The sequence below is a fragment of the Theropithecus gelada genome, chromosome 20 (genome assembly GCF_003255815.1).
Source record: "Theropithecus gelada isolate Dixy chromosome 20, Tgel_1.0, whole genome shotgun sequence".
NCBI lineage: Eukaryota > Metazoa > Chordata > Mammalia > Primates > Cercopithecidae > Theropithecus > Theropithecus gelada.
The window spans coordinates 22,126,120-22,198,208 of NC_037688.1; positions in this window are offsets into that span (position 1 = coordinate 22,126,120).

Below are 72,089 nucleotides of genomic sequence, written 5' to 3' on the forward strand. Positions count from 1 at the left end.
TGGCACTAAAAGTTAACTTTCTTCATCCTTGTCTCATCCTCTCTCTTTTTTCCTATTTCTTTTCGATTCACTCTAGGTTCTGTACCATCTACTTTGTCTCACGTTATATTTTGTAGCTTCAATTTCTGTAACCTCCAATATTCTGAGACCCTTGTCTTTTTGTTCTCCCTAGAAAAGTTGCTTGCTAGTATATAATAATCCCAAATGTCATCATCCAACAATAATCCCAAATAAAAGCACCAGCAGATCTCTATTTCCGCCCCTCACTGTACACAGGTGCAGAAGACATCGGGGGCCTATCACTTCTATCAAATCCACAGGAAGATAAAAATGGGAAGAGGACAATGTTCTCTTTGGGGAAGGGTTGTTTAAACAGGGTTTAACAAAATTATTTTTGATCATTCCCTTGGAGCTAAAAGGCATTCCTAGGAAATTCAAAGGGCTCCATTAGTGGGATAGTCTATTTCGATTGTAACCCACATTCTTAGCCAATGGTCTTTCTTGATCAAGCACAACTGAAAACTCCATAAGGAGACATTAGGCAGTAAACAACCTTGATTTTGTCTCCTTTCTCAACCTTTAAACGACTGTCATTCCTCAGCTGTAAGAGGTTGTATGATCCAATTAGGCAAATTGAAAAAGACTGCTTTTATGCAAAAGCATGAGAAAGTTAATTGAAATCAATCCAGGTTCAGTGAAAATGCTACAGACATCACTGATAATTTAGAGCAATTAAAAGATGTTGTCCTGAAGCAAGGCAGAAACATTAAGTTTAAAAGCCTGTTAAAGGAAAATTACTGAAAATATTTAAATGATATTATTCACCTGAGAAGGACAAGGGACATCTAAACCAATTAGAAATTATAAGGTATTTCATTAGCCAGAAGCTGTGTTCTTAAATCTATGGAGATGAGAATTTTTCACCTTGTATTCTTTGTTATTGCAAAGTAATCTGTTAAAAACAAAGCATTAACCCCAGTTTTGAGAACATTCTTCGTGAAAATAGCTATTGCAGCTCCACAATTAGAGAAAACTTTCTCCATCTATGAAATAAGGGTGTTTTAATTAGAACAGTAGTTTGCAAGCTTTATTATTCAAAGATCTAAATGTTCTAGGAGATGGCTGGGCATGGTGGCTCATGCCTATAATCCCAACACTTTGGGAATCTTGCATAATACTACTATACCAGCAGTGCTGTTGAATCCTAGCACTTTGGGAGGTCAAGGCAGGAACATTGCTTGAGGCCAGGAGTTCAAGATCAGCCTAGAAAACTAAGGGAGACCCCATCTCTACAAAAATAAAATAAAAATTAGCCAGACATGGAGGTGCATGCCTGTTGTCCTAGCTACTCAGGAGGCTGAGAGAAGAGGATTGCTTGAGCCTAGAAAGACAAGACTGCGGTGAGCTATGACTGTGCCATTGAACTCCTAAATAAATAAATAAATAAATAAATAAATGCTCTAGGAGATAATTGGACAGTATATTAGGCAGGACGAAGATGGTGCAAAGAGCAAAGGGATGACCTATTAGAACTCTGCATTTCTCATCTCATGACTAAAGCATGAACATCACATCTCTGTTCCATTGTGTTGAATGTACATGGAAAACAGAGATACCAAATTTGTGGTTTATCTTGGCACTATTTATCTTGTCCATGACATACATCATCATCCAATCACATTTTCTTTCCCCTACAGGCTAGATACAGCCTTTGAATCCTTCTTGACACAGTGATACAAGAAACTAGTCCCAAATGATCAGAGGTGGCATGACAGATAAAATACTGGGAAATCCCTGACATAAGATTTTGCTTAGAAAATGATTCCTTTGCAAAATAAATACATAGAAAAAAATAAACGCTCTGTACTAAAAAAACAAAACTGCTGTACTAATCACTTAAAATCCTTCTACAGCCTTCATTCTTGTTTATGTTCTTTAAGCCTCAGGAATACTAGCCTCTTTATCCGTTTCTAGACTTACCATTGCTCCTACCTACTCTCACTAAGTCATTGTCTAACGTGTTACTTGGTCATATAATTCTGCTGAAATGGGCCTCCTTTTTGGCCACAGAATATGAAAACCACTGTTGCAGAAGTGTAACTGAGACAGTGATGGAGATCTGACCCGGCCGACTTCCTTTTCTTTCTAATCACCAAGCTGTACTTGCTCATTCCTGGGCATAGGCCAAACTAACTTTGGGAGGAAATTAGTTTGAAATTTGAAATGAATATAATAGCCTTTTTCCAAAGCAAAACCTTTCCTGCCAGAGGACTAGATTGCCTTTGTAGGACTAACCTATTAGGCAAAAGATTAGAAATTATGGTTTGGGAGTCGTATAGCTAAAGGCCACAAGATTCTGACCCTCCCTAGACTGCTCCTGGGGATGACATCACTATTGTGAAACCTAAGATCAGTGCTTTAGATGTTTTGCAGACACTCCACTTGATGTATCAGCTTCCACCACCCATTGATAAACTGGCTTATCTGATCTTGTGACCCCCACCCAGGAACTGACTCAGCACAAGAGGGCAGCTTGGACTCCCCATAATTTTCATCTCCAACCCAACCAGTCGGCACTCCTTGATTCACTCTCCCCACTCCCCACCAAATTGTCCTTAAAAGCTCATCCTCCCATGCTCAGAGAGACTGACATTCGAGTAATAATAAAACTCCAGTCTCCCCAACAGCTGGCTCTGTGTGAATTACTCCTTCTCTATTGGAATTCCCCGGTCTTGATAAATTGGCTGTCTAGGAAGACGGCAGGGTGAACTCGTTGGGCGGTTTCAAATATAGGTGACCAACTTAGAGGGGTTTTGGAAATTCTTCTTGTTCTGACTACAAAACAACAGGTCCCTGTTAATGCCAAGCCCTGGGTTTCTTAAAACGCACATACTTCCCTTAATGTTAAATGCCTCATGGAATATCTCTCGCCACCTTTACTTTTACATGCTAGAAAATTTCTGTCTGGAGTCTGCCTCCTCTGCCCACACACCAAAAAAAAAAATCCTATACCTTCCTAATCACTTTCTTTTTAAATCTAAATAACTTTGCTTTATCCCTGAAAGATCTTGCTTTGACCCTCTGCTACAATGCTTTTTGGACTATTCTCTTTTGTTAACACCATTCCACCCAGGGAGCACTCACCTTGGAGCCCTTATTACCCGTATGTGTTTTCATTCATTTTGGTTTACGTTTCATTGTTTTGTTTCATTTTTCCATCTATCTCTTCCACTGATCAGTAGCACTCTTGATAGGAAGGGCAGTTCCTGATCTTCAAATATTTCCCCAAGTTCCTGCCTACTACACAGTAAATGGTAAATACATGTATGCATGCAAGCATGTAACAATGAGCTGTGTAGTGCAAAAAAATAGAAAAACACTTGGGTCCAAAATCTTCACTGAACTATTTACAAACAAGCTAAAAAGAAACTTCTGAATTTTGAATTACTGCCTCAATAAGTCATCAAGATAATGCTTATTTCTGTTGGTTTTGTGGAACAAAAATGCATGGCTGTTGGATGCCATTACTTTGTCTAGATATTGATAGAATCTGAATGACTGAGTAGAGACTAACCTTCTGAGGTGACACATGTTGCTTAGATTTCAATTTGCACTGTCACCAACTGACATTTATTAAAAGTCTACCATGTGCTAGGAACTGGAATATGTCCATTCCACCTGTACAGTATTTTGTTGTTAATGCATCAATTTTATATCCGTTACCTTAGGTCAGTTTTCATAAGCCTCAAAGCTGTCAGGAGGAAAGAGCATGAGCTTTCTTTTCAGGCAAGAAGAGTAAGTTCAAGAGAAGGTAAAAGATTTGCCTTAGACCTATAAAATGAATAAAAGTTAAGATTTGCCCTCAAGGAACATCAACTCTACTGGAAGATCCAGGTAGGTAAAATGAAAATACAAATTTAGTGTAATAAAATGATAGTAAATGCCAGGAAAATTGTGGAGAATAGCAGGAAATTAACCCACTTTAGAGTTTAAAAAAATGCTTCTTAGAATTGAAAATGTCCCTCTGAATGGGCTCTCAGAAACCATTAGAAGTTAGCCAGGGGAGAATCTGGATCAGGAATATTAAAGACTGAGGAGCAAAGCTTCAATTGTTGGAAGCAAGAGAAAAATGTTCTATTAGGCAAATTCCCTTAGGTCAATGGACCTAACAGCTAAGGTGAGATTGCAGCTCAGTAGGAGGTGCAATAAGAGAAATAACTAAGAATAAGATCATTTTTTGCCAAGCTATACTTGAACTTTATCTTGTGTGAAGATACAATTAGCATTATGAAGAGCACACTGGAGCAGGATAAGTAATTGTAAGATCACCAATTGCAACAATCTCAGCAAGAAATTATAGTTATCTACTTTAGTCTCATGAGAATGAAAATAAAACTGTTTTGCTGTTTATGTAAAGGGAATTTGTCCTTAATTGAAGAGAGACAGGCAGAGAAAATTTCCTTAAGAAAAAATAAAAATTTCAAAGTGAAGAAGAGCAGGAAAGAGAGGTGATATATATATATATATCTCACAGGGAAAGGCTGAGACTTGGAGAAAAATATATCTGAAGCAAAGATGCCATCAAAAATACCAGTTAGGAGCAGGTGGCAGCAAGCAAGCTTTCTTGGATCAAGATATTGCCAGTGGGGATGGGAAAAGGTTCATGGATACTAGCAATTCTGAAATAGTCAAATTATCATAGTTGGTGATTGATTAGCTGTGTGTGGGTGGGAGAGTGAAATACTGAAAAGAGATAGAACTCTACAGGGTTCACACCAATGCCAGCATGAATAAACACTGGCTTTTTATGGCAAGAAATGGATTCTCCCAATGACTGCTTAATCTTTCAAAGGACAAAAACAAACAGACGCTCATGTTAATAGTTCCAGCCAGGTGCGGTGGCTCATGACTGTAATCACAGCACTGTGGGAGGCCCACGTGGTCAGATCCCTTGAGTTCAGGGGTTCAAGACCAGCCTGGGCAATGTAGCAAGATACATCTTTACAAAAACTACCAAAATTAGTTGGACGTGATAGCAAGCACCTGTGGTCCCAGCTACTCAGGAGGCTGAGCGGGGAGGATAGCTTGAGCCTGGGAGGTGGATGTTGCAGTGAGCTGTGTCCATGCCACTGCACTCCAGCCTGGGCAACAGAGTGAGACCCCCATCTCAAAAAGCAAAAAAAAAAAAAAAAAAAAAAAAAGCTCCACGAAGTTTGTTTTATATAGAAGAGTCTAATTCATGCTTACCCATGCTAACACAATAATTTTGGCAACATACTCCTGAAAAATTATATCATGAAATTAAGGACTTTACCCTTTTTAAAGGTGTTCCTCTTGTTCACATACTCAGTGCATGTAATTTTCCATGTGTGGGGTGAGGAAATGTGCAGTGAATCAAAGCATGCAGAGAAGTAATCGAGTCATGGATTGGGGAGAAACTCCAGACAGTATTAAGTTAAATCCTCACTTTTCACAAATGTGAAACTGAACATTCAGAGAGATAAGGTGATTCCAGCACCATCATAAAACTTTCAACTCTTTAAGAAGCATTTCAGTACTGCTTTATTCATATGACAGTGAGTAAAGTATGCATTATTGAAAAACTTACTGTAAGGGCTGCCAATGCCTCAGGACCTCTTTTAAATGCCTCCGTATTTATCAGTTTAAACTGAGTCATGCAATGGTAACAGACAATAAAACATCAGTGATTCGAACCAGAAACAGCTATTTCTTGTTCATATCATGATATGTAGGTAGGCGGCACAGCTCCTCATTATGTTTGATCTGCCTTTGAGTGGGAGACCTCTCTTAAATACTTTCACCTGAAGGAGGCCCATAGGCTGTCCACTCGTGTTCTGTGGTAAGAGGATGCCCATGATCACGTCTGAATTAAAGATGCATAATTTTCTCCTGGGGCTGGAAACAGGAGAACTGGAGAAGTACAAATGCGTCTGAGTAGCATAACTACTTAGCCTGAGTTCTTTGGAAATTGTCTTCAAATCTTATATCACATCAGAGTCAAGACTGTGGTACCCAGAGTTGGCAAAATCAAGTACATAATGTATCCTGTAGAATTCCTTAATAGATACTTTTATTTGTGTGCATTCTCTTGAACCATAGAAGTGTTCATGGAAAGAGAGTTGTAGAATAACAGAAGGAGATCTGATGAAAACAGTGTCTTACTTCTTATATCTCCAAGGACCAGACCATAATTACCTGAGATCCAGATTATTCTAGAACTGCTGAAAAGAGGTTAAACAGAGGATATAAGTTAAAATGCCTCAGGTCCTTTTAATATTTCCTGACAAACATGGAAGTGAGGACCGAGTGTCTGTCCTGGGTTTCCCACAAGGATGACACCAAAACAATACTTCACGCACACAATTTCTTGACATATTTGACTGGTGAGAGCAAATAACAAATGACAAGAGCTCCTGACATATTTTTTGAGGATTGACGCAGGTGGGAAACATGCTGTGGGAGCTGGCAGGTATGCACTCCAGGTAGTTGTCACTGAAAGAGCCTGAGGGCTCAAGGTATGATGGCAAGAAGGAGATGAGCATCAGGGCAGATATTTATTTTAAAGAAAGGGAAGGCGGTATGAGAAAGGAGCAGACACTTGCCACAGAAGGCACATTAGCAATTGTGCAGAGTGTCCTCATTCGTGTTACCGACCTCTGGATATTTTTTAATACTTTGCGCTCTCTAATTTTGCCATTTGGATCTCATTTTCCAACCCTAATTATTCTCTCAATTCTTTCCACCAAATTCTGCAAGCCTGGTTCAAACTTTAAAAAGGTTAAACTCTTTCTCCTCTATCATAATCAAAGGCCAAAGCATTCTGACAAATGAAATAACACAGGTATGTAGGTACAGATTGTAACTACAACTAATCTATCTTTTCATATCCATTCAATTTTTATTTAACCTTTACTGCGGACTGAGTGTTAAAATTTTGAAAAAAAAAAAGAGAAAAAAAATAAACAGGGATTCCACCAATTAGCCTGAGCAGAAATTCTGGGAGCCTCTGTCAACTCTTTTCTTCCCCAGAGAGAAGCAAGTAGCTTTGTTCTCTTTGTTCACTTACTCTATGCTGAGCAGGGGGACCAATGGTATTTGCCAGCCCAAGCCACTGCCTTCATACTCCCCAAGGATGCTAGACTCTACCATACCAATCAGAGCACCAACTGGCAAGACAGAGGCCAGTTTTGGGGAAGCTGTCTTGGAAAACGTGGGATGACAGATGCAGAAACCAACCTCTTCCCTGCCCTGGGTGAAGCTGGGACTGGGGGCTTCTGATCATATGATGTTTATTGGGGTCAGGATCTATGGCAAGAGGTTGTGAAAAATCGCACTGCCTCCTTTGATGAGTTTGGTTTTATTCTCCCAGGGTGCAAGACCCTTTCAACTAGTTTCTGATTTCTCATAAAGGGAATTTGTCTGTGAATCATTGCTGAATTGATGTGTTGGTGGTAGTGTGGGGAGTTCCAGGGCTTCTGATTCTATCTGGCTGACATTACAACTGAAGACACAGAAAAGAAAAGGACTCATATTATGAACAATTACACACCAACAACCTGGATAGCATAGAAGTAATGGATAAGTTCCTAAAAATATACACATTATCAGGACTAAATTATGACAAAATAGAGTTTGAACAAATCTATAAATAGTAGGGAGATTGATTTGGTAATCAAAAACCTTCCAACAAAGAAAATCTAAGGACCAGATAGCATCACTGATGAATTCTACCAAGCATTAAAAATAATAATAATAATAATGCCAATACTTCTCTAACTCTTCTAAAATATTTGAAGAGGAAGGACACATGGAAACTCATTAAATTGATACCAAAACCAGATAGAGACACCAAGAGAAAAGAAAGCTACAAGCGAGTATCCCTGGTGAATATATGCAAAACTATTCAACAAAATACTAGCACGCTGAATCCAAGAATCATGCAACATGACCAAGTGGGATTTACTTCTGAGATGCAAGGATGGTGAAAGTATGGAAATCAATTAATGTAATACATCACATTAACAGAATAGAGGATAAAAATTACATCATTTCAATAGATGCAGAAAAAGAGTTTGTAAAAATCAAACAATCTTTCATTATAAAAACTCTCAACAAACTAGATATAGAAAAACATGACCTCAAAATAGTAAAAATCAAAAATGAAAACTTACAGCTGACGCTGTAATCAAGTGCGAAAAACTGAAACTTTTTTTTTTTGCCTAAGGTCAGGAACAAGGGAAGGAAGCCCACTCTTGTCACTTCTATTCAATGTGATATTGGCAGTCTTCAGTAGAGCAATTAGGAAGGAAAAGAAAGAAAACTGATATAAATTGGAAAGAAGAAGTAAAATTGTCCATCTTTGCAGACAACACAATCTTATATATATAGAAAATCCTTAATACTCCATTTTTAAAAAGTTAGAAATAATGAACAATTTTTGTAAAGTTACAAGATACAAAATCAACATACAAAAATCAGGTTTTTTTTTTCTGTACAGTAACAAGGAACTGTCTAAAAAGGAAATTAGAAAAATGATCCCAATTATAATGGCACCAAAAGAAATAAAATGCCTAACACTAAACTTCACTAAGGTGGTATGTATTAGTCTGTTCTCATACTGCTATAAAGAACTACCTGAGACTGGGTAATTTATAAAGAAAAGTTTAATTGATTCACTGTTCCACATGGCTGGGGAGGCCTCAGGAAACTTACGATCATAGTGGAAGGGGAAGCAAGCACATCTTACATGGCAGCAGGTGAGAAAGAGAGATTGTGTGTGAGAAGGAGGAACTGTCAAACACTTGCATAACCATCCGATCTTGTGATAATGCACTATCATGAGAATAGCATGGGGGAAACCACCCCCATGATCCAATCATCTCCCAGCAGGTCGCTCCCTGGACACATGGGGATTATGGGGATTATAATTCGAGATGAGATTTGAATGGGGACACCGAGCCAAACCATATCATAGGTAAAAGAAAGACCTGTACATGGAAAACTACAAAATATTGATGAAAAAAATTAGGCAAAGCACACACAAATGGAAAGTTCTCCAGTGCTGATGGATTGGAAGATATAATATTGCTAACATGTTCATGCTATGGAAAATGATCTACAAATCCAATGCAGTCTCTCTCAAAACCACAATGTCAATTTTCACTGAAATAGAAAATAAAATTCTAAAATTCCTGTGAAACCATGAAAGACCACAAAATAGCCAAATCATTTTTGAAAAAGAAGAACAAAAATAGGAGCATCAAATTTCCTGATTCAAAATATATTACAAAACTGCAATAATAAAAACAGAATTGTAGTAGCACAAAGACAGACAAATAGATGAATAGAACAGAGTAGAGGGCCCAGAAATAAATTCATGCATTTACAGTCAACTGTTCTCTGATAAAGGGCCCGAGAACACCCAGTGAGGAAATAATAGTCTTTTCAAAATAATGGTGTTGGGAAAACGATATCTGCATGCAAAGGAATGGAATTAGACCCTTATCTGCACCACAAACAAAAATCAACTCAAAATGAATTAAAGACTGAAACATAAGACCTGAAGCTGTAAAACCTCTAGTATAAAACATAAGGGAAAACTTCATGATGTTGGTTTTAGCAATGACCTTGTGAACAAGATACCAAAAACACATATGATAAAACCAAAAATAAACAAGTACAATGATATCAAACTGAAAAGTTCTGCACAGTAACAGAAACAAACAATAATAGAGTGAAAAGGCAACCTACAGAATGGGAGAAAATATTTGCAAATCACTCATTTGATAAGGGGTTAATCTCTGCAATATATAAGGAACTCTTACAACTCAATAGTGAAAAAATTTAATAATTAAAAATGAGCTATATCCTTGAATAGACACTTCTCCAAAGAAGGCATGGATATATTTGTGTATCACCTTGAAGGCTATAAACTCCATGAAGGATAGGACCGAAAACCTCTATCTAACACACTTAATATGACTGGGACTTAGCATTCAATGAACACTTTATGAATGAATGAATTATTAAATTAATTAGAGGATTACAGTGGGCAAATATAAAACAGCTCCCCATGAAATATGTTCTCAGTGCAGTGCTCCACACTGGGATTTGAAGCTCACCTTCACAAACTTGGCTTTGCAATCCCCAGACAATACTTTCTGCCTGTACCTAGCGGTCCCCAGTCCTTTGCAGAAAACGCTACACTCTTCATTACCTCCAGTACTCTGATCTGGCATCCTGACAGCCCTAGATTTAAATCAATAAAATTTTCCAGTATATGCTAACAGTTGAAGACTGAAAAAAGTCCATTTTACTGCTGAAAATACAAGCTTATAATGAGGTTAAAAACCTGATGTTGTGGATAATGTGTTCACTTAACCTCTGCTAAGGGCAAAATGGGTGATTTACTGATTTTGATTTTCTAATAAAAAATTATGTTACCTTTTCATAAGCAACTTATTACCAGATGCTGGGGTGTTGGTTCCCATAAACAAAGATTATGGTTAAAATATATCAAAAGGAGAATTTCAATATAAAAATCAACAAAAATATGGAAAAAGTAAAATGAGTCAAGATCAAAAGCAATTTCTTCTTGGGACATTGTAATAACATTTATTTTTTAGAAAATCCTCAACTCATTGCCTGGTCCTGAACAAAGTAGTAGAATAATAGTGGTAGAAAAATTAACAAAACAAATATAATAGTAAACAATGACAACAGTAACAGTAGCAGCTTCCACCTATTGAGCACTCATTGCACATCAGGTGCTCGGATGGAAGCTCAGATTACTACAGAGAACAAATTGTGCTTAGATTCTAATGCATTCTAGGCAGGAGACTTGACTTTTTTAACATAAATTATCATATTTAATAATCGCAGTAATCCTTGGGGGGTCTGTATTTTAATGACTGTGTTTTAGAATGAGAAAGTAGAGGCTCAGAGATATCAATTCACTGGTGCCAAATCACAGTTAATACATGATGCAATCTAGATGATATTTGAACTCCAAATTTAATGATCATTCCTATAAACCCTACTGCTCCTCACAAACACAGAAAAACACCAAAAAATATTCCATCAACCACCTGGCCAGTTGGTGAAGATTTAATTATTTTTGAGGAGAATTGTAGGTCTTCTTTATTTTTATTTTTTAAAGTGAACCATCCCCAGGGTGATCCTCAGTTATCGCTCAGGCTAGATTTAATAAGTGCTGGCACTTACATTTTTGCATATGATAGTGGGGACTGTGCCACCAAAAGCCAGGGATTACTTTTTGTAAGCTACATTTAATCAAAAGTGATCCATAATTTCAAGCTCCAATGCCTCCCACCACTTTATTAACTAGACAGTTGTTCACTGTGGAGCCTCCTCACTCAGGTTTAAAATGTGGAGTGTGATATACAGAGAGACTCTTCTCTTTGCCACCTCCCAACTGGCTGCCCTTTTTAAAAGCTCAAGACACAATTTTGTCCTTTGATTTCTTACTCTTCCCTAAGTATTACAGATGAGTTTAAAAATATTAGACTTGCTAGTGAGGATATTCCTAGACAAAGTAGTTTGTAATGTGTTTGTGAACATACATGAATGTGTATCTATATGTGTGTTTGAGGAAGGAACATTATTACCAAAACATAAGGTTTCCCCCCACCTACATCTGAGCACCCATCCTGTCCAGTCCATTGTTCCAAACAGAATTTCCTAACTCCCAGCAAAGGGAGATGTTGTAACTAACTGACTAAAATAGATCAAGGAGTATTCTTAAATCAATCATGTCAATTATGAGATAAAGGGTACATATTCTGTTTTCTCCCCTATGGCAACATAAGCATCAGAATTGATATTTTATCAAGAAAAAAATAGAACAACAGATAAATTCTAAAGCCATAAAATGGTGTGAACACTCAGAGCATTTCTAGATTATACAGCCACCTCTAAGCTCAGTCTCTCTTTCTTCCTTTCTCCCTCCCTCTTCCTTCCTTTCTCCCTCCCCCTTCCTTCCTTCCTTCTTTCCTTCCTTCCTTCCTTCTTTCCTTCCTTCTTCCTTCCTTCCTTCCTTCCTTCCTTCCTTCCTTTCTTCCTTCCTTACTTTTTTCCTTGTTTCACTCACTATCTCGCTCTTTCCTGCCATTTTATTTATATATACAAATTTTTATGTCTTAGGTCTACTTTTCTCCAGGACTTAAGAGAGTGGTTTTTATCATAGAATGGAAAATAAAACAATCAAAGCACTAGCCACAAGGGAAACCGTACTCCTGGATGCCACCTGGAGAAATGGTTGGCTCTATTTTGAGGATGAGCTGGGAATCAATGGGGCAAGAAAAGTAAAAAATTGAGCATAAACAGGGTAACTTGTAGAGACTGTCTTTATTGCCTCTATCTTCCCTCGTCCCCAGTTGGAGCCTTGCTAGTGGGCTTATACAACCAGGAGCAAATAAGTGGCCCATTTGAAATCCTGTAATGAAGACAAGGGTGGGAAATTGGAACCTAGCACTTCTTTCAAGGCCAGTGTTTGGAATGTGGATAGCCATGGGGTTTGAATATTGTTTTTATAGATGCAAGCTTGGAGAAATTCCTAAGTTTCTGTTTGTCACCTGCAAGACATTTTGTGAAATAAATAAATACTTTATAGGTAAAAGTGATTAATTAGATTGATGAGAAATTGGCAAGTGCAACAAAAAAGAAAAAGTGATGGTTAAATTTTTGGCTTATCAAAAATTTTTAAAATTATTTGTGCCAAGGCAAAATATCTCTATTTTCCCTATGCATAACTCATCCGGGTATTTAGAGATACCAGGTTAATTCAGTTCACTGTATTAGGATACTTCAGCTCAGTCTGGCAATATGAAGACAGACATATTGGTTGTCATTTGTCACCAGCAAGACATTTCACGAGCGAAATACATACTGTATAGGTAGAAGTGACTACATAGAAAGGGACCTTTTAGTTCACTTCATTTGTCAGCTCCTGATGCTTTCCTGAAGAATCTCCAGGCAGCCAAGTATAGTAAAATAGTATAGTAGTAACAGTTTATGGTGTTTCCTTAAAATAAAATATGCTTTAGATTGTCAGCCCAGGGTCAATCTTGGGCTCAAAATGTTGAATTAAATTACTCTCCTGAATAATGACCTTCACTTTGGGTTGACAGAGAAGGTCTCTTGCCAGAAAAGAAGATTTTGAAGTTAGAAAGTTCTTGTCCGTTGCATCCTGGTTTGATACTGGAACACTTCATTGATTTTGGCTATATTCCTCTTCCATAAAATTTCTTTATGGCCACTAATATACTCAGTCTTGATTTCTAACTCTGTCTGCATTCCATCCTTCTTATTGACTGTTTAGTGACTATATATATATATATATTTATTTGTATTTATATAGTTGTATGTGCACACACACACATATATATTATTGTGATGATGAGCAATATTAATTGTAAGATAGGTAATATCAAGACAGAAACAATGTAAAGGGGGCAGAGGATGTGAAAACTCAGCACCAGTCTGTCGTCAGTCTTAGCTAGGTAAATTTTGCAGAACTCTTTCCCTGTGGTTATGTTTTCAGTTGCCTCATCATACCACTATTAATTTCTACTGTTCTTTGAGAGAAATAGTATCCCACTGATAAGTAACATTGAAAGAACTTGGGCGCTTCCAAGCTCAATTATAAACTTTTGGTATTGATACTGGATTAGAAGCTTAGACTATGTGGGGCATTTGAGGGATTTGGAGTCTGATCAAGAAAAAAATATAGGACCACAAGAGGCAGTTATGTACAAAAAGCTTCACTGGGCAATACTCAAACAGGGTCACATGAGAGAGGTGTTACTTTATGGCAGGGGGCCATCCAGAGGCTTATGGTGACAGGGCCAGAAGGAGAGATTGGTAAGGAAACTCCAGTGAGATAGGGGGATGAAAGATGGGCTTCCTATTATAGGTGATGATACTCAGCAGCATAATACGGAGTTTGTCTTTGTCAGAGAACTCTGAAGGGTAATAGTGGCTTAAAGCAGGGGTCCCCAGTCCCCAGGCCACAGACCAATGGCAGTCCAGATTGTTAGGAACCAGTCTGCAGAACGCAAGGTTGAGTGGTAGATGCCTGAAGCTTCATCTGTATTATCAGCCGCTCCCCATGGCTCACGTCACTGCCCGGGCTCCACCTCCTGTCAGATCAGTGGCAGAGGGAACTAGGTTGCATGCTCCTTGTGAGAATCTAATGCCTGATGATCTGTCACTCCCTCCCATCACCCCCAGATGGGACTATCTAGTTGCAGGAAAACAAGTTCAGGGCCCCCATTGACCCTACATTATGGTGAGTTATATAATTATTTCATGATATATTACAAGGGAATAATAATATAAATAATGTGTACAATAAATGTAATGTGCTTGAATCATCCCCAAACCATTCCCCTTCCCCCATTCTTGGAAAAATTGTCTTCCATGAAACTGGTCCCTGGTGCCAAAAAGGTTGGCAGATGGTTGGCTTAGATTATTAAAACCACAAACCTCTCTCTTTTTTTTTTTTTTTTTTTTTGTTGTTGTTGTTGTTGAGACGGAGTCTCGCTCTGTCGCCCAGGCTGGAGTGCAGTGGCCAGATCTCAGTTCACTGCAAGCTCCGTCTCTCGGGTTCATGCCATTCTCCTGCCTCAGCCTCCCAAGTAGCTGGGACTACAGGTGCCCACCACCACACCCGGCTAATTTTTTGTATTTTTAGTAGAGACGGGGTTTCAGCATGTTAGCCAGGATGGTCTTGATCTCCTGACGTCATGATCGGCCCTTCTCGGCCTCCCAAAGTGCTGGGATCACAGGCTTGAGCCACCGCGCCCGGCCACCTCTCTCTTATTAATGGCCAACAGATACAGTAGAAGATTTTGTGGGTACACAAAGCAAATAGTCTCTAAATGACTAGAAGTGTACTTATTTGGGTTATTTATTTTAATAATTTCAACTTTTAGATTCAGGGGGTATATGTGCAAGGTTGTTACAAGGGCATACTGTGTGAGCTGAGAGCTGAGGTGCAATTGATCCCATCACACAGCTACTGGGCATTGTGCCCAACAGTGAGGTAGTTTTTGGTTTTTTTTCTTTTACTTTTTTATTTTTTTGAGATGAAGTCTCAGTCTTCTACCCAGGCTGGAGTGCACTGGCCAGTCTCTGCTTACTGCAGCCTCTGTCTCCAGGGTTCAAGTGATTCTCCTGCCTCAACCTCCTGAGTAGCTGGGATTACAGGTGTGTGTCACCACACCTGGCTAATTTTTGCATTTTTAGTAGAGACAGGGTTTCACCATGTTGCCCCAGCTGGTCTTGAACTCCTGACCTCAAGTGATCCGCCCACCTTGGCCTCCCGAAGTGCTGGGATTATAGGTGTGAGCCACTGCTCCCAGCCCAATAGTGACTTTTTCAATCCTTTCCTTCTCCTTCTCTTCCAGTAGTCCCCAGTGTCTAACGTTGCCATCTTTATGTCCATGAGTATCTGTTTACCTTTCACTTATACGTGAGTAATGGCTCTGCATTAATTTGCCTAGGATAATTGCCTCCAGCTGCATCCATGTTGCTGTGAGGGACATGATTCTGCTCTTTTTAATGGCTGTGTAGTATTCCACGGCGTATATGTAAGTTTCATTACCCAGTTGTTTGGATTATCTTTAAAACAATTGGGAATGTAAAATTTTCTATTTGGTCATGGCAGGATTGTGAACTAACACATATTAATTTACAGTGAAGAAATAACCTAGGGGTTAATACCTACAGACTATTGTTTGGCTCACGTATAAAACAGATTGCCATGAAGAACTAAGAATATCAAAAACCAAGAGCAGTTTCCTGGACAAGGCACATGAAAAGGTCTTCTGTTTCTTTTGTTGTGTAAATTTTTACGAAAAAAAGAAGAGGACCAGAATTTGGAGAAAGTTGGGTTGACATAATTATTGAATCTTTGTTAAAGGAGCCTTATCTGAATAATGTTTGAGCAGAACAAGGGATGAGTTTTATGATATTGTTAATACTGGACAATGAATAACACCCCCTAAAATTTTCCTAATAAAATAATCATGCCATGTTTACCTAAGATTCCAAAAGGCTCAGGCTACTAAAAGTATCTAGGGATCTGTGACACTCAGTACTCAAATGACCTTAACAACTTAGTCCCACCTACCCTTTCTGTTAGTTTTCTATCAGTGTGCATCAAACAACCTGCCTTCCAGTCCCCCAAAAGAACCCAGAGGATTTGTCATTGTTTTATTTCATTTTGTTGTTGGTTTTGCTTTAATCTTTTTATTTGAATTGTATTTATTTATTTATTTATTTTTGAGACAGAGTTTTGCTCTTGTTGCCCAGACTGGAGTGCAATGGCACAATCTTGGCTCACTGCAACCCCTGCCTCTGGGTTCAAATGATTCTCCTGCCTCAGCCTCCTGAGTAGCTGGAATTACAGGCATGAGCCACCATGCCCAGTTAATTTTGTATTTTTAATAGAGATGAGGTTTCACTATGTTGGTCAGGATGGTCTCGAACTCCTGACCTCAGGTGATCCACCCACCTAAGCCTCCCAAAGTGCTGGCATTACAGGTGTGAGCCACTGCACCTAGCCTAAACAATCTTTAATTTAACCAATCTATCCATGCTGTCTAAAGATGCCCTAATGTATCCTACTTGGTAGATGGTGAATAGTGATAAACTTCTTTTTCTTTTCCCTTTCCTTCCTTCCTTCCTTCCTTCCTTCCTTCCTTCCTTCCTTCCTTCCTTCCGTCCTTCCTCCCTTCCTTCTTTCCTCCCTCCCTCCCTCCCTCCTTCCCTCCCTTCCTTCCTTCCTTCCCCTCTTTTTCTTTTCTCTCTTTCTTTCTTTCTTTCTTGCTTTCTCTCTTTCTTTTCTTCTTTTTTTCTTTCTTTTTCTTCCTTCTTTTTGATAGTCTCATGCTGTCACTCAGAGTGGAATGCAGTGACCTTAACCCCCTGGACTCAAGCAATCCTCTCACCTCAACCCCCCAAGTAGCTGGGGTTTCAGATGTGCATCACCAGGCCCAGCTAATTTTATTTCAGTTTTGTAGAGATGTGGTTTCACTATGTTGTCCAGGCTGATCGTGAAACCCTGGCCTCAAGCCTTGCTCCCACATTGGCCTCCCAAACTGCTGAGATTGCAGGCGTGAGTCACCCTACTTGGCCAGATTTCTTATTAATGAATCAAGAAAAAGTTATCAGTTACCTCCTTTGTAAAGTTTTCTCTGAAGTTCCCAGGCAAAATGAATAAATATGTCTTCTATATTTCCTTAGCATTTTGCCCGTGATATTACTAAAGAAATTTTATGCTTCATATTATAATTTTTTTCTATATTGTAGGCTCCCCTCATCCTATACCTTTAAGAGAATGCCTCTCATAATGTTAATTCTCTTTGAGTTAGAGCAACGTCTGACACACAAAGGTGCCAAATAAAGGTTTGCTAGATTAATAAAGTATGTATATTGTTTTTACTAACTTTGCTAAATGTTTATCTGCCTTAATGAAATATGAAAGTGGTAACTTGTGCTAAAGGAGAATGTCAAAAGTGATTAATAATAATTATTATTTCATCATAAGAATATATATTCAAATCAGCAAAAAGTTAAAACAAATTCTTACAAAAGTCATGAATGAATTTCAAAATGTGTAAAAAGTCTGACAGTATTGCAGAGTTCTATTATTCATTTTTCAATATCTGGGGAAGGTAGAACTAATGGCCCAGAATGTTCTGTCCCACAGTTCAGTGAGGAAGCTTCTTTTGGGTGGCATACAACATTCTTCATGTCATAATATCACACGTTCTCTCCACATGTGGGAGTCAAAAACGTTGATCTCATGAAGGTAAAGAGTAGACTGATGGTTACCAGAGGCCAAGAAGAGTAGAGGTAATAGGGGATGAAAACAAGATGGTTATATGTAGAAAACCACAGCCAGATAGAAGGAATAAGTTCTAGTGTTTGATGGTACAACAGACTGACAATAGTTAACAATGATTTAATGTGCATTTTAGAATATCTAGAAGAGAACATTTGGAATGTTCTCAGCACAAAGAAATAATAATTTTTTGAGGTTATTAATATTCTAATCACTTTGATTTGATTATTATATGCATGTGTCAATATATAACATGTACCTTATAAAAATGTACAATTACTATATAGCAATAAAAAATAAAATAAAATTTTACAGGCCGGGCGCGGTGGCTCAAGCCTGTAATCCCAGCACTTTGGGAGGCCGAGACGGGCGGATCACGAGGTCAGGAGATCGAGACCATCCTGGCTAACACAGTGAAACCCCGTCTCTACTAAAAATACAAAAACTTAGCCGGGCGAGGTGGCGGGCGCCTGTAGTCCCAGCTACTCGGGAGGCTGAGGCAGGAGAATGGCGTGAACCCGGGAGGTGGAGCTTGCAGTGAGCTGAGATCCGGCCACTGCACTCCAGCCTGGGTGACAGAGCGAGACTCCGTCTCAAAAAAAAAAAAAAAAAAAAAAAAAATTTTACATACCTAAGAAAAATTATCCAGGTTATGAAAAACCAATGTCGTTGGAATTTCCTCTTAAGAAATTGGGCAATCATTGGAATAATGGAAAAAGTCACTCAGGGGAATGTCTATTTCAGTATATAATAGGCCTGAATAAATTCTCTCCTGCACTACTTCTAGATTTTCTTTTACTTTACACCATCTGTTGGTCTGCATCCCATGTTGCTTTTTGCATCCTTTTGGAAGGCATGAGAAAACACCTGCCTCACAGATGTTCCAAGGCTCAATCAGACACCCAGATGCAAAACTGATGAAAAGAGAATTGGCCAAATTTGAGGCGAATAGAAAAATATTGAATGCAATTAGCAAATTTTCATGCGTACAGAGAATAATCAGGAAAACTTATTAAAGATCTGCAGCTTAATTAATTTTTAGGCTATGTACAATGAACTGTCTCTTTTTTTGTTATATAGAATAAATTTCTGGTTCACCTCACCTGATCCCAAACATAGAGAAAAAGTCTTAGAAAAGAACTGGTAATGTGTTTAAGATGGCAGTGGTGGTCCCTCTGGAGTGGCTGCTGAGAAGACACTGGCTGAAGTGGGAGAGGTGTGGCCAGAGTTGTGTGCACCACAGGGCCAGCAGGAACCCCACACTTCTGGGCACAGCTGCCCCTCCAGACCCAGGCATACCTGTGCTCTTGGAGGCCCAGGAAGCCCCTTGAACCTGCAGGCTTGAAAGTGCTTCCTCCCACTGCCTGGTCTTTCCCCATTCATTGTGCCCACTCCAGGGCAGAGCAAAGCTATGGCTGAGCCGAGACACTGTTGCAATCTGGCTGGGTGTGTGCGCACTCAGGGCAGTGCCGACACATCAGGCCCCTGTTGTCTTGGCTCCCTCAGGACTTTGAGCTCTGATGAGCATGGGAGAGAAGCTGAGCAGGGGCTTCAAGGCAGCTCTGCCAGGGCCTGCAGGTGCTCCTTGGCAAGAATAACCTGAGTGCCGTGGGCAATATGTTGACGGCAGTAGGAGGCAGACAGGCTCCTGGGCAGAAAGGGGTGGGTTACTGGAGAAACCCCACCTTCAAGCCAGGGACAACCTGAAGCCCGAAGGCCAAGCTGTCAGTTCCAGGTGGAGTCCACAGCCTGTAGTGAGAATTTATGGTGCTTTATCTGTGCCTTCCTCCATTCTGAGCCCATAAAACCCCTCAGACTCAGCCAGACTCACACAGACTTTAGGATGACCTGCCTGCAGAAAGGAGCTAACCACTGTGGGTCTCTTCTCCGTAGAGAGCTGGACACTTGTCAAGAGGACCTGCCTGCAGAAAGAAGTTCCCATTTATGGTCCCCTGAGAACTGTTCTGTTGTTCAATAATCTCTTCTCACCTTGCTCACCCTCTAGTTGTCCCTATACCTCATTCTTCTGGACACAAGACAAGAACTCAAGACCTGCTGAATGGGAGGATTGAAAGAACTGTAATACCAACAGGGCTGAAACATACCCACTTGCTTGCCATGTTGCAGGCAAATAGAAGGAGAGAAGAGCTGCAGCCTTTTGGGGACCCCAGACCTAGGGGCTCCCTGATCCAGGGCTGCAACTACCGTCTTGGCACTCTGCTGTTCCTGGCCTCTCCAAGCTTCAGGGTGTCACCTTCTTCCCCTTGTCCAGACATAGGTGCCTGCTGTGGAAGCTGCAGTGCAGTACATCTGGTCCAGCTGCAGCCTCACATGGAGCCGGCACCTGTGTCAGCACCTGGAGCTGCCCGCCCCGCTGCAGCAGCTGGCATGCCTGGCTGTATGCAGTGGCTGGACCCTGCACTTGTTCACCCACACACTGCTCATCTCTTTGTGCCTGGCCAACCCTTGGTGGATATGCGATCCAGGCTGGTAGCATGAGCCAAGTGCAGCCTGCCAGGCCGAGTGGGCGAAATGAGCTCAACGGGTACAAGCAATACTCAGGTAGAAGGCACTAGTGGACACAGAGGTTTCCAGCTGATGAAGTGACACCCCAAGGATCCTGTGACATTTATTACTAAATAAATAGTATTGCGTAGTTTCTTCATGTGATATGTGTGGTTGTGTATCTGCCAGGGAAAAATACATGGCACAGTCTGTGTTATTGATCTTTTATACACCCTGGTACACATCACTGATCAATGATAGCACTCTGGACAGCCACTACCAATCAATCAGAATGTGTACTTACATTAAAAACTAATGATCTTCATGTAGTTATTTTTACGTATACATCACATATTTCTTTATCTATCTACATCTGTCTGTATACCTCAAATTGGAAAAATACTGACATTCATTCTTCTCATCTTCATTCAAATATGTCCTTTTCATGGAGGTTTTCTTCGGTGAAACTATAAGGAAGTCCCACTCCCCAGGAATTATCAAATATGTCACCGTCATCTATTCACACGTCATTTATCACAATTTGAAATTATTGTGGTTTTGTTATTTCCTTGCTTTATTTTTTGATATCTCAAATGGAAATGTAAGCTCTAAGAATGTCGTAAGTTATCTACCTGTAACTTTTCTATATTCCCAATATACACAAAAGTGTTTAGTAACTAGTGACCACTCAATAAATGTTTGCTCAACGTAAGCAGTAAACTTTAGAAGAAAAGGCCCAAGAGCAAGAACAAAAATGAGAGGTGTCTGATTTCTACACATTAGTACTTTTTATCTGGAGAAAACTCTGTCCAAAACAAATACAATGTGAACCACATATGCACATTTTAAATTTCTAGCAGACCCATCAAAAAATTGAAAATAAGCAGGTAAAAGTGATTTTAAGAGTATATCTAGTCTAATACAATATACTCAAAGTAGTATCATTTTATTATGGTATTGATAATAAAATAATAAGGCACTTTCTTTTTTTTGTACTAAGTTGCTGAAATCTGGTGTGTATTTTACACTCACAGCTCATTTCAGTGTGAACTAGCCACATTTCAAATGTTTTATAGCCATAGATGGCTAGTGGCTGCTGCATTGGACATTGTGGATATAGAATATAGTTTGTGTGGGAGTTTCATGAAAAATAAGCCCAACTGATAGGGCTATAATTCACTAAGCATGGCAAGGTGAGATCTGTGGAACAAATTAACAAAAGGAAGGAGATGATTAGCACTGGGTTCAAGGAAAAGTAACATAATGTATGTTGAAGTTAGAAGATGGCAAGAAAGATTTGGAACTTGGTTGCCATGAAACAAGCAAGAAATAAATATTTGAATTTAAACAGTGACATAGACTGGGAAAGGTGGGGTGGATAAATCAGATTCAGTAAATATTCTCAAGTAGACATTTATTCAATGCAACTTCACAAAAACCATCCTATTTTACACCAATAAATATTTCCAGGTTTCATGGAGAGTGATTTGCTGTGATAATAACAATTAAGAATTATGAATCTTTTCACTCATAAAAGAAGTCTTTTTACACCTTTACATTACACTCAGCTGACAGCAAACCTGTCAAAAAGAAAATTGATGGATGAAATATGAACATAACGTTTAAAAACACTGAACCTCTTTATATAAAACTTAGTTGGAGACTTAAAGTAGAAGTGTCTTTTGAAGCTACATGTTTGTGTTCAACAAAAGACAGAAGAGGCTTTGTTTAAGGGATGTGCCATCCAAATACTGCCCCATCATTTCTGCTCGTACAAAGGCAACAATCCTTAAAGCCCATCTCAGACCTTGCTTCATCCACGAATACGTAAGATTTTTATGGGCCTATAATGTACCAGACATAGTGTTAGTTCCCATAAGTGAAATATCTCACTTGACATATGATCTCTTGGAGATCCCAGCTATGTTCCCACTCATTGCATTCTCCAAAGGATTTTGGGGTGTTTACTGTCTTATTTCAATTCTATTCTTTTTTGCTAAAACAGAATACATTAGTCCATGTTTGCCAAAGGATTAAAAGACACCAGTGTACATGTAAAATACTTAATATATGCTATCTTATTCTTTGCTGCTGTTGGTGTTGTTTGTTTGTTTCATTTGAGACAGGTTCTTGCTCTGTCACCCAGGCTGGAGTGCAGTGGTACAATCTCAGCTCACTGCAGCCTCTATCTCTTGGGTTCAAGTGATTCTCGTGCTTCAGCCTCCCAAGTAGCTGGGACTACAGGCATGCACCACTGTGCCCAACTAATTTTTGTATTTTTAGTAGAGATGGGATTTCACCATGTTGGCCAGGATGGGCTTGAACTGCTGACCTCAGGTGATCTGCCCGCCTTGGCCTCCCAAAGTGCTGGGATTACAGGTGTGATCTACCGCGCCTGGCTGTTTAACAACTGTATAATGGAAGCACTATTATTATTCAAATTTTCCAAAGAGGAAACTGAGGCTTAGAGATGTTAAGAAGCTTTTCAAAGTCAGAAATAAAGTGGAGAATAGATAAGAACACGCTTGGTCTAAAAATTTAAAACAATCATATCAAATATCATTTATCTCAAAAACATTTGTTCTCTTATTAACCTAACTTAGGGGCAACAGCAATGAGAGTTGTAAAGAGGAGACTGTCTGTATGTTAGATGCTATGAAAAATTAAATAAAATGAGAATCGAGATCATTTGTTTCAGTTGCATTTCCAGGAGAGGTCAACTTTGGTAACTTCTGAAGCAGTATTTCAGATGAGGAATGGGGAAAAGAATGGGCAGTCATTGTTATGGAGATTGTGATTGAGTAAGGAGTCCTATAGGTAATGCATTCTCCATGGGGAATCCTAAAACCTCCTCCTCCACCTCCTTTCAGTTCCATAATTTAACTTCCCTGGGAAGTCACTGAAGGAAATGTGAGTAATATAATTGTTATAATTACTATCCAATTTGAGCCTGATCTACTAGACAGTTGTAGACCCTCAGAGTTAACAGCAACTTTATAAGTATGTAATTCAGCATGCTATCATAAGCCTTTAATTTTCTCTGGTATCTTGGGACAAAGCATATTGTTAGTCCTTTAGTTTATTTTAATTGTTAAATGAAATGCAAAAATATAATTCTTAAAATGAAGGCAATGTTAACTGTTAGTGCTGCTCTGAAATTAGAATAGACATGATACATATACGTATTTATATAGAGAAAGAGTTATATGTTTTATTTTTCATATAATATGCAGTGACTTGCCAATATGATACATGATTTCTTTTTCTTCTTCTCCCTAAGGGGTCCTAATAATGGTCTATGTACTCATAAAACAACTTTTTGGTTTTCAGACATCATGGTTGGTAATGCCTAACACTCAGGCTTGCTAAAAATAGTTTGAAATTTTTACAAGAAAGAGCTACTCAAAAACTTCTCTCCACTGATATGTTTCTTCTACGAAAAAGAGAGACTCTCAAATCTTACAGCACCACTGAAGTGTTAAAAGTATAATTTTTCATGTCCTTAATTCACCCACAACTCAAAGTGTGTTTTCTCTCTCAAATCATTCAGAGTAATTTATGTTACCAATTCAGCAGATGCTCTCAATTTCAGATTCATTTTTTCCATCTAATTGTTTCTCTTTTTGTTTAACAGCTTTATTGATGTATAATTGATATATAAAGAATGGAACATATTTAATGTGTACAGTTTGATGAGTTTGGACATAGGCAAACACCCATGATGCCATTACCACAATCAAGGCAATAGACTTACTTCCCAAAGTTTTCTCATGTTTTTGTATATGTAGGTGTGTGTGTGTGTGTGTGTGTGTGTGTGCGTGCGTGTGTGTGTGTAGTCGGAGCACCTAACATGAGACTCGCCCTTTTAATCATTTCTTATTGGCAATTTGCTTTCAGTTTATCAGTGTATTGAGTAGTAATTGAGCAGGCCCATTCTTAATCAGTAGGAACCATCATCTCCCTCACTGAAGGTACTGGGCTTCAATTAAAACAAAGAAAATGCATTGCAGTATGTAGGGGGTGGTCCAAAAATGTGTTGTCCAGCCTAACAATTTTTATTACTGAGGTTGCAATGGTCTGAATTCATACGTTGAAATCCTAACCCCAAGATAATAGTATTAGAAAATAGCACCTTTAGGAGGTGAGTAGGTCATGAGAGCAAAGCCCTCATGAATGAGATTAGTGCCCTTATAAAAGGGACCCTAGAGAGTCCTCTTCCCACTTCCACAATGTGAGGACACAGTGAAAATGTAGACATCTATGAACCAGGAGAGACACTCTCATCAGACACAGAACTGGCTGGTGCCTTGATGTTTGACTCCCCAGTTTCCAGAGCTATGATAAATAAATTTTCCTTGTTTATAAGACACTACTGTATTTTTTTGTTATAATAACTTGAACAAACTAATATAGAAATTTGGCACTGAGAAGTGGGGCTGTTGCCACAATAAATACCTAAAAGGGTGGAAGCAGCTTTACAACCAGGAAATGGGCAGAGACTGGAAGAGTTTTGAGGTGCATGCTGGAAAAAGCCTACACTGCCATAAATGGACCTGTAAGAGTGTTTTTGGTGACAGACCAGAAAGAAAAGAGGAGCACTGAAGACACAGCCCCAGTCTTCTTAGAGAATATGTAAATAATCCTGAACAGAATGTTGGTAGAAATATGGATGGCTAAGGCCAATCAGATGAGGTCTCAGACAGAAATAAAGAACATATTATTGGACAATGGAAGAAATACAATTCTTGTTATAAACTGGGAAAAAAATATGGTTGAATTGTGCTTGTCTTCTGGTGTTTAGAGGAAGGTAGAACTTGTAAGCAACAAAATTGGATATTTGATTGAGTCAGTTTCTAAGCAAAGTGTTGAAGGAGTGGCCTGGTTTTGCCTGACTGCTCCTCATAAAATCTGAGAAGAGAGAAATGACTTAAAGACAGAATTATTAATTAAAAGGTACCAGGTGCAGTGGATCACACCTGTACTAATCCCAGCACTCTGGGAGGCTGAAGCAGGTGGATGACCTGAGGTCAGGAGTTGGAGAACAGCCTGGCCAACACTGCAAAACCCCATCTCTACTAAAAAATACAAAAAGTAGCTGGGTGAGGTGGCAAACACCTGTAATACCAGCTACTCAGGAGGCTGAGGATGGAGAATCACTTGAACTTGGGAGGTGAAGATTGCAGTGAGCCTAGATCATGCCACAGTGCTCCAACCTGGGCAAGTGGCAGAACGTAAAGATTAAAAGGAGACAGAATGTAAGGATTTTGAATATTCTTGTCTATTAATGTTGGAAACAATAAGAGAGCCTCTTAACATTCTCTATTCAGGAGAGAACATGAAGGGTGTGGCCGAACAACCATGTGTTAAGGAGGTCAGTCAGCCATCGGAACGGAGGCCAGAACCTGCTGTTCAAGACAATGAAAGAATGACTCCAAAGGTAATTAAAAATAATCCAAGATTGCCCTTCTTATCCCAGGTCCCAGTGAGTAAGGGGCCACTGCAGAGGGCCTCCATTAGGGCAAAGTGCAGTGGAGCCAGGGAGGTGGGGCTGTATGAATGACCCTAGAACCGTAAAGCCACACACAAGGGAGTCCAGCCATTGGAAAGAGCTGGTTCAAAACCCAGGCATGAAGCTATAGTTGGTGTGGGACAACACAAAGAGGCTTCTCAGAGGCTTGGGGGCCCAACCTGGCAATATGGGTGGTATAGAACAATTACTCCACTGTTTCCATAAGGTGAGACCTCTGCCCTAGTGGACATGAGATGTACAGACCCATAGAAGATTATTCTCAAGATTTAGGATCTAATGTAATTTGCCCTGTTGAGTTTCCATCTTCCTTGGGATGTATTACTCCTTTCTTCTTCCCCATTTCTTTTATTTTGGAATGGGGGTGTCTATTCTGTGCCTTTCCCACCACTGTAGTTTGGAAGTGCACATAGTACATTTGATTTCACAGGTGGACAGCTGAAAAGCAGTTTGTCTCAGGATGAATCATACTTTGAGTCTTGCCCATATCTGATTTAGATAATGTTCACACGAGACCTTAGACTTTTGAGATGATGCTGGAATGAATTAAGACTTTGGTATTATTGGATTAAAATGCATGCATTTGCAGTTAAGAAGGATGTGAATTTTGGAGGACCACAGGAAGAATTTTCACCCTGCCCCTTCCAAATTTATATGTTGAAATTCTAATCTCAAGGTAATCATGCAAAGAGGTGGTGCCGTTGGGAAGTGAGTAGACCATGAAAGTAAAGCCCATATGAGTGATTTCAGTGCCCTTATGAAAGAGAACTCCCTTCCCTCTTTTACCATGTGAGAATATAGCAGAAAGACAGCCATCCATTAACCAGGAAGTGGGCCCTCACCAGGCACATATTCTGCTGGTACCTTAATCTTGGACTTCCCAGCCTCCAGAACTGTGAGAAATAAATTTCTTTTGTTTATAAGCCACCCAGTTTGTGGTGTTTGGTTATAGCAGCCCACATGGACTAAGACAGAGACATACAGACCCTTTGAGTAAGAACCTGCCCTCTGAATGACGTTAGATGTTGATATTTATGCCAAATCTGGATATACCGATGAACTTATGTAAATGACGGAGTATCGTCTTTATATCAAGCAGAATATAATTAACTATCTACTCACATATCTAAGTCTTTGATGTTAGTTAACGCTATTATTCAGGACCTTCCTCATATCACTACCCAGGCCCTGGGGGGCTTTATATTACTGCTCTATCATTGACTGATTTACTAAATGTCTCCCACCTCTAGTTACTTCATGTGCACAAAATTCTAACTATGATACCCATTTCTTGGGATTATTGTGAGATTCAAAAGGAATCCACATATAACCTCTTAGGACTGCAATTTGGCATATCATCCTAAATATTATCTGCTATCATTTTTGTAGCTTTCTGAATTAGATAAAAATATATGCGATACATAGGTGTAGAAGATATATCGTGGCATACAATTTAAGGGACACAGTATAAGAAAGGATAGTCATCCCAAATGTAGCAGATCCTGTTTATGCCAATTCCATGTCACTTAAATTATGCATTCTAATTTTTTTTCTACATGTCTAAATAAAATTGACATTTAGAAAAGTCACAGTGACTTGACACATTGACTTAGATCAACTCTAAATAAATTGTGGTATTGGCAGAGGCATTTTAACCATTAGCAATAGTTTGGACATATAAAAAGTACCTAGTTTTATGAGTAAGGATTTACTTATATGAAACCATGATAGGGATCAAATACAAGCTAATATATGAGGCAAAGGTAGGAAAATTAGCAAATGTAGATATTAGTCCTCTTATTCTCCCATAGCCAAAGCTAATAAATGTGTATTTACATAAATTGATCAGAGCTATTATTACATGCTTGACGGTTACCTTATATGAATTGTGATACTTATGGAATTCAAAAACCCTAATCATAGTTATTAGAAAACAGTTGCATAAAAATCAATTAGCCTTTGCACTGTAAGACATTACAAGCCAGCACATTATTTCTGCCTCACAATCCATTTATTTCCCAAGCCTATGTAAAATATTTTCAGTATACCATGAAAGAAACAATATTCCTTCAGAAAAGTTCTGGAATTGTCTCTGGAAACTTTCCAAGGTCAGGATTATGAGACAGAAAATTCATGATTCTCTGAATCATTACTCATGTGTTTTCCTAACTTGAACTCACACAGATTTATGCTCACTTTACCATTAAAATGAAAAAATACAAGATTATATATCCTGTGATTTATAGGACTTGCATTCTTACCCAGGATGAATACATATCCTTACATTTGAAACCTGAAAAATTAGCGATACTTCTTAAAGTATTGTAAAAAGTACAAAAGATTATTTTTCAAGTTTGTATTTGAGTTGCTCTTCTCTAGCACAAGGGAAATATTTCAAACCAACTTCTGAAGACCCCTTATATTTTCTCTGTATTTTAAAGGTTTTCTAAAATGTCTTTATCAACTCTGCAATGAAACTGATGAGATACAGAACCTCTCTGTCTCTCCTTCTCCCCCCGCGCTTTCTCTCTCTCTGTCTCTCTCTCATAGACAATGACTATTCTTTCCCAGGGCAATTTCTATTTGGCAATAAATTCAGAAACGTTTCCAAAGTCAAGAAAGAATGAGGGGAGCTGGGGATTACAAAGTTATAAAATGCAAGTTGTCTTGTTAAAGCATAAAATGATTGCAGGAAATGTCACTCCAGGGGAACAGTGTCTTGCCACTGATTTCTGCTAATGGAAACATTTGATCGACTCCAAGGAGAATGTTGCTTCATGATTACTAGGGCAGTGCCATTATTCAAAATCTCAGTCTGATTTCAGCACTAAGGATGCAGTTTTAATGCCCAATGATACTGAGTTCTTTTCAGCAATAAATGACTCTTAAAAGATTCAGGAGTATTGGTTAGAGGAAGCCCTACCCTTAAAGTTTAGATGGTAGGATATGAATCTTAAATTTTTTTGTGAACTTGAAACAGTGATTTAACTTTTCTGGGAATTTCAGGATTGCGGAGTTCTCTCCTACTGACCCACCTAGATTTTCTAGTTGCCATCTGTCCAACAATTATTCATTGTTGGTTTATTGATTTATAATTCATTCAGCAAATATTTGTGTAGTGCTTTCCATTATATAAATGAGTACACAGCAGCTGTACCAAAGTTTTTCTACTGATTTTGAGCTTTGGTTTAACTGATGGATCATAAAATTAGCTTCAACATGCTGCCAAATAACTTGATTTTAACCCTAAAGTAGGTACTCTAGAGCTCAAGTAGAAAGACATCTTGTTCTTTGCCAAGATTATAGATTTACAGTTCATTAGAACAGTGAGCCTCCTTCTAATAGTTTATAGGCTTTTTTTTCTTTTTTTAAAGTATATTTTATGTTACCAATTCTATGGTATTTGTTAGCACTTTAATAAAAACTGTGTCCCATTTTTGATGGAAAGCATCGTACCTTATGTATTTGACATACCGGTATTCATTAATTTCCCAGCATTTCCTGTAATTTACCAGGTAAAAGGTGCTGTGCAAAGTGATCAGGAGCAGCATGATATATCTGACATGATCTCTCATTTTCTTTTATTCTATAAGCAAGTACTGAGCACCTAGTATGTTTTATTCTGGCCCTTGAGAGACACAGGCTACATGAGATAAAGTCTATATATTTAGAATCTAACAGATTAAAAGAGGAGCTAAGATGTTAAGGCCAGGTACTATTAATACAAGGAAGAATGTGCTTATATCCTTTTATAACAGGGGAGCACAAGGAGTAAAGGAAATTCTTTCAAAATGAAAGAAAAACATTTATTATAAAATTATTTATATATTTATTTGACATACCTCACACATTTCAGTCAAATGTAACCAGTCTAAATAATTGAACATTTATGCAACAAAAAAACCCAGAGTATTCTATGTTTCTAAATATGGACCTGTCCTGCAATAGTCTAATAATAATATATTCTAAACTAAATAACAGTATCCAGTGTCAATTTATAAATCAAATAAATGAGCATATTTACTGTCAGTTTAGAAAAATATATATACAGCTTTGTTGCTCATTTAGCACAGGAAAACCACCTCATAATTATTCTATGTTTTTAAATGATATTTTATTTGGGTTATAATAAACTACATAGTGACTTAAAGGAACGGGACAGAGGATATCTTTGTTTGTTTGTTTTCATATGCTGGACATAAAAGAAATTTGTAAACATAGCCCCAGTGCATCCCAGATGTATTTGCAGATTTCAGGCTCACATTCATTTATTTTAAAATCTTGCTTTGAAATCATTGCTAACATTTTTTGAACACTCATCCTATCCAGAGCTCTCTTTAAGTGTTTCCTAGGTTCCATCTCATTTATTCCTGACAATCATTGCATGAGACTTTTTTTTTTCCAGATGAGACATCTGAGTTGTGAGAAGGTTGAGCAACCTCCATAAACCAGAATTTTGCTCAATTTCACAGTCTGAGACATTTCTTCCCTAGAAGATGAGTCACAAGATAATAAGTTGTGGAGGAATTACAGGTCTAAGTTTTTAACCAACTGAAACTGTTGTACATGTGAAAATTGAACCAACTACTTTGTGGCCAGATCAGCATATTTCACAGTCACCTCTTTTTTGCTTTCTCTGCAGAATTCCACACATGGGTCTGCTTAATGTTAAGCTACGCATGGAACCCTGGTTTAATTGTAACTGAAGTGGCACTTTTTCCCCATTACTGCTACCAGAGGAAGAAGTGACTTCATGTTAACTGAAATGCACAGCTTATATTAGTGTATTATACCTGAATGTTACAAAGTTCTTAAGAAAATGACAGTGTACGTCCTGTTATTTGACTTATACTAGAACAGTGTAGGAGGTGGATTGTACTAAAATTGAGCAAGTGAAAAACTGAGATTCAAAACAAAATATGTCCAAACCACCAATTTCTCTTTAATTGAACTATATCATGTAATATTGTTTATTTCATTGCATCATTCGAATTAAAATCAAAAGTGCTATTACTACCACATGTAGTCCATTTAGGTAAGTTTTTATAATATAGTTAGCATGTCATCATATTTAATACTTCTTAGAAATATGCTTGGTAGAAAAATGGCCACATACGTGGAAATCATTTTATTTTTCTTTGTTCAAATTTGCTGTCACATAATTTTACATCAGCAGTTAATATACTGTTCTAAGCTAGGGAGAAGGCATTAAAACCATTATTTGGAATCTTAATTGAGGATCTGGGTACTAAAAACACATTTGGGTAGGTGTAATCTATTTAAGAAAACACAAATCACTTATTCCTCTGAAGCTACTTTTCAAAAATGGTGAAAATATTAAGAAGTTGGAGATAAAAACTAAGAATATTGCCTGCATGTGAATAACCTTGGCATTATAAAGTGAAACTAAGTGGATCCAAAATAACTTAGTGAGTATTTGGACCTCATATACTAATTTTCTACTTTAAAAATATCCAGATTGAAATTACCCAAAGCTGAAAAGAGGACAGTTGCATGAGCTGAGAAGAGTTATCTACCTATCTAACTAGATGCACATGTAACTTCATATGTGGAAAATCTATTACTAAAAGTACATAGCCAGTTTATCATCTTTATCACTCTATTATTACACATTGCTAGTTGAGACATTAAAGAGGTTTGATAAACATACTCCTCAGTTTTCTTCTTCTTCTTCTGCTTTTTAATTTTTTTTTTATTTTTTTCTTTTTTTTTTTGGTGTTGGGGAGATAGGGTCTCGCTCTGTCACCCAGGTTGGAGTGCAGTGGCACAATTGTGGCTCACTGCAACCTGGAACTCCCAGGCTCAAAAGATCCTGCCTCAGTCTCCTGAGGAGCTGGAACTACAGGCACCTGTCACCACACTCAGCTCATTTTTTGTTCTATTATTTGTAGATATGGGGCCTCCATGTATTGACCAAGTTGGACTCAAACTCCTGGGCTCAAGTGATCCTCCCCGCTCGGCCTCCCAAAGTGCTGGGATTACAGGCATGAGCCATCATGCCCAGCTATATTCTTCAGTTTTCACCAGGGAAAAGATTATGTTGTTTCAAAAAACAAAATCATCCATAGAGTAAATAGGAAGCAAAATAATTCATCAGATACTAAACTAAATTCCCCTAAACAAAGGTGAGACCCTCTGTCCCTAACTCCCTGAATTGAGGGAAGGAAAAAAAGGAATGTAAACTTTGAGTAGACACCAAGACTAAGAACATGAGAATACATATTATATCGCTGAATCCTGTACGCTGGATGATGCTGCCTTCTCTTGGAGACTTCTTCCCACGCAGAACCATATATTCTACTTGTCTTCTCCCACATCATTTCAGTCTCTGAGACTGAGAACTAGCCTCACTTAATTTATCCAATTATATCATTTTTATCTTCCATGTTCAGTTTTGGCTTTTTGTTAGCTCTGGCTACCACTGATTTGATTGGCAGATGAGAATATACTGATTATCTACACATATGATTGCTTTAAGAAGCCAGTAGATGAAGAAAATTTATGTCAATGATTGATTATCAGCAATGGTCATTTGGTGCTCGCAGCCAATTGAGCTCTAGGCTTTTATTTCCCTCTTGGAATGTGTGTATATCATTGTATGAACACACAGACACAGCATTCAAACTAACACAATCTGGGATAAATATCTTCTTCCAGTTTTCAGGAAATATTTTTGAGAGTGGGACATGGATGTAATAGGATGAGTTAATCATGTCCAGTAGTTCTCAGCACACTCTTGTCAGTAGACTGTGCGAGACTTCCTCTCCTGCTTGACTGGTTTCCTTTTCTCCTTTTCCATACACATCCTTCTCACCCTCTCATGAACAATGTTTCTAAAATGTTGGTGTACATATTTTTCTTGTTATGTATAATTGCTAAATGTTTTGTTTGTGTACATGCATTTTTTATTTACATAAGTTGTATTATACAATAGATCTTACCTGATTTTTAAAAATTTTCTTGCACTATGGCTTTAAGATCTATTCATGTTATGATGTGAACCTCTAGTATACTTCTCCGGCAAACTTTTTAATGATAACCATCCAAGTAGTTATTAATCCTGTTGCGTATCAAAATATCTTATTGAAATTTTTGCTTATTTGTTTTTCTTTTACTGTAAGACATATATACTAGATGCCCATCCCAGAAAACTCTCATTTGGAGATCTAGAGTACCAGCAAGTTTTAAGTCTTTGTAATATTGGGGTTCAGTCAAGATTGAGAATCAAAAGTAGGTTCCAGCTCTACACAATTTCTTATACTTCAACTCATACCCTTTATGTTATAAATCCCAACAATTCAATTAAACCTGCTTTCTTGGAGAGTATTAGTGTCCAGTTAATGTTAATGTTTTAAAATAATAGGTTCATTGGAACCTTCTGCAGGATCTGATATTAATTTGTGACTCCTACTTGAAAGGTTATCTTAGTTTGCCTCTTCGCTTTCCCCAGTGCCTGAAACATAGACTTGGGTACAAGTAGTGATTTTTGTTGTCGTCGTCTTTTGTTTTTAAAATTGTATCTTAGGCTGGCTGGGTGTGGTGGCTCACGCCTGTAATCCCAGCACTTTGGGAGGCAGAGGCGGGCAGGTAACTTGAGGTCAGTATTTCAAGGCCAGCCTGGCCAACATGGTGAAACTCCATCTCTATTAAAAGTACAAAAATTAGCCAGGCGTAATGGCAGGTGCCTGTAATCCCAGCTACTTGGGAGGCTGAGGCACCTACTTGGGAGGCTGAGGTTACAGTGAGCCAAGACTGCACCACTGCACTCCAGCCTGGGAGACAGAGGGCAACTCTGTCTCAAAAACAAAAACAAAAACAAAGCTAAAGAAATAGAGTGAAGAAACAGAAGGTGATCAATGGAAGCAAGAAAGCCAGTGAAGTTTACATTATTGAAGTATATACCATCATGGACACCTGTGACTCAATCCTGTTGTTGACCTATGGAACCATGGAAAGAGTTTCACAAAAATGTTCTAGCAAATGATCAGAATGTGGACATTTATCCAATAAGTTCTGCAGCTCTTTGGTTGAGGATTTACCCTCTACCTGCCCCAGGTGTTAAGTGAGCTCCCTTCCTCTGTACCATCAGGCTGTGCCTATGCGACCAGAAGAGCAGTCACTCAACACTGGAGTAAGCCTAAAAGCTGCCACAGGGTTCCTTGAGATGAGATTCTGGAAGTTTGCAAAGTGCTGTCCCCCACTGCTATGCTGAAACTAGGGGGGCCAAGGGAATATATTGTGGACCTCAAGTAGTGTCTGCTTCCAATGACTTTCTCTTACTATCCTATTCTTATTTGTTCTTTTTTTTCTTCCTGCCTGAAAATAAAAATATGTTCACATACCGTGTAAAAGTCTAACAATAGGCAAGACAAGATACTTTCCCATTCATAAATGCTTGATTTAATGCGAAAGGCAGATCATTCAGTCCAAAATGGTAGTGGAGGAGATATGCAAATGGAACAACTGAGACTGTTTTTGCAAAATCACCTTAGGAAAGTCAGAGAAGGCTAAGTGGGAAGGGCTAATCCCTGAGATGCATCTTAAATAATGTTTACAAGAAAGCCCATGACAGAAAACAACCTGTTTCATTAACATGCACTCTGATTATTTCCCTTCCATCTGCTTGCAGAGATAAATTATTCTGTTCTTGACTTTCTCTCTTTACACATATTCTCATTGTCATTATGTAAAATTTACATTCTTTATTTGAGTGATTATTTGATTAATGTTGGGCTCCACAATTGACCAGAGGCCATTAGAGCAGAAATATCTGTTTTCATTAATCTTGCTTGAATCCCAAGTAGTAACACAGTGCCTGACATACAGATAAATAAACAAACAGATGAGATGATAGAGTCCCAATATTGAGACTTAAGAGTCCAATGCTTTAGCAATCCCTTTAAAACAAACTTAATGTTTGACTTTAGGAAGGTCATTTTTCTTTCATGGGCCTCAGTCTTCACAGTTGGTTATTGCATTTAGAGTCCTAAAATGGACCTTGTAGTCGAGTCTTTAATGACTCAAAATACCATGAAGATAAATTTGGCATTTTTGTTTGTCAATAAATCAGTAACAGCCACTCTTTGTTGAGGCATTTGCCTTGGAAAAGAATCAACCACCTTTACATAGCCATAGCATTTACTTCCTCAGACTGGAGCTCACATCTACACAGGTCCAAACCCTTACCTCTCTTACCCTCCACATATAGTGCACTTCTATATAATCTTATGCTAGAAAGAGAAGTGTTTATTATTTGAATATCAAACAACATAGACATGAGCATGCTTCCATTTGAAAAATCTTCTTGGTTCTATAGTCTGAAATATCCTCCAAGTAGATCTGTAACCAGGGAATATTTAAAGTCACTATATATATTTTTTGTTTTTTATTTTTAAAAAAGAGTGTTTTTTTTGTTCAAATAAAGCATGTGGAATTGCTATGTTAATATAAATCAGGTAATGACAGAGTTGATTTTTAGTGTCTGGTCAGCCCCCACTATCTGGAAGGTCCATGGAGTCTCAGATGTGTCACTAAGTCATACAGTCTTTGGAGAGTTGGGGCAAAAACAGAGGTCTGGTAAATTCACTGTAAAACATGGTTGACATAGACAATCATGGCATGTTTCTAAAAGCAGAAAAAATCCTCATTGGTAGAAAGTCACAAGATGAAGGCCCAGATAGTCTTATTTCATGCATCCAGGCCTCTTGTTACCCTCTTGTGTACCCAATTACAAAGTCAGGAGAGAGATCACAAATTCGTAATGGATGTGCCTCCTCTTCTACAGAAAGATACACACGACCCTACTGGGGAATGCATCCACAACTGCAGAGAAGAGAGAATATACTCTGAGAAAAACTATCTAGTGAGCTAAACATTTCCCTCAAACTTTCTGAGTTGTCAGCAGAACACAATGTCCCGTGCTGAAAATTATGTCAGCCTTTCCCCCCAGAAATCACTCCATAAAAATTTAGCTCTGTGCCATTTCAAATTCATCTGAGAAAAAGAGAGATAAAGTGTCCTTAAATCAAAGAGATTTATGTATTCCAATAAAGCTGCAAGATTTTGTTTTGATAGCAATAATGCAAAAGCCCACAAATTAAATGCTCTTGAGGAATGATTATGGCTGCAGGAGTTATTTTGTTTTTATCAGGATTGAATAGCTGTGTAACTTGTCTCTTACAGTTGTACAGATTGCAGTTGTATTGATAAGTGGCTTATGAGAAATGGTGTTGAATGAGGAGGAAAGTATAATTTACTTTTAATTTGATTTCATTCAGTAAACCTGACTTTACAGCTTGCATTGTACTTATTTATTATTCACCATCCATGATACAAAGTAACCTGCCACCAGGGATATCAATTATGACCCCCCAACTCCCCACCCAATGAAGATTGCTGTCAGCGGAAGGAATGCCACGCTCTCTGCCCGTGTGTCAGTGACGAGTAAATATAAAATTGCCTCTGACCTCGAAGGGAGTTTCTGCTTCTTCTCACTCCCTATTGCCAGAGGGTCCTTCACTTTACTTGGCATTCACTAAAGAGCCACAGAGGCAGAATAGACTGATCAAGCAATCCGGAGGCCAGTCAAGATAAATTAGATGCTTAATTTATATGCCAGGCTTTGCAGACAGACTAATTACACAAAGACAGTTTGATAAAGTAATATAAGACTCTGCACATATTAGCCAGAGCCTGCTTCCATGAAATTATTGCTGATATATGTGCTATGGGCTTTGAGATTTCATATGCGCAAATGTTCAGTGGGCACTGAAACACATTCTATAAAGGTATTAAAACTGGGTGCTATCTGCCAATCGTTTCTAATTTTATGCTGCCACTAAGAGACTATTCTTCCTTTGCTTTGTGATTTTATAGCACTCATTGAGATGAACGTGAAACAGTTAAACAGGAAATCTGAAGATACGATGGCCAAGAAAGACACTGGAAATGAAGCACAGACAATTTTCGTGGACCCAGTCACTAAAATATTGGTGAAAATGGGCCTTTTGAAGAATCACGCTGGATCTAAAGCTCTTGCCTTATCTCTTGAGAATTCAGTCTATCTGAGTGACCAGAGACACAGAATACAAGATAGGAGCTGAAACACACCGATACAACAAGAGAATCCTTTGGCTGCTAATGTTGTATTGCAGGATCACAGGATCAAGGACAGACTTTATATTCCAGAACTTTGTGTTTGTGGACAGTGGCTAATAGGGGCAGCTAATAGCTCATGTTCTTGGAATAGCTTTAAACACTATAATTGAAATGTAAGCTTCACCTAATTGCATAAGAGGGGCTAAGAATTGACTGCATTTAGTATAAATACTGATGGAAAGAAAAGGACATTTTAAAGTGAAGGATGTGAGAGATGAGATAATTGGAAGAAGAAAAGAGTTTTAGGTAATTGAATGAGAAGTTTGAGGATATTACTACAGCCAGAAGAGAAACAGCTCTCACAATTACAGGAAGGTAAAATTTTTAGAAGTTCCCAGATATGAGAAGATAGCATCAGACTCTCTCTCTCTCTCTCTCTCTCTCTCTCTCTCTCTCACACACACACACACACACACACAAAGTCTTCATTTATTCCCAGAGAAAGATATTTAAAGCAAATACACATATAAAATAAACAAAAAATGTATCCAAAAAGTCACTGCAGCAACATACGAGGACACAGAATTTCTAGATGGGATAAGCACTGCCTATAGCAAAGTCAGACCTGAATAAATTTCCTCTGATTGTTCTACATGTTATGTTTCCAGTACAGTGGCTGCTCCCAGGTGAATAATGGTGCAGAGGTCATGGATATCTGGGTCATTGTGTACATTCATTCTTTTTCCTAGTTAGTTTTTAAGAGACACTTTCATCCCTTCCTGAACTTTGGTTCAGAAACCTCATAGGGTCAGAACCTTGTTTTCTGACTTTGAGTCAAGGGCTACCTTGGGGCTTCATAGAAGTTTTGACATGAAAAGTCCTCAATGTAGCTTCTCTAGAATTTCTGAAGAAAGTTTCAATTAATGATTTATAATTTCTCAAGGGAATGTGTTAAGTTCCTGGACATCTAAAATCAGCTTTGAAAAAATTTCTGTTCAACCCATGATTTAGCCTTTCCAGAGTGTTAGAGCACCTAATATCTCCTCTTTGATCTGTAGAATGATCAAGCAAATAATTGTGGCTACAGACACATGCCTTTACATCCCTAAGCTCCATGATATTTGGTTTGCCAACAGAGTTTCCTTGGCAACATGCTTTAGTTATGTTTTACACTCTCTAATTCCTCCTCTGACTCAATTTATATCAGCATGAACTTGCTTTAACAACAACAACAACAACAGCAACAACAACAACACCACAGTCCTATATTTAAATTCTTTACTGAATCATAAGCTGCTGATTACAAGTGCATGCTGGGAGGCAACACAGCATCCTCCATAAGTATAAAAGGTCTGTAAGTTCTGAAGGTAGACTTCCTCGGTTCTGTTATTTTGTCACAATGTAATCTTAGACATGTTATTTTTAAACCTTCAGATTATAATTTGTGTTAGTTTATTTAATAATATAGCAGTAATAATACTTACGTCACTGGATTGCAAAGGGAATTAAGTAGCATAATGTGTGCAAAAAGCTTAGCGGTATGCTTGGCACACAATTGGCATTTAACAAAATTTCAGTTGCTACAGACTTCTCACCAGACTAGAACAGTTTTTTCTTTTTTTTCCCAGAAACACATATGGATAATATTTCAAAGAAATAGAGAGTGGATTCTTTACAATCTCAAAAGTACAGTGCTCTCAGTTACACACAAAAAATTTCTACTTCTGTTTAACAGATACACAGATGAAGATGACATCTATGGAATCTTTTCCTTGCAATTGATGCATTCTTAAGTCCAGTAATATCATCTCACTTTGTATCCAAGACATTCTCTCTGTTCATGTAGAATTCAGGTAAGTCCCCTAAACTTCCTGGTCCTTTTCCATCTGTGGAAAAAGTGTGGTGGGAATATTTGTACACCAATGCTACTCTTTTATGGCTTTCAGTTACCAACTTATAAAAACCTCAGTTTTACCTAAAAAGTTAACTTTAATGTTTCATCAGTTACTAAAGTATCTTCATTCTTGGTTTATTTCCAAGTTTAATTTCTAGCCTAATGACATAGAAATGACTAATTCCTCTGGCACAAGAAAGTAAACAGTAAATTAAATATTCTTATGCCTGTATTCCAAACTTAAAATTGCTTGTTGGAAGTAAGGTTTGAATGGAGTATTTGATTACAGTCTTGAATAAATTTATTAATTTATTCAAAACTCATTTGAGTGTCTATTATGTGCTAGATACATACTAACTTCTAAAGAAAAAATGTGTGTGTATATATATATGTTTTTATATATGCTTTATAATTCATAAAGTGCTTTTGAGTGACATTATCTATTTTAACATTTACAATAATCTGATAAGAAAGGTGAATATCTCCCGTTTTAAGATAAAGAGTTTGATTGTGGGAGATGCCAAGTGACTTTTACATCATTCTATAATTAAGTACTGGACGGCATGTGGAAACAATCTACTAAAATTATATGTCATTTCCAGTCAAACTGCACTCATTCTAAAATTTTGTATTTGTTTGTTTTACCACATAGTCAGGAAACATCCAGTTCAATACTTGTCTTTATCAAAACTTTAACCCTATGATAAATAAAATTTCCTTTCTTAGCCTGGGTCAGTTTTAGGATATACTTATTTCTGAATGATGGACTAATGCAGTGAAAAGCAATACATTATGCAGAGTCGGAGGGCCTGGAAAAAAAATTTTTTAGCTAATATATAATGATTTCAGGTTTTCTGACTAATGAAATAGAGATTGTCATGTTTCTCTCTAAATGGTGCAATTTCAGCTCTCAGGCTGGAACTTTATCAGAAATGCAGATTTAGAAAAACAGAGTGGTCTATGCATCTGCTCAGTAGAATGGGCCATGAGAATGCTTGTGAATCTTTATTTCCGTAAACCTGATGATTTGAGAGCAGAAAGAACGATTAAGTTCCCATGATTTCTAAATAAGGGGTTTGGGACTCAAATCCATTTCTCTCTGGCTTCTAAACCACAGCCCCTGCCCCTGCCTAATGGAGTCTTCTGAATGTTCATCTTTTCATTATGGGGATGGGGAAGCTCCTTCTTCTCTGTAGCCTCAGTGCCAAGCGTATTATGGGTGTTCAGTAAACAGGTGCTGAATTGCCTGTGTGGATGAACTTTTCATCATAGCACCAAATACCTGCCTAAGTACTCCATTTTATGGGGCTGGAGGTTTTAAACTGGTCTAGCCAGGGGCAGTTGCCTTGTCATGTTATTGAAATTACTTATTAAGGTTGTTTATAACAGTCTCATCCAGAAGGTGATTGTTTCATGTTTAACACCTTCTCAGTGAACTCACAGCATCTGATGTTGTCTATTCCATTTTCACAGGCGCATCTGTACCCACATGCACACAAACATGGAAAAATGATGTTGTTATTATCTATTTTTTTAAAAAAAGTTACTTGTGATTAGCTTATTATAAGCCAAAATCTGGCCCCTGAAATTTCCATTATGTTTTCTGTCCTTTTTGGGGGGACAAATATGTAGTTTAATTGTCTATATATCCATATATATAATCTCAATATTTATATTACAGTCCTTTCCAGCTATTGCCAATTAAATACAAGACCACCAAGGTTATTTTTCTTCTAAAAATACTTTCCTTTGACCATCATGAGCACAACTAATACCATGACCAAGGACACTTTCTGTAAAATATCTCCATGGAATTTCTATGTCAGTGAAAAAAATATGTAGAAAAGAGAATTACCTTAAAGGCAAGTTAAATATTGAGACAACACATACGTTGGTATGTATAATTGCAAAAAACAATTTGATAACATTTAAAGTTCGAACTGCCTAAAATTTTTATCTCAGTGAAAAGAATATTGCAATGCATTTTCTGTACATAAACAATGTATTGTAATTAAATATTATTCAATATAAAACTGTCTATTTTTAAATATATGCTGTTATACTCAAATATACATATGTTTATGTATATCTAATATATGTATATTAAAATTTATTTAACCCTCTATCTCCCAAAAAAGGTTTACCACAAAGTAAATTTCAAGAGAGCAATGACATGTTTATATTTTGTTCACAGTTATATCTTCAGTAGCTGAAACATTACCTGCCAGATAGTAAGTAATCAGTAAATGTTTATTGACTTAATTACCAATGAAACTAATCCTAAGAACTTCTAATGGTAATAGCTTTATGCTAGGCATAAGGTTACCACTGATAATTCGAAGATGAATTTGAACTGTTCACCGTCTTTAAGGACCTACTAGTGTGTTGATTTTTATAAAAGCATATAGGGTAGGCATCACTTTCAATTAATCCATGTCCCAAAGTTGGAAGTCAAGGCTCCGTGAGACTGAGTGTCTTGCTCAAGTTCACCTATCTAATAGTGGCAGAGTCAAGGCTACAACAAATAATATCTATCAGAAATTTCTTTCAGAAATTGTTCTGCATGCCAACAATTAAACTGCCAATGTTTAGAGTAAGGAACCTCAATGAGTAAACCTGAAGCAGTTCCTTAATTGACTCAGCCTCTGGCATGATTCTCATGCCAGAGAATCAGCTAAAAGATACTCGGGGTCATCCCAAGGAACTCAACTCTTTAACGTGATTCATAAGCATAAGAAGAGCTCTTGGAGAAGGATTTTTCCCAGAGTCCCTAGAATTCCTGAAGTTATGGGTGTGAGACGAGGGAAGTGCTGGGCCAGGGTTTTTAGCTGTGAAAGGCACTGATTTTTGAAGTCTAAAAGAAGGTCACATGATTTTACTAATTTCTAGTGTTTTTTACAAAAATGGTTATTATGAGCATCGCACATTGAGTTGTCACTTTGAACACCTGGCAATTACAACAGTCTGGCTTTGCATCCCAAAGGAAAGACATACCGATACACTATCAAAGATTGTAACAAGTAGCACTACATATTACTGCCATAAGTAAATATGTTAATATATGTTAAGTGCCTTACAAATGGACAGGTCTTTAAATGATTTATTTCTAATTTTAGGATTACATTTCAAAGAAACAATCTCAAATAAGGACAGACTTTTTTGAGAAAATGGTATATGTATTTTTTTCAAATAATGGAAAGAAGAAAATATTCAACTTACAATGGCCTTAGGGTTGTATGATGTGTGTGTGTGTGTGTGTGTGTGTGTGTTCATTTTGTGACTACCTACTACCTAAAATAGTTAATAGTTATAAATGCAAAGCATGTCTTTCATAGTGGTAATGTGCAGTGGACAACTATTTCACATGATAGGCTTTAACTTTCTCAAGGTATTGTTTCTCAAATAGCATATTCCTAGGCTCCAAAAGGACATATTTGTAGCAGTCTGAGAAAAACATATTTTTCCCTTTGGAAAAGAGATGATTCATTACTCAAATTTAAGAAACACTGTTTATTATAAAGTGTAAAGCCAAGTATATAACATATGCATGTGTTAACACACACAAACTTACACAAAATCCTAAAAGAAAATGAAAATGTTAAATATTATTTCTTTTCAGAATATTTTTATTTAAATGAATATATATTTTCCTTAGATTAAAAACAAGCAAAAAGCAGTAAAAATACAGTAAAACCATATTAAATTTACCAGTTATTGTATAATGAAGTCCAAATATATCTTATTTAGTGTTATTCTCTTTTACTTAGAATCACTTTTAACTCAAACTTTTATACATCAGCTCTATGGCTATCAGGCCATTTTGCAGCTTATTAATTGGACAAGATCTGTTGAGAACATTTTAACATTTTTTAAATCTTTAAACATATGTTCAAAAAAGCTACAATAGTATTGCCTTTCTGATCAATTCTGGATTGTTTTAACACAGAAAAAGATATTTCCTATAGTTTCAATAAAAGTGTATTATAAAATATAAATTATTAATATTACTATTAAGATTAATAATAATTATAATTATAGCCTGAGTAATGAATGAGTCTGATTCTCCACAGAGGAAATGGATGAAAAGAAAGAGGTGTTTCTGAATTAATTTGTTAGGGCATTTTACTTGTGAGGTTGGCATTATTACCTCTATTTTTTAATGCAAAGTTAACACAGAGAAGTTAGCAACTTTAATCAAAGCTACATAAGTTGTATATAGGTGAGAATGCCAGAATTTGAATTTGAACCTTTGGTCTTTACATACACTTTTTCACCATTCCTATGCATTCCTGCCTCTTAAGTCCCCTTAAAGATGAAGTCAAGATTCTGACCTTGTCCCATGCAGCCCTTTATCTCTGCATGTCACATCTCACCCTCTCTTTACTGTCAGTTCCACTGAAACCAGCTTCCCCATGGTCAATCTGGAGACCCAAACGCACCTGGTATTTTTCTTTTCTTTCTTCAACTCAATTAAAAAATACTTCTACATTTTCTTCTTCGGGTTTACTACTATGGACTACACACATCAGATGCTGAGAAATATGCAGTTAAGATACAGATATTCTTCAGAATCATTTTCATCATCTGCTATTCTTCAAGTTATCATTTTAAATATGCTCTGAAGATGTTTTTAAAGTACAATCTAGTCCAGGCGCGGTGGCTCATGCCTGTACTCCCAGAACTTTGGAGGGCCGAGGTGGGCGAATTGCCTGAGCTCAGGAATTCAAGACCAGCCTGGGAAACACAGTGAAACCCCATCGCTACTAAAATACAAAAAATTAGCCAGGCATGTTGGCAGGTGCCTGTAATCACAGCTACTCAGGAGGCTGAGGCAGGAGAATCACTTGAACCTGGGAGGCAGAGGTTACAGCGAGCCAAGATTGTGCCACTGCACTCCAGCCTGGGCAACAGAGTGAGACTCCGTCTCAAAAAAAAAAAAAAAAAAAAAAAAGTACCATCTAAAACTTGAAAGAGGTTCCCAATTCTGAATAGCTATTAGAAAACACATACACATGTGCGCGTGCACACACACACACACACACATCTCCCTTTATATCTACTTCTATCTGTGTATGCTCGTACGTCTATATTTTGCCATCGGACTCATGGAGTTCAAAATCAACACTGGCTTTCATTGAATGCCCCTATAGCAATATTAGCAAAGTGCTATTGCTGCTGGCTCAGTGCTTATTTAAATGGAATAGCAGGGCCATTTCTCCCCATGTTATGGGCTTCAGTGCACAGCAGGGAGCAGCTAAGTCTTTCTTGGCACACATCTGAGTGACTCTCCACAGAGGTCACCTAAGGACACAAGAAATCGGAGGCCAGATAAATATCCCTTTTGCATCTTCAAAGACTGACCTTTCTAGGTGTGCTTAAAGGAAGGGGATTTTTCTTCTCCTGCCAAGGACAAGAATCTGGCCTAAGCTCAAATGTTAACAGCAACAAAAACACTAATTCTAAGATGCCACTTCCTCATCAGAGCTTTCTAAGATGGGAGCATTCATTGCCAGTGTGAATACTGTACCAGGAAGAAAATCACAGGAACAAGGGTACTAAATTTGAACTAGGGCACTGTAGGAAGCGTGGGTGCAAGTGTGGGCTTTGTACACAGACGAACCAAAATTTGTAACTGTTCACCCGAGTTCCACCTTCTAGCAATGGTCTTTTGTGATCTGGCAGACCCCAAGACAAGGATTTGAGAAAAAAGATCCCAGGAAGTACCTTCTTACTGAGTAAGAGGGAGTGCTTACTAGTGAGCCAGAGAGACGGGGAAGGATTAGTAGTTAACAAAGGATATTTTAATAAGCAGCTTACAGTTATGGGCAACTGAGGCTCAGTCCCATTGGGAAACTCTAAGAGACAGTATAGAACATGCCTCAGAGTTTTCCCACCAGGTAGGCCAAGAAGCTAGGTGTTTTTCTTCTCACTTCTATTGATCATTGCCTGAAGTTACTTCTGAGACCATTAACATCCTGGCACTCTAGGGGAGTTGCAGGAAGGTCCTATGAATATATATTGGAAACATGAATGTGAGAGGAATCTGGGTGGGGCCCTTGCTGTACTAGGTAGGTGACTTAAACTGCTCTTACCTTCATCTGTACATTGGGTAGAATCATCAGTATTTCACAAAGTGTTATTGAACATCAGCTGGAATTACATACATAAAAGGTCTAACAATGCCCATTCTCAACGACTACACAAAGAAAAGCATAGCTATATTTCACTTTTAAGGGGTGGCTGACAAAGGGTCCATTTAAATATTCTTAGGATACTATAAGCTTTAAGGCAATCAAGTCTCTGGGCCACATGTTGAAAGTCCTTGTAAAATAATATTTGAAGTGCTTTTATCTAGGGATAGAGGTGCTTTATTTGAAGGTGAGGATAGAGGTAAGAATGAATTATGAGTCCACTTACTAAGTAGCAAATGTATATTAACGCCAGGGAAAGGAAAGGTCATATAGGAGGAGGGAGGAAGTGAATTAATTACAAAGCATCTTGTTAAATAATTGTAAGAACCAGAGAAAAGGCTAAAAGAATTATGGTTCCACGTGTTGACTGTGGCCATGTCTACATTGAGCAAACAGGTCAACTTAGTTAACCAGGAAAAGAAAGAAAATATGCAAAGAAGAGGAGACAGCCTGAGACAATGAAATTTTCAGGTTCTGTCTTGGTGTGTGGACATCTAAATATATCAATTTACCTAGAAGAGTTATTTATGCATTTTGTTCAGTACTCTCTGTGGATATCTGTGCATGCAATGTCTATGTTTAAGTTATCAATACGTGAAAATAGGACCTTTCCTTGGGTTTTATAGGAAAGGTATAATTACCTTTTCATGTATAACAAAAACAGTAAAATATACTATAAAAAAATAAAACCAATGCAAAATAATTTTAAGTCCATGTAAGGGTATTCTATTCAATATAATTAGGTGACTTAATTGCTCTTTTAGGACTATTTCAGATTCAAAGCTCAGTTTAAGCCTCATCTGAGATTTGAAATTTAACAGCATGCAGTTCTATGTGAAATACATGAAAGCAGACAGATAATTGGTTGGAAATTATGACTGTGTCCTTTACTAGACAGAAGACAGTGACATGATCTCTGCAACCCTCAGTTTGCTGGGCTACATGGTGACAGTAACAATTCTTACCTTGGATGAAATGTATTTGCCAGTCTAGAGTACTTCCTGGCGCTTACAGCATCATAACTCAGATATAATTCATTTAATCAATGCTCCTATGGGATGTTCTCATAGCCCAATGCATGACACATGGGACAGTTTCTGCAGATGAGCCAGGATGAACAAATTACGGTGTGGCATGAGTCTACAGAGTACATGTCCTAGAGGTACCACATATATTCATTACTAGAGGTACCACATGTATTCAATTATTCACAATATTTGTCAATGACTATCAAATATGGGACCATTTAAAAACCTTAGGAAAAAAAATACACAGGAGATCTAGCCATAGTTTGCAAGTTGTTTGTTTTAATAGGGAATCCATTTATATAATTAGCTATATAATTAATTACAATAAAGTGTTGCTAGGGATGTTTGAAAACAATTAGGAATTAATAATTACGAGTAATATCTGCAGCTGACACTAAGGTAGGCAGTGAGGCATATGGAGGTAACAACAAGAATCTGAAGACTGTGTGTTACAGTCCTACTTCTGGTACTAACTATTAGAATGACTTTGGGCAAGACATTTAACCCCTATATGTTTTAAATTTCATCATCCATAATACGGAATCCTTATGGGTCATGTAATTTTTTTCTGTGAGGGAAACACAGGGTGAGTAATTAGAATGTTGTCTGATATGTGGCAGAGTCTAATTAAGTGTTGGCTTTTATTTTTATGTCCTAGATTTTAGATGAAGGGCTTTATGAACACCATTTAATCTGATCAATACAGTGAACTAAGGCTAATGTCTTCCTCATTTTATAGACAGGGAAATTTGACTTCAAGACATTATTTTAACTTGCCCAGTTTTACACAGATAATCTATAACTGAGACAGGTTTTCTTCTATATGAGTACAATGCAATCTCTTACCCACACCACCATATACGCTCTTTGAAAAATCAGACAAAGCAAGGAGAAAAGTCAGGATAATGTCTTTGTTGGAAATGCAGACTCGGACAATTAAAGGATGTTGGCATTTAAAAAGGGGGTGCCTGGAGTGCTTAGAGGCCAGGCACAGTGGCTCATGCTGCAATCCTCGAACTTTAGGAGGCCAAGGCAGGAGGAGAGCTTGAGGCCAGAAGTTTGAGACCAGCCTGGGCAACATAGAAAGACAAAACAAAAACAAAACACTGAACAACTTAACTTGGTGTGGTGTAGTTGTGTCTTGACTTCACAAGCTAGAGGTCAGAGTGAGCTATGATAACGCCACTGCACTCCAGCCTGGGCATCAGAGCAAGACCCTTATCCCTCCCTTCCCCGAAAAAGGAGGGCTTATAATCTTATAATTGTGCCTGAAAAACAGTAAGTGGGACTTGCGAATCTGTATCCAAGGTCCCTCACTGTTTGGTGTGGTTGAGAACGTAATCATGATTGAAGCTAAGATTTACCTGATATCGAAGAGAGTTGACAAGAAAATAACCCCTCTTTCTAACAGGCCATATTGCCTTCTCTATGTAATATTTTAATATATACTTAAAAAGGGCATAACCCAAATATCTTTTTTTCCACTCAAGAATCTAAATTAGCCTAGGTTCTTTGGGAAGACCCAAAAGAGAAAAACTGGTAAGTCTATGTGGGTGTTTTAAAGAGTCTGCTGTGAAAGTTCAGAAAACCAAATGACTAGTTCAGACTGGGCACAGCTGGAAAGATGATCACGCAAGACTAGTCTTACCTTGAGGCTGTAAAAAGATGTGTAAGCTATTATCCTCCCATAATGAGTGTTTTATTGACAGTAGATTTTAACCCCCTTTGCTCAATTACCTTTTATTTTACCTCCTTCAAACCCTCCATTCTCTAGGTGGCCATCCATTCGGTTTTCTGCTCCAAAAACAAGTCATTCAACGTGTCTAGCAGTAAACAGCAAATATACTGAAACTAGCCTGTCTTACAAGGAGTACATATTCAGCAGGTAAAGATGAGTTAATGGGATTTCTTAAATCTTGAGAGGGGGTTTCCTTCAGCTGCAGTAATTAACATGTTTGAAAACTAGAATTAATAAATAATCATAGCAAGTTCAACTTCAATTACCATTACAAATGTTTGTATTTATTTTTGCAAAACAATTGACATCTAATTAGCATGTTAAAAGCTACTTGTGTTCAGATATTAATCAGATAGCTTCTAAAAATCTTCGAGTTATTTATTAAGGATAAGCAGACATATGCATAACCGTAATTAACTCATAACACTACATGATCTATGACTCAAATAATTGTTAGAACTATGACCATAGACTCACCTGTTTATTCATTTATTCATTCAATAATATGATACAGCAGAAGCCAATTATTCCCTAAAATATACTAAGATTATTATAGCTGAGAGATGTGTGTCTCCTCTATATTACTCCAGAAAGCTAAAAGTTACAGGTACCAGAGGATATATATATCCTACTAAACAAAACTAGCTTTGCTTATAAAGCTTCTTCCAAATTTTAGTGCCCTTATAATGCTTTGATCGTGTTTTATTACTTCTTATTGCATTGTATGATAATATTTGTTTACAAGTTATACATTCCCATGTATTGCAAACTTCCAAAAAATGATATTGAAGTCTTTTAGTTTGCATTCCCAGTTCATGACACGATTGTCTAGAAAATAACAGACATCCACAAAATCTGTCAAAAAAGAAGGACTATCTACCGGTGTGATCTGTTGTTAAACTGTGCACTTTAAGTCTTTTTAAAGAGAGTTAACTCAAGGAAAAGTTCAGGCTTTGACATTAGACAGACCTAGAATGAGAAGCATGCCTCGGCCCTGCCCTACCTAATGTGAGCTAATCACGTAACCTCTGAACCTCAGATACCACATCTGTAAAGGAGGAATTATATTTCTTACCTCACAGAGTGGTGGCAAGTATTTCGTGAGATAAATATAAATTCCAGCCACTATGAGCATTAAGAGACCTCTTTCCTGCAACTCATACATCAACTATAAAAGGCCTCCCTTTCAGCCTTAGCCCAGTTTGTGGCATGAAGTCAGCCCTTGGAATGTATAATTTTCCTTTATGTTTTTTAAATGTAGAAATATGATAAACTTCAAAAATGAGATTGCATTTGCAGAAAATCCACACTGATCCCAAGAACTCATTCCATGGCACAGCACTTGTTCAGACTCTGATAGAAGGACACAAAAATGTGGAGCCATTCTTATCTTCGCCTGGAAGTTTCCAAATTGCATGGCTCTGGAGAGCAGTCTCACTGACTCAGCGAATGTGGCTTGGCCCAGTTTGCATGCTGCTTTGAGATGTTCCTTGGATTTCAGCAGCTCTGTCCTGCTCTCTCTGTCCCAGGGTATAATGTGTTTTCCCTGACTCAAAGTTTCCATGTTTGGAAGTCAGTAAAATAGTCTGAAAAGCAGTTTGTTGTTGTTGTTGTTTGTTTGTTTTTTAATCAAATGAAAGAAAGTGGAGCAGAGCCAACTCTTGAAATGAAATACAAAAGCAAGCCAAGTGAAAATGCTAATATTTCAATTGCTACCCTGGGTATAGAAACTCAGAAGTGTAACAAAGAAATCTGAGTTCATATCTAAATGAGCCCTTGCTTCACTGTAACTTAGAATAGACATTGCCTTTGATAGCATGTTGAGAGAGAAGTCCGTCTACCTGGTTAGGTCATCTCTTGTGACTGGGACCTCAGTATCTCATTTTCCAGTGCCTCTATCATTGATTTGTTTGTTTGTTTGTGCTTTGTTTGTATGTTCAGCAGCAGCTTTTAAAATGTCTACCTATAATGCCCCATTTCAGGTATCCCGGCCCTTTATAATCCCCTCCCCTTGAGTCTAGGCTGGAACTAATGATTTGCTTCTAAAGAACAAAATTTAGCAAAAGGAATGGGATATAACTTATCAGATTAAGTTACAAAAAGAGTCTGGTTTCTGTTTTGTTCAGTGTCTCTTACTTTCCCATTTGTTCATTCTGATGGAAGGCAGCTGCCATTTTGTGAGCTGTTCTATGGAGAGGCCCACATGGTTAGGAAATGGGGGATGCATCCAGCCAACAACCAGAGAAAAACTGCAGTCTTCTGTTCACTCACCCCAAAGAAACTAAATCTGAGCAATAGAAAATATTATGAACTAAATAAAAAAAGAAATCAGTCTGGCGTGGGCTCACGCCTGTAATTCCAGCACTTTGGAAGGCCGAGGTGGGAGGATCATGAAGTCAAGAGATTGAGACCATCCTGGCCAACATGGTGAAACCCCATCTCTACTAAAAATACAAAACTTAGCTAGGCATGGTAATGCGCGCCTGTAGTCCCAGCTACTTGGGAGGCTGAGGCAGGAGAATCTCTTGAACCCAGGAGGCGGAGATTGCAGTGAGCTGAGATCGCACCACTGCACTCCAGCCTGGCGACAGTGTGAGACTCCATCTCAAAAAACAAACAAACAAAAAACGTTAAATGAATCATATCAAAACATATCAAATTTTGTGGGATGTAACAAAACAGTGCTCAGAGAAAAACTCCTAACATTGAATTTTTATTTTGTATAAAAGAAAGATTTCTGATCAATAATCTAGGCTTTCAACTGTAAAAAGTAGAGAAATGAGACAAAAAATGATTTTGAAGCAAGTAGAATAAAACAAGTAAGAAATAATAGCAGAAATCAATGAAATAGAAACAGAAAAGAACATAGGAAAAATCACTAAAACCAAAAGCTGGTTCTTTGAAAAAGTAAACTGATAAACATCTAGCAAGACAGACAAGAAAAAGAAACAAATAATCAATATTAGTAATGAAAGAAGGGTTATCACCACAGACCACATAGACACTACAAAAATTTAAGAGAATACTACAAACAACTCTACACAGATAAATTTAACAATTTTCAAGATATGAACTATTTCCTGAGAAGCGATAAACTAAAAAATGTTCACTAAGAATGAAAGAAAACGGTATAGTCCTATAATTACTAAATAAATTGAATTAATATTTAAGGAGTCAGTTTTATTTTCAAAGTTTTTGCAGAAGTAATCAGAACGGTTTCCTGTGTGCGGTACTCTGTGGCCTACCTGGGAACTTCAGAGTGGTCTATCCTGTTGGTCATTTTCTAAAGGCTAATGAATACTGCTTAGGGTCAGAATCATGCAAGAATGGCTCATGGGTGATCCCAGAAGTTCATAAACAAATATATGATGTCTCCTTTTTGAATTCCTCTGTCTTCATTTCTTCTATACTTTACAGCTCCCTGAGATTCCTTTTGAGAATATTCACCCAGAGAGCTGGGGCTTTATTTACACTGTTATCCCATGCACTTCCTATAAATGCACCTACATCTGGGGCCAAGTGGTAGAAAAAAGAGAAAAAGGAAAAATAATCAGGAAGTTTATTTTGCCCTTTTGAGACCCATGGTTTTCCCTCCAGTGGTCAGTGCCTATGGGCTATCCTGGCCCGAGGAACAATAGAAAGAAGAAAAGAAAAATAATAGAAAACAGAAGATTTTTTTCTACTATCTAGGATTCTTAAGACACCTCTTTCTTACATCTCCTGTATGAACTATAAGTTTGTCTTTCAGCCCTCACTGCTAAGGCTACAGCCCAATTTCTGTTTTGGGGTTGCCTTGAGTATAGGCTGGGAGACACTAAAAGGGGAGAAAAACGATAATTTCAATGGTACATAAATTCTTGTTTTCTTCCTCAATCTGCCTGTTGCTCTCTATTTAGTTCTCAAATAGTTGCTACATTTATTCTGTTCAGGTTTCACAACACATTCAGTGGGGAAAAGAGAAACATTTTTTTCCCTAAAATTTAAACGTGACTCAGAATTGTAGTATTTGCTAATATTTTTGTAGGTTTTGTTTTGTGTAAAAACAAAAGATTCCTAGTATGCTACCACTCAGAAAATACCGTTAGCTATTTCATGGTGCACATTTTAAAAAAAATGAATATATGTTCTACTTCTAGGGGAAATGTACATTAAAAATCCGTGATATGCACTACTGCAGAACGACTTAAGAGTAGTATAAATATTCTCACAATGTAAAAGTGCATTGTACTGTCTGATAAATACAATGATAGGTTTTGCTGGCCTATGTCTTTGGAGGATCTTACTGGAACATTTGGAACTAAAAATGGAAAAAAAATGTGTCACAAAACTTTTGATGAATATTTGTTATTTTGAGATTTATGATCTAGGATTTTTGACTCGTAAGAGATCTAGCTCACCCACTGAACTGCAGTTACTTGTCAGTACTGAGGCACCAAGCTTTAACTCAACAACAATATTCAGCAGATCCTTGGAGTATAAAAAAGAAAAGTCATCAAAATCAATATGAGCCTATGTTTATAGAAAACTGTACTTCATAAATAGTACTCCCTTCATCTTACAAGTTCAGAGCACAGAAGTTTCTTCTTTTTGGAGTTGATCAAAATTCTCTCTTGCTTTCCTTTTCTTTATATCTTTCTTTCTTTCTCCTATATCTCTTTTTCTTTCCATTCCTCAAATTTAAAATTCAATTTGTTAAAGTTTTATGTAGATTGATGCAATTATTTAAGAACCATGGACCAAAAATCATGCTGTGAAATTTCAATATATCAAGAAATAAGATATGTTTCTAATATTTTTCTTCCAAGAAAAGGATTAAATTTGAGACACAGTTCAGTGTAAAGTGGGGTGTAGAGAATGGGGTGGTCAGCTTTGACTTACAAAGTCAGAGAATTTGCCTTTGCCAAATCTATTAAGGTTTGGATATCCTGTCACTTGCAATCCTTGGGTTTCCATTTACACAGAAATCTTCATAAAGGAAGTAATCTGACCTGGATCCTGGGGGAATTGTAGAAGATATCTAGGTTTGGGGCATTGCCTGGAGTGAAAACAATATGTGCAAAGGCAATACAGCGCTTTTCAGAAAGTATCATATATTATATACACACATATATATGTCTAGAAATGGTGAGCAGTAATGGAAAGAAAGTTAAGTTGAAATTAATCTAATCAAAAAGGACCCATTTTAGAATTTTGCTGCAAAAGGCAGGGACTCATATCCTTTTATGTGTGTGTTTTGAGGGGGACATGAGTGTACATTTTTATTTTAGAAAGTGGAAATAATGGATTGGATGGAGACAATCAAGACATGCAAGAAATAGTTTTATCAGTTGGTAGATTATGATAGTAGTTTAGAAAGGGAAAATGATCCCAAATGAATAAGGTCATCAGTTGAATTTTTTTAATTATTTCAATTTAAATGCCAAATTCTCTGTAGTATAATTTATTTAATAATTTGTTTCATACATTATTTCTATTTTATAATGTATAATATGACTTCAGATGTATGGATTATAAAAATTTAAGTTTTTCTACATTTATATTCACTTTGAGGAATTTTTGGGTGGGTTTTTATATAAAAATATCAGAAAAGCTGTAATGGAGCAAGTGGCTTTAACCCACTGAGTTTCTGTTACTGTGTTTCTCCAGTAGGGATAATAATATCCACCCATCTGGACACTAGGAGTGATGTCAGTGTTGTTTAGTTGGGATTGGAGCTTATTTATTTCTGGGATTTGCTTACAAGGGATCACAGCAAGAAATGGAAACAAAAAAATACATGATTCATATTCTTAAAGAGATTCAAGACTGATCCACAGAAACAACATGAGGACCATGTTCAAAGAGAGAAAGTAAAAACAATATATGAAACCAGGGACTAGTTGTTCAGTTAAATGCAGTAGGAACGAGGGCTAAAACAAGACAGGTATTGCTCTGGAAATTGCTGTTGACTTTTCTTTGTGTTCCTAGGATATCAAAATGTAAGACTTGTCTATTATTTGTATCAGCAGGCTGGTAAAGACACATATGTTTTAGGTTGATTCAGAAGTATGGATATTAAGAGAAAAGCATTAATTATTTATAAACACTTGGAAAGAAGAGATTATAATATAAACACTTGGAAAGGAGAGATTATCTTTTGTTTTGATCGTGATTTGACTGTTTACCTAGAGAACTTAAAATAATATATTAGAATTAATACAGTATTTAGTAAGGTTAATGGAGAAAACATACAATTAACAATAGTTTTCCTCTGTTTCAACAATGTACTTCCAGAAATCATAATTGATTTCTTCATTTATCAAGGAATTACTAGTCATTAACCTGCATTTGTCCCACTTGTTGGTGGATAGGTATAAATAAATATACAAAAGAAACAAAACGCTTGACCTTATTGAGTACAATTCTAGATAGGATAAGTAAAATATAATCAGTAAACCCAAGAGATAAATGCAATTGTATGGTATGCTACTGATGGCAGCAGTGGCCCATCTGGAATAGCTGTTGCCAAGATGCTGGCTTCAGCGGGGGAGGTACAGCAGGGGTTGGACTTGGTGGGATTCCTGGGAGCTGGGAACAGGCAGGAGCCTCTCCCCTTACTGAGCTGTCAAGGGGAGACCTGCCCTCCCAGGCACAGCTGCAGCCACTCAGCCATGGCTTCAGGCCTGGGCATCTCTGCACTCTTGGGGGCCCAGGAAGCCCCCTATCCCCACAGGCTCAGAATTGCCTGCTCCCACTCCCTGGCCTCTCCCTTATTCTGGCACTTGCTCTAATTCTGGAGTAAAGTTGAACCGAGCCCAGGTGCTGTAGTGACCTCGCTGGGAGTGTGTGCACTCAGGGCGGTGCTGACACGCTAGTCCTCCAGTTGCCTTGGCCCCATCCAGACTTTGGGCACTGAGGAGTCCAGGAAAGAGGCCAGGGGTGGGCTGAGGGTAGCTCGGTGCAGGCCTACAGGCACTCCTCAGCATGAACAGCCTGGGTGCTGTGGATGGCATGTTGAGGACAGGAGGCAGACAGGCTCCTGGGAAGAAAGGGGTAGGTCCCAGGTGAAACCCTACCTTGAAGCCAGGACGGCCTGAAGCCTGGGGGCTGAGCTGCCAGCTCCAGGTGGAGTCCTTGGCCCAGAGTGAGAACTTATGGTACTTTTTCTGGGCCTGCCCATGGCTATCCTTGGACCAATCAGCACCCACTTCCTTCATTCTGAGCCCATAAAAACCCTGGACTCAGCCAGACTTGTACAGATGTCAGGACTGCCAGTTGTGGAAAGGAAGTAACCACTGCACTTCTCCTCTCTGCTGAGAGCTGGACACTGCTGAGAGCTGGACACTCGCTGGCATGGCCTGTGGAAAGGCACTATCCATTTTCAGGTCTCTGAGTTCTGTTCTGTCACTCATTGAAGCTCCTCTCCGCCTTACCCTCCAGTTTTCTGCCTACCTCATTCTTCCTGGATGCAGGACAAGAACTCTGGAGCCTCTGAATGGCAGAACTGAAGGAGCTGTAATATAAACAGGACTGAAACATGCCCTCCACTCACTATGTGGCTTGTGATAAGAAGGAGAGAAGCACAGCAACCCTTCAGGAAGCCCAGACCTAGGGTCTCCCTGAGCCAGAGTAGTGACACCCTCTTTGGGGCTTTGCAGTTCCTGGCATCTCCAGGCTTCTGGGTGTCGCTGTGTTTCCTTCTCCAGACATGGTTGCCCACAGTGGAAGCCATGTGTGGCACATGTGGTCCAGCTGCAGCCTTGCACAGAGCCTGCACCTGTGTCAGTGCCTGGATCTGCCTGCCCTGCTGCACAGTCAGCATCCCTGGCCATGCACAGTGGCCAGACTCCATGCTTGCTTGCTCACACAGCCCGCGCTGTTCTACACCTGGCTTACCCTTAGCAGGTGTGGGGTCCATGCTGGTAAAGTGAGCCAAGTGCAGCCTGCCAGGCCAAGTGAGGAGAATGAGCTCAGCTCTGAGTATGAGAAATACTAAGGCAGAAGGTGCCACTGGCCACAGAGGTTTCTGGCTGGTGAAGTGACACCCCAAGAACCCTGTGACACTACAAGTGGAAAAGTGTGTTTGAATACAAAAGTAAGCAAGGGAGCAGAAAATTGGGAGTGTGAAAGGGATGCAGTTCTAGATTGAGAGATTATATTCTCAAGCTACATAATAAAGTTGATATGACATTGGTATGGAGATTGACAAAATATTCAGTGAAAAAAAAACAGAATGTTTCCAGAACTGGATCCCAATGTGTATCATAGTTTAATGTATAGTAGTGATGTTACTTTAATTCAGTGGAATGAGACATGTTCTGTTTATTCAATCAAGCTGGAACAATCCGTTTGAAAGTAAATAAAAGGGGACTGCTCTCTCATACTAAGCAGAAAAATAAAACTCATTTAGAAGAAAACCTAGATGTAAAATTAATGCTAATAAAAAATGATATCAAAATTCTCTTGTGGAAAACTAGAAAGTGAATACATCTTTCATTCATTAAATGCATAGTTATTGAATCCTGTTAGTCAGGTGTAATTCTGGGTGCTTGAGGCACACAATTAAATGAAACACGGATCTCCATGTTGAATAAATAGGAGACAATAACTAGCAAGCAAAATAAATAATTATACAATCTATTTTGCCATGAAATAACAAGGGCTGTGGAAAAAAGTATAAATAAAATGAAACTGGGAAAGAGAGATTGTGAATGCTGGGGCCGAAGAGGGTGGGTAAAGAGTAGGCTAGATTACGATTCTTTGTAATACCATAAAATAGGACTCATTGAAAATGTGTCATTTGGTAAGTGCATTGACTCACACCTGTAATCCCAGTGGGATACTAAGGCAAGAGGATCACTCCAGGTCAGCAGTTCCAGACCAGCCTGGATGACACAGTGATACCTCCATCTTCACCAAAAAAAAAAAAAAAAAAATTAGCTGGGCATGGTGTCATGCTCTTGTCATCCTAGTTACTTGGAGGTTGAGTCTGAAGGATTGTTTGAGCCCAGGAGGTCGAGGCAGCAATGGGCTATGATCACACCACTTCACTCCAGTCTTGCTGACAAAGTGAGACCCTGTCTCTAAAAACAAGAAAGAAAGAAAATATCGCACTTGAGCCAAAATTTAAAGAAACTGACTAGTAATTCAGGCAGACGCCTTAGAACACAGAGCTCTAAGCAGAGTCGGGAACTGAGGTAAAGGTTTTAAGGTGTGTGTTTATACACAGAAGAGCATAATCAGTATCTGGCTTCAAGAACTGGAGGGATATTAAGAGATAAAATGGAATCAGGTCATACAGACTATTGTAGGCTGTTTTAATAACTTCTCACATAACCATTCTTTATATGCAAAAATTCAAAGTTGAGCCCCATTTGACAAGATAGAAATTAGAAAACTTTTTGAGTTATAATACCATAAAAAGAAAATACACAAACCATAGATTTGAAAAATTCTAATTGCCATACCTAAGATATACCACATTTTTAATTTACGCAAAATAGAAAAATGAGTTAAATGTGTTGAAGGCAATTCACAAAGAACAAATCCAACAGTTCAACAGACATATGAGAGTTTATCTACCTTTATGCTAGTGAAGTCAATGAAAATTAAAATAACAGTGACTTTTGAAATACTTATGAGACTGGCATAAGTTAAGAAGAAAATAACTGTAATTCTAATTGATGGCTAAAATATAAGGATATACTTTGCTAATGGAAATATCAATTAGTCTATTTTTAAAGCAATCTGTAAATATCTAGTGACATTAGTGACATTTATTGAAAGTACAATTTTAAGTGATCGCTTTTATATCTCTGTAAGCCTTTTTATAGAAATCATTTTAAGTACTGATTTAAAAATCTTTGGACAAAAAAATCTAGATAAACTATAAAACCTGATTGTGTGTATGCAAAAGACTGCACATGTGTACATATACTCACACAGGTGTTTTTTGGATGGACTTGAAATTTGGAGAAAGATGCTCAGTAATTCTGGCTTTGGTACTACCACCCTGTTTTAATTGTAAATTTGTCATATTTGTTTTATATATTATTATGTACATACAATTATTTATATGTGTGTGTGTGTATATATATATATATATTCCAAACAAGTATTTTATTTTGCATAACAATTCAAGCTTACAAACATAGACTTAATAATCTTTGGTTTATATCAATATTCTTGTGGCATAATGTGGAAACTGAGGCCTCAATAAATATATAAATTTACATAGTGAATAACAAAGCCAGATGTAGCTAACATTCTCTCCCTTCTACCCCACCTCCCTTACTTTCTTTCTCTCTCTTAACCATGCCAGTGTTCTCTAGACAAAAGGGCGTGAGAATCTTGAATTAGATGTTTCCACATATAAAGCTTGATTGTCTTCTCTGAGTTCTGTCAGGATTTTTGCTACTATTTTCCAGCATCTCCCAAACTTTTTGAAGTTTAAGTTTGAAATAAAGTAACATGCAAAAGTTCCCTGGACTGGGGACAAATTTCTTCTTTGATTATTGTGCCATATTCCCCATTATAGGAAGGTCAGAAGGAAACATCTGGCCAGCAAATTGCCACGGAGTAGAATTGAAGAATTACTGGGAAATTCATGAAATTCCACGGACAAGTGACAAACGATCCCGAAGTCATTGATGCCAAAACATTCACAACAGAAAAAAGAAAATAAAGAGTGTTTTGTCCTAAGAATTTAAAAGAAAAGACAAATATAAATGTCAACCAAGGGCCATAGATGTTCTATATTTTATTCCAAGTGGAAAACAGCAAGTCTTCCAACTTTGTGAAACACTTTCTTTAGGCAATAAAGATTACATTTGTTTACGTCTGGCATCTTTAATCATCCTCATCTAGATTGTCTAGATTTATATAAATTAAATAGCCAAGACCAAGAAAAAAGGGTAACTTGCCCAAGGTCACCCAGTTAATTATCAGCAATGTCAGACTAGATGTGTATTTTCTGACATTATCCTCCCCCATCCTTTCCCTCATAGAATATCTTGGGGTGAGATATTGAATGAATGTAGAAAACAGATAATTCATACTTAGAGGAATAAAGAAAATTAGTTTTCAAAAACGTGTAACTAATATAACTGCACAGAAGACATTCTCTGCAATACTGATATTACTTTTTGTATTTTTTTTTTTTTTGGACGTAGATAAAGGGTGTGTGCTACACACCATAGTTGGGAAATAGTTTCTTGAAGGTGATACATGGTTAAGTTCTTAGCATCTTCTTTCCTGTGTCTTTTTGGCCCAGAACTATAATGTGTTTTTCACTTCATTTTGAGCACCATGAGTTCATGGAATTTTTCATTATTATTATATTTGGTCCTTGGGCCACTTAATATGATCACAAAATACATATGAATAAATGTTGAACAAACAAATTGATAGATGGATTAATATATTCCTGGCTTGTAAATGGAAAATACTTCCACTTGTTTACATATGGCCTTAGGAAGTTGTTAGTGATTCCCAAGCCCTTAATCATGAAAATCCCTTGTGTGTTAGTCCATTTTCATGCTGCTTGTAAAGACATATCTGAGACTGGGCAATTTACAAAAGAAAGAGGTTTATTGGACTTACAGTTCCACATGGCTGGGGAAGCCTCACAATCATGGTAGAAGGTAAAAGGCACATCTTGCATGGCAGCAGACAAAAAAGAGAGCTTGTGCAGGGAACTTTCCCATTTCAAGACCATCAGATCTCATTAGACTTATTCACAATCACGAGAACAGCATGGGAAAGACATGCCCCCATGACTCAATTACCTCCCACCAGCATCCTCCCACAACACATGGGAATTCAAAATGAGATTTCGGTGGGGACACAGTCAAACCATATCACCTGGTTATTATACCTGTAAGTGTGTATGTGTGTGGGCACTGATGCTACCTCCCCACTGATGCTACCTCCCCACTGTTGTCACTACTCAGAATCATGTGCTGTCTATGACACGTTAGTGTTCGTGTGATATCAGTATGAGTTTGTCTTCTTGAACCAACTGATGATCTTTGATTGAAAATACAACTTTGGGGAACCTACTGTAGGTCAGTTATTGTTCCAAGCACTAGAAATAAAATAATCAAAGACAACTTTTCTACCTGTGCAGAAAACTCACAGATAAGTTTAGGACAGAGATGCACAAAGAACTGGAGAGCATTAAGAAGAGCTTCTGAGCTGTGTTTGGAGGTGAGACCTGAAAGATGAATATAAATTGTGCAGACAAAAAAGTAGGAGTTTAGTGGTAGGCAAAAGAGTATTTGAATAGGGCTTGCTTTTTTTTTTCAGAGGAATGGGTCTGCATGTGGGAAGGTAAATGAGTAGATCCGAGAGACCATACACATTCATGCATGTGAAATGTCTACGTTTATTTGGAATAATAGGTGAAGAAAGAGATTAAACCTGAATGTTAGGAGAAGACAAAATCTGAGACATTGAAGAAGAAAGGGGGCCGGGCGCGGTGGCTCAAGCCTGTAATCCCAGCACTTTGGGAGGCCGAGAAGGGCGGATCACAAGGTCAGGAGATCGAGACCATCCTGGCTAATCTGGTGAAACCCCATCTCTACTAAAAAATACAAAAAACTAGCTGGGTGAGGTGGCCGGTGCTGTAGTCCCAGCTACTCCGGGAGGCTGAAGCAGGAGAATGGCGTAAACCCAGGAGGCGGAGCTTGCAGTGAGCTGAGATCCGGTCACTGCACTCCAGCCTGGGCGACAGAGCGAGACTCCGTCTCAAAAAAAAAAAAAAAAAAAAAGAAGAAGAAAGGGATAACACTGAGAGTAAGCAAAGCCACACCTTGCAAAACTTTGCCAACCGAATAACTTATACTTTATCAAGGGTTTTTGAAATTTATTGAACAGTTTTCAGAAGCGGGGATTATATTTAAGTTACTTTTTTTTTTTTTTTTTGAGGCGGAGTCTCACTCTGTTGCCAGGCTGGAGTGCAGTGGTGCGATCTCGGCTCACTGCAACTTCAGCCACTCAGGTTCAAGCGATTTTCCTGCCTCAGCCACGTGAGTAGCTGGGAGTACAGGCGCGCACTGCCACGCCCAGCTAATTTTTGTATTTTTAGTAGAGACGGGGTTTCTCTTTGTTGGCCAGGATGGTCTCGATTTCTTGACTTCGTGATTTGCCTGTTTCGGCCTCCCAAAGTGCTGGGATTAACAGGTGTGAGACACCACGCCCAGCCTCAAGTTGCTTTTAAAATTACTTGGTCTTCTCTGTGGGGGAAAAAAAAAAAAAATGGCTAGGAGAGCAGTGTTGAAAGGAGGAGATATGTTTCTTTATCTAAAAGGTAATGATAATTGTAAACTGCCTAGGCTTATTGCAAATGGGTTTTATACCCTTTGGTGTAATGGGGCAGATTGGATTCGAAATGGAGTCAAATACAGAGCCTGGGACATAGAATTCCTGTACTATACCTTAGTTTCTCTCTACCCATATCTAATTTCCTTATTTGCTCTTGCCTTGCCAAATTTTTTTTTTAAGTGGAACTGTATGTTGCTTCTGTCATGCTTGTTTTATCCATGCCTGAGAAGAGTGGGGAATAAGCACTGGTCTAACTAGAGCCAAATCTCCAGGCAGCGCTGAGTCTTTAAAGAATCACACGGGACAGGCGCAGTGGCTCCTGCCTGTTATCCCAGCGCTTTGGGAGGCTGAGGTGGAAGGATCCCTTGAGTCTAGGAGTTTGAGACCAGCCTAGGCAAGATGGTGGGACCCAATCTCTACAAAAATTAAAACAATTAGGTTGGTGTGGTGGCACAAGCCTGTAATCCCAGCAACTGGGGAGGCTGATACAGGATAGTGTAAGCCTGGGAGGTTGAGGCTGCGGTGAGCTATGACTGTGCCACTGAACTCCAGCCTGGATGACAGATTGAGACCCTGTTTCAAAAAAAAAAAAAAAACTCCTCCTTTCCATTGTCCTCTTAATTTCCTTTTAAGTTAAAGTTACGTAGTCTTCTGTCTACAGATACTTTTTATCATCAGATAGAAAAAAATGGAGGAGACGTTTACCGAGCTCTTGTCCAGTCTTTCAGTGTGACATTGTTCCATTGCGATATAATCTCAAACTTCAGGTATGCATGGAACAGATTAAGCGAGGCATTTTTGTCATCCTCTCCCATATATTTACTTGATATCTGTGATCTTCTTAATGAGAACCTGGGATGAAGTCATAGGATCATAAGATACACATAAACCTGATACTGGTACCAGCATCTGTTCATCCCTTTGCTGTTTTAGATGAAAGAAGCTTATTGTGCTGTATTTAGCCGGATGGCAAACTAGGAAAACTGTCAAAAGGGCATTATAGAAAAAGAAAAAAAATCTTTCAATAAAACATGTTTCATTTCCATCATTTCAATTGCTTTGGAATTATGGGCTATTTCTCCAGGGACAGCAGCTTTTCAGCAAGTGGTTGAGTCTCTAAAAAAACTACTGATCACTTTCCTAAATGGGACAATCTCCACAATAAGATACAATGTTTGAGTCATGTTCAAAGGAAAGTCACAACCACTGTTCACTTGACAATTCAGTCTTGAAAGTCAAACAAAACATCACATTTCTATGAATTTTTTAAAATCTCCCAGAAAAAGAATGTCACAACTTCCACTGTGCTCACAAAGAACTTTGTACCCTGGGTTGTACTTCACTGTATAGTTTAACTTTGGGTTTGTCTGTCCATTGGTCCCACTTAGTATCTTGTGATTACATTATGTTCTCATCATGCCTTATCTCTGTGTATCTAAAATCTTCACATAGAAATAGATGGTTAGCAAGAAAAAAAAATGCTTTTAAGGAATGGATTCATTGGTAAGTACAGGTTCTCAGAAATGTATCCCAAGATATTTTTAAATTACATTTGCAAACAATTATAGAGTCACTGGAAATTGAAAAGATAGTACAAAAAGTTCCCCTTTGACCTTCATTCAGCTTCCCCTAATGGAAACATTTAAATAACTATTTTACATCTTCAAAACAAGGAAATTGATATTGGCACAATACAATTAACTCAAGTTTACTTGGATTTCATCGGGTTTTGCATGAACTGTTTCTTTGTGTGTGTGTTAATTTTTGTAATTTTGTGTATAGTTATGTGAGATTTTCTCACCTGCTTAGATTTATACAAGTGAGAAACAGAAATGTTCTGCCACTCGAAGGACCTACTTTTATAGCCACACCCTCTTCATCTGCACTAACCACAGGCAACCATCGATCTCTCCTCCCATTGGTGTAGTTTTGTTGTTTAGAAAATGTTATATAAATGGAATCATCTAGCACTTAACTTTCAAAGAATGACATTTTTCACTCAGTGTGATGCCCTTGAAATCCATCCAAGTTGTCGCATTACCTGCAGTTTCTTTCTTTTTAGTGCTGGGTAGCATTCTATTATGTGATTGTACCACAGTGTGTTTAGCCAGACTCCTCAGATATTTAATATAATTTTCAATTTTTTTTCATCGTTACCATCTCATGCTTACACTTCTCATAGGTAACAGTTAAAAAATTCTTTTCCCAAGATCTTTCTTGTGAATGCTTCTCATTAAATTCTCTATAAATCATGTCCCTTTATTGATGTGTCAAAGAGGAATAGCTCCACATCTAACTTGGCCCTCCAGCATTTTTCAACTTGGAACCCAGTGGAAGAATACAACTTCCCCAATAGTAAGAACAACATGGTTATAGGATCTTGGCAAGAGTTTGGAACTGTACAGGTTACAGTAAGTAATTTTGGTAAATGTTCCTAATTCACTCTGTTCTTTTGCACACATTAACCTTTTACTGCAGGGTTCTTTAGCAATGCACTTTTCAGTGCTATCAGAGAGAATGTATTTGTTCTAAACCATGCATAACCCAGTGAATCTGAGAGCTTGGTCTTTGGGGGGAACTGTTTTTAAAGGAAGACCATTTTGTATTTGATACAGCTCTGGCCAGAACTGAATTTAACAAATCGATATACACTTATGGTTTCACCAAAGGCTTCGGGTGGGTAAGGAGGTGGTGGTGTGACTTGGAAAGGCATAGACAGCTTTTTATTACCCTAAGTAGTGGAGTTGCCTTTTTTTTTTTCAGTACAATAATGATTCAAACACACAAAAGGAATCCCCATGATGCTAAGTAAAAAATACTTTGTGTTTTCTTTTTCTGCCTTTTTCCAACCTCACCCTGAGATCATGAAAAAGAATGGAAAGAAAAAGATAATAATGAGAGTCTGACTTAGTAAAAGCAAAGTTCTTTCTCTGTTAGTATCACACAAACAGAGAAGTCCCCAGGCCTTTCACGTGTATTCTGGAAGGAATGCCTGCTTCCAAAAATGGTAAATTTAACCTTCTCAAAGTTACATTTTCCTGAATTATCAAGGCTCAATCTTGTTCTTTTGTTACTGAATACATCTCTCATAAAACTCAGACGCCTTTTTGGGCTGACCCTGGAGCTGAGGGTGGAGGCAGCAAAGAGGCGGGTGAGAAGGAAGCCCATGTATTTCATGTTTCTTCTAATCAGTTTCTTTCAGGTGCTTCTTCAGGGACTGCCTGATCCCTGCACAATGCTCCTGCTCCTGATCAAGGAAAAGACGTGTGATTTTGCAGTCTCCTTTAGCTCTCCTTCATGGAAATGATTCTCTTGATACTGAAACTAAAACATATCCTAGGCATGGCTGAAAAGTAAGCATTCTGGGCCTCTTTTCAATTTCTCCAAGCACCAGCCGCGACTGGAAATTGTTAAGCAGTCTTTCTCAGAGTTTCTTTCTGTTTTTACTATTTTGGTTTCCTTTATATGAATCATTTTTCACTGCAGCAAGAAAAGCGAGGGAGTGAAAGGTAACAGAAGTGCTGGGGAATAGAATAATATTTGCTCTCTGCTGCGTCATCTGACTCGGATCATTAGTAGGGGCCTTTCAAGCCTGGATTTCTAGCTGGAAAGGGATTTTTAAAATGAGAAAAACTGAAAATAACCCTCATGCTGATGGTCAGGATTTAACTAGGAATAGAAGTTTGCCTCCAAGAATGTTAGGGGAAATTTCTGAGAGGATCTTGCCTAAGAACTTCTCACTTGTGGATTCCAATTTTTACTTTGAGTTTTATATTGAAATAGGTGTGTCATGTTCTCCTAATATCTGTGAAATATTTTTATTCTATGATAGGATAGGTTAGGAACAAAAGCAGGGAATTTTCTGAACCTTGGTTCATGTCGTGAGTGGATATTTGGTGTAATAGAGACAAGTAGGTATTGAAGACAGACAGCCCTGACTGTGTAAATTAGGTATTGAAGACAGACGGCCCTGACTGTGTTTTCTCAATATATCATTTATCAGCTGATGTTTTCTTGAGAAGCCGTGTTACGTTTTTGATCTGGAATATTGTAATGCTATCTTTCTTTCAAGGGTGCTGCAGGGATTATAATGTGGAAAATAGATCATAATTTATTATTAGAATAATAGCATTATTATATTATTAGAAATCTAAATTAGACAAATTTAGATGTTGTACACGCCTTCAAAGTAGTTTACACAAGCACCGTGAATTTAAAAAATAGTATATCAAAACCTAGGGACATGAATTTATAAAGATAGAAAGCTAGTATTAGAGACCTTCTGACTTTTAGGTTACTGTATGTAGAATACTTTTGACTTACATTTGTAACTTCTGTGTGTATACTTGTAAATATTTATAATACATGGATACTCACTACTTATAATACTGATTAAATAATTTTAGAGTAAATTTGTCATATATCTCATAATAAAAAATATAAATACAGGTAAAGAATTTGCAAGCAATGACAACTCAAAACAAAATAAAAGTGATTCGGCTAGATTCAAACCAAAGATTAAATTGAACATGAGGATACAACATGAGTTCACTTATTTTTATCATATCCAGCCTACATCTGACTTTGTTACCCAATAAATGTTATGCTGGGACTGTTATATAACTTTCCAATTCAGCTGTTGTTCCAGCAGATGACATTAAAACTCCTTCAACCACCATTAAGATAACAAGTAAGTTTCACTTCCTTAGGGTTTCTGGCAATAATTGAAAACTTATTGAACATATGCCTAGAAAGACCAGCTGAAGAAGAGAACAGAAAAATGATTATTCAACTTGTTCAGAGTCTGCCTAAAATTACTCCAGAATGATTGAACTGACAATTCCCATTGGATAGGAGGCCTGTGGCCCTTATGGGCCATGATCTGTGGCCCATGACACATGATCTGTGACCTCTGCAGTAAAAGATGGGAAAGGCAAAGCTGGGTGTACAATTGTACAGATGCTGAAGGAGGTAGAAATGTTCTTTCCTATTTAATGATTAAAGATACAATTTAATCTTTGAAAATACATAAATTACATGATACATAAACAACCTCCTGTATCTCCTCTAAATTATATTACTCAAACAAAACACAGCTTTAGCCTAAGGAAAAGCTTTTACAATAGCTAAGTGAACTGATAGAGTTTCTTTAAAAAAAAATACCTACTTAATAAACATGTAAGTGTAGAGTACAGTATTGTTAACTATGTGCATTGTATATAACATAACTCCAGAAATTTTTCATCTTGCATAACTGAAACTCTATAGCCAGAAAACTCCTTATTTCCCACTCCCTGCAGCTCCTGGCAATTACCATCCTACCTTCTGCTACTAAGAGTTTGAGTACTTTAGATGCCTCAGATAATTGGAATCATACAGTGTTCAAAAGATTTGAAAACAAAATCTCAAAGAGATATTATTTATAGTCTGAAGTTTATTCTAGCATTATTCACAAATACCAAAATATGAAATAACCCCAAAGTCCATGTATAGATAAATGGATAATGAAAAGGTGATAGCGATCTATCTATCTCTAGATATCTATCTATATGTCACATCTATCTATCTATCTCTATCTACCTATCACCTATCTGTTGTTAGATATCTATAGATAAAGAGAGATATAGATCTCTATATATATACATACACACATATATAGGTATCTACATATTTATATGTAGATATAGGTATCTACATATTTATATAGAGAGATATCTATGTCTGTCTATCATCTATCTATCTATCTATCTATCCATCTCTAGCTACCTATCACCTATCTGTTGTTAGATATCTATAGATAAAGAGAGATATAGATCTCTCTCTATATATATATACACACATATATAGGTATCTACATATTTATATAGAGAGATATCTATGTCTGTCTATCTATCATCTATCTATCTATCTATCTATCTACCTACCTAATACATAGTCATGGTCTTTTAACGGTGGGATACTTTCTGATAAATGCATCCTAAAGCGATTTTGTCATGCATTGACCTAGTGTACATACAAAAACCTAGACAATACTGCCTATTACATGTCTAGGCTAATTATGTAAACATTTCTTATAAAGAGCTTGAGGCCAACTCCTTATATAAAATGTAAATATTACCAAGAAAAAATATTCTATGTTTAATTAGTTTTATATAATATAATAAATAACTTTTGTTCTTTGGGCCTCAATATTTCTTACCAGTTTGGGGAAAAAAAAAAAAAGAAAGGAAGAAAGGAAGGAACTGAAGCTTGTTATTTTCTAAAGGAAGCTTGATAGTTACAAGTTTATGAAAGTTAACCTGATGGAGTTTAGAGATTTTCCAAGGAATTTGGAGTCTAAAGGCTTGGATCTGAGTTTTGAGTGTGTCATTAAACGGCTTTGTGATCTGGTTTTGTATCCTCGGTTTTTTCATATATAAAACTATGCCGATACCAGCTTTTCTCCAGGGTTTTTAGGTAAATCACATGAAGCTGTATATATGAATATATGTTTTGTTTACTAAAAATGTGAATGTTTGCTGATGATTCTATTAGCATTGTTAGTCAGTAGGATGTACTACACCTGAGGACTGAAATGTTAACATATATATATAAATATGTCAGTATATAGATATAACATTTCTCTGTCATTTAACATCTGTTTGCATGTTCTCTGTCTAGGTAATGCAGGTACTGGATCTTTACCAGTGTCTGTAAGTGAATCTGAAATTGTTTAGAAGGATCCCAGAATTTGAGAACTGTGTAGTAGGACCTGGAATCTGGGATCTAAAGATGCTAGGACAACTAACGAAGGCTAAGCCAAAGGCAAGTAATGATTCCAGATAATTAATGAAATTAAGAAACGTAAACTTCTGGGATAGAAGGCATTTCTAAATACTTGTGTTTTAAAATATATTCCTTATACAAATACTCAGTTATAATGTTGGTTTCAAGAACCGATCAAGAAGGGTTGATAAGTGTTTCTCAAATACCAGTGAAGTGCCTGTCCATCGCCCAGGAAACTTGCATGTATTACTTTGTGTAATCCTCCTGATAATTCTATCAGATGGGTATTCCTATTTACAAATGTGGGGCCGAGTTGCAATGAATACTTAAAATGCCCGGAGCCATGACACAGAGATAAGATCTTAGCCCAATTGTTCTACCTGTCTAAATATCTGTTATCTAAATACACATGATGTATTTTTATCTATTTGTATTAGTACATTCTCTCATTACTATAAAGAAATACCTGAGACTGGGTAATTTATAAAGAAAAGAGGTTTACTTGGCTCACGGTACTGCAGCCTGTACAGGAAGCATGATGCTGGCATCTGCTTGGTTTCTGAGGAGGTCTCCATAAAATTATAATCATGGGAAAGGTGAAGCAGGAGCAGGCACATCACAAGGAGAAGCAAGGAAGCAAGAGTGAGGTGCTACACACTTTTAAATGACCAAATCTCATGAGAACTCACTATTGTGATAACAGTACCAAGGGGGATGGTGCTGAACCATTCATGAGAAATCTGCCCTCATGATGAGTCACCTCCCACCAGTCCCCATCTCCAACGCTGGGGTTACATTTCAGTATGAGATTTGGGTTGGGACAGTTCCAAACCATATCACTATCAATGTTTCTTTGTGTGCACATATCTATATATCTATGCCTATCTCTCTATTTCTACACCTAGATAGTACCTTGAGAAAGTAAGTCTATATCTTATTTTCATATTGGCATATCTTGCTCAAGTAATAAAAAAGACCAACCACAAGTGAAAATCAACCTTAGGATCATGTCCACTGTATAGAATAAAGAAAAAAAGAAGAAGGAAAAGTATAAGAAATCTGAAATAATTTATGAGTATAGGACGGGATAGTAATTCCAAGAAAAACATTTTAAGTAACAGTAGGAATCCTGTTATAAGCTTATATAACTCCATGGAAGAAATGGAGAAAACAGGGAAAAGTAAAATTAATTGTATAATTCAGTTACATTTTAACACTTGATTCACACCTTATTAGGATGAATCAGTTCTTAGTATTTTCTCAGAAGACAGAGTAATCTTAGGAAAACTCTAGGTGCCCCAGAAGCAATTTATTTGCATTATAGTTTAGTTAATGGCTTTTGGAAGAAAAAAGAGCCTGATCATATCAAGAAATGTGTTATGTTTTTTGTTTTGTTTTTTCTTTTTTTTTTTTTTTTTTGTCACCTGACAAACTTGGATCTGCCTGGGAAAGTTGAAAAGGGGTAGGCAGGTAAAACTATGTGTGCAGAATAGGCAGAGAGCATGCATTGTTTAGCATGAAGGCATATATGTTTCCAGTCTAAACTCTTTTATGAAGCCCACCAATGATCCGAGTTCTTTCACCTCCCTCCTGAATTTTCCTTCTCAGAACTCATCGTATGTGTCTAGCAGGCTGGATCCATCTTCAGGCATTACCAAAGACCTCAAAATGCTTGTGAAACTCTTAACCCTGTACTGATTTTTAATAAGATAACTCATCTGATTTCTTTTATAATCTTACTTAGTCCTTCCAAACCCTATTCAAACTCTTCCATTGATTTTAATTGTGAGTAACTTTTTGACAGGGGCCTATCTAATTATCCTGTTTCCTCTGCACAGCATAGTGCTTTGCGCATCATAACTGCTCAGTAATATCTAAATAATTCTGTTTTCTTGACTGCTAGGGATCCACTACTAGACGTCCCTGCATGCTGATGTCCAGCTCTGCGCTCCTTAAAATGGTGCCTTATTATGCCTTTGCCTATGGCAAAGATAAAAATTCAGGTTTAGAGAGATTGAACAAAGTCACATGATTAACTAGTGGGTATGAGCATGAGTTAAGCTCCATGCTTGTCCCATTGCCCCGTAGTGCCTCAAAAGTTCACACGCAATGAATAAGGCACATTAGGGTATTTATCTGTGCCAAGGGAAGAGCGTAATAAAAGCTTGGAGAGTCTGTACTTGCAATGACATTTGCACACTTCCACACAAGTGAACACTCAAGTGACCCATTCTTTCTGTCCTATAATGCATGAGCTAACATTTGAAAAGAGATTGGAATATCTGCAAAAATGTTCTGAAAATGTTCATGTGTTTCACGTGCTCTTAAAATATTTTTTCCACATTCATATAGCCTTTTGCCAGTACAAAGAATGAGTTCTACATTTCTTCCTCTTAGAATAAAATTCAAAGATATGTTTTCCAAATGCTTCATAGTCTAACCTGTACACGCTGCTCTTTGATGGTGGCTGTATTTTAGAGCTCATGGTAGGTAAGGCAGATGGAACATTGTCTTATCTCCTTCCTGTCCATACCAGTTTCTTCTTGTAAGCTACAGAATGAACTAAAGGAAGATGACTGCTTTGTTTCTCACAACTAATGTGATCCGTGATTCATGATATGTACTATTCTCTTGGAATAATGTAAATAGGTTGTTTTATCCACTATAAGAGTTGGCAAAACCAATATTCATGGAAAACAATTATAGTTTTAAAGTATGCTGTATGTTTCAGGTCCTTTTATAGGTGGTTCATATTTTTTATGTGTAATATTCAGTACAAGCCTATGTTTGATATTAGTGTTAATATTTTACAATAAGAACTCTGAAGATTAAAGTGATAACTACCACAGAGCTAGCCAATGGTAAAATAGGATTCAATTCAAATTGATCTGTATAAAATTAAGTTCTCCTTAATGACATTTCAGTGAGCAATTTTTTGTGGTTGCCTTTCAACTCTTGTAGCATCACGATGAAGCAGAGAAAAGAATATCTTCTGAAGAATGCTATATAGCATGGTAGCGTAGTATAGGGAAGGGAGGTAGACTTTGAAGCCAGATCCCCTGGGTTAAAATCCTGGCTCCATTATTTACAGCTGTGTCACTGTGTTTACGTCAGTAAAGTGCTCTTTGCCTCAGTCTCCTCATTTGTAAAATGGAAGCAATGATAGTAGGTACCTCTTTGGGTTATTATCAGAATTAAATGAACAGTGGTGAGCACAGTACAGGAGGAACTGTACGTGTTTGTTTGCTCTCACACCTTACCCCAGGCACTCCTGGGCAAGAAACTACCTCACCATTGAGTTTTAAGAAGAATATAATGTCTAGACTAAAGAAACAAAATTCAACACCCTATATCCTGCTATATACACATATGCATTCATTTTAACAAGAAGCAATGGAACATGTCCATTCTGTCTTTTTTTTTTTTTTTTTTTTTTAGTTTGATGGTTTACTTACAAGGATAGAAGGTAAAATTTGAGATGAGAATACATATATATATATATATATATATATATACACACATATATATGCATAAATATGTTTGGTCTGCGATTTTTGAGTAGGTATATGGTTTTCAACCATCACTGTCTGCACATGAAATAACACAGAATTTAAGCATTATACAACCCTACTTGTGAATTGGGAAAGGAGGGGAATTTTTTTTTTTCTATTTCAAAATATTCTCCTTATGTCTCTGAGTTTCTGAAAATCTTAAGTAATTTTCCCCCCTTTGGCGTCTTGTCATATCTTGAAGGTCAGGCTGACAGCAATGGACAAGCTCAATTTCTTTCTGATTTCCCAAGGAGACTCATTGATACACTTTTTTCTGTAGTGTATGATTAGGTCCCTCACATTAATAACAGAATACAGATCATCTACGATTCTAATTATTAGTCTCTCTTTAAAAAATGAGGGATTCATTTAACTAGTATTGAAGAACTAATTTAAAATTCACTAGCAATTCATTTCTCCCAGGTTATAGAATAGATTAAGAAGCACTGAATTTAAAATAAGCCTGGATCCTTAATGCATAGGGGAACATATTAAGAAACTATCTGTAGGTAGCTTAACATAAAAAGAGAAATTTTAAAATTATAATTAAGTAGATATTATTTCTTGAGATTCTATCAAC